General features: G+C 36.0%; 4 protein-coding genes across 4 annotated transcripts in view; all 4 read right to left on the bottom strand.

Annotated features, from left to right (window-relative positions):
* Nucleotides 1-10,204: 10,204 nt before the first annotated feature.
* LOC131856045 (chitinase 2-like) lies at nucleotides 10,205-11,294 on the bottom strand. Its single transcript, XM_059207211.1, has 2 exons — nucleotides 11,217-11,294; nucleotides 10,205-11,109 (listed from the first exon to the last, which is right to left on the bottom strand). The coding sequence occupies exons 1-2, from the start codon at nucleotides 11,287-11,289 to the stop codon at nucleotides 10,286-10,288; spliced, it is 897 nt and encodes a 298-aa protein (XP_059063194.1). The 5' UTR covers nucleotides 11,290-11,294; the 3' UTR covers nucleotides 10,205-10,285.
* A 30,434-nt stretch (nucleotides 11,295-41,728) lies between these two features.
* On the bottom strand, nucleotides 41,729-42,806 carry LOC131034184 (chitinase 2-like). The gene is made up of 2 exons (XM_057965574.2): nucleotides 42,729-42,806; nucleotides 41,729-42,621 (listed from the first exon to the last, which is right to left on the bottom strand). The coding sequence occupies exons 1-2, from the start codon at nucleotides 42,799-42,801 to the stop codon at nucleotides 41,798-41,800; spliced, it is 897 nt and encodes a 298-aa protein (XP_057821557.1). The 5' UTR covers nucleotides 42,802-42,806; the 3' UTR covers nucleotides 41,729-41,797.
* A 6,625-nt stretch (nucleotides 42,807-49,431) lies between these two features.
* LOC131034175 (chitinase 1-like) lies at nucleotides 49,432-50,765 on the bottom strand. Its single transcript, XM_059207210.1, has 2 exons — nucleotides 50,625-50,765; nucleotides 49,432-50,507 (listed from the first exon to the last, which is right to left on the bottom strand). The coding sequence occupies exons 1-2, from the start codon at nucleotides 50,689-50,691 to the stop codon at nucleotides 49,984-49,986; spliced, it is 591 nt and encodes a 196-aa protein (XP_059063193.1). The 5' UTR covers nucleotides 50,692-50,765; the 3' UTR covers nucleotides 49,432-49,983.
* Nucleotides 50,766-65,072: 14,307 nt separating this feature from the next.
* Nucleotides 65,073-72,089, bottom strand: part of LOC131034134 (aldehyde oxidase GLOX-like) — a 7,343-nt gene continuing 326 nt past the window's right edge. Inside the window, exons 1-2 of the mRNA XM_059209446.1 lie at nucleotides 71,720-72,089; nucleotides 65,073-66,173 (exon numbers count right to left, since the gene is read on the bottom strand). The exon at nucleotides 71,720-72,089 is cut by the window's right edge and continues 326 nt beyond it. Of these exons, the coding sequence (XP_059065429.1) occupies nucleotides 65,073-66,173; nucleotides 71,720-72,089 (1,471 nt within the window). The remainder of the gene's footprint in view (nucleotides 66,174-71,719) is intronic.

The following is a 72,089-nucleotide window of genomic DNA, read 5'->3' as shown; positions in this document are numbered from 1 at the left end:
ATCCCTATCAATGTCCAGAAAGAAAAACAGGGGACCATAGCCATTGAAGAGAGCTGTGGAAATCAGAAGGCTGGTAGTTTGATGAATCTGGTCATGGAAGCCACCAGAAGCTAGGAGAGCTGTTGGAGGTGGGTCGAGCATGAAATTGACACCTTCAAAATGGGGGTTAAAGAAATAATTGACATTTTTATTGCTTCCCCTGAACCCAACAAACCAGAGAAGCTTATGATTATGACTCATAAACTCTCCCAAAATTTTGAGGTGATGAATTGCAATCACGAACAAAGGATTGGTAAGGTGGAACAATCCATGGTTGAGATTAATAAAAATCTCAAGAACCTGGTCGACATTACTAAAGAAGCCATGAACAACAACATTAAGGGGCTTGAAAAGATTAATGCCATGGTTGTTGATTATAGATCCTATCATAGTGATCCAGTGAAAGATCTTGGAGGAGATGATATGGTTGCTAGAGACAACAAAACCACTGGACCCAGTTCCAGAACCAGGAGAAGAAGCATCAACAAGGGTACCTCCAGATTCATCATGGAGGAGCTTGAGGAAATCAACAAGATTTCCATCCAAAAGAAAAAGGATCCGATGCTCTCGATTAACTGAGAGATTTTTCTTTTGCTTTGGCTTGTTTCTCTGTGTTTCCTTTTTTTTTTTTTTGTTCAGGGATGCTCCCCTATTTTGCTGTTGTTTCTTGCCAGTTTGGCTATTGGCCGATTGTTGTTAAACTTTAGGTTTCGGGTCCTTGTAAAATCCTTTTATCCTTATCAAAAACATTGTCCCAATTGTGATAATGAATTTACTTCGACAATTGTTCATCCTAAGAAGAAATATACAACTGACAAGTATTCACCTTCTCAAGCCAAATTGCTAGATATTCAACTCCAATGCTTTGGTTTAAAATTAGAATACATATATTAATCAGTTCCAACTCTATTATTACTTGGATAATTGCCCTATTTTGTTGTTTCTATGCCTGGTTTTATTCAAGTATTAGTTTTGATGGTGCCTATTTTCAGTCTATAAGGATTGGAGATGTTCGCCATTTATATTAATAAAAAAAAAAATATAGATGTCTCAATAATTTTATCCCAAAACATATCAGATAGACCATTATATTTATATATGCTTCAATTCATTTCTATATTGATACATCTTTTGCATATGACAACTCCATTTTTTTGAGGAGTATAACTTATTGTCAATTACTTGTGAATTCCATTGTTTTTGGAAAAAATCCCAAAATTCATTAGAGTTGAATTCCCACTCTCTATTTTGTGTAGGATTTTGATATGACAAGCAATTTTTTCTGCATAATATCTTCAATTACTATTTAAAAAAAATAAAAATTAATTTTTCTCAGATGAAATAGACCAGCATTCTTTTATTAAAATCACAAAAAAGAAACAGAATAAATAAATTTATATTAAGAGATACTGTTTACATTAGACCACAAATATCAGTTTTTAGTAATTGAAGTGGTACTTATTCTCTCCACATTATTCCTATTGGGAAGGAATCACAATGTTTCTTACCAACAATGCACCCTTCACAAACTGGATGATCGTGAGAGATAAGTGGTAGTCCTCTTACCATATACTTTTCATAGAATAACTAATTTCCTCTGAAATTTAAATGCCCATATCTATTGTGCCATAACCATGACTAATCATTCTAATTTGTTCTAAGGACTTTAGTCTCACTATATGCAAGCCTTAGAAGTTTATCCTAATTTGTAAAATCCTAACCTTTGTATTTATATAATTATTTATATTCTTGTCATAATTGATACATTGACTATTTTCTAATAATGTAGAGTATTACTTTCCAACAAGTATCCCTATGATGGATAAATTATAGTGGTAACCTAGAGGTATATACAAATTAATTTATTTTTACTAAAATTACACCCTTAGTTGTAACTTGAACTTCCTTATCATCACCAAGTATCGCATGTATTCTAAAAGAATCAACCATAGTTACAAAAATATTTTTATTTCCAATCATGTGGCTACTACAACCACTATCAAAAATCCATAAGCTATCTCACTCTTCACTTGTAGAATTATAAGAAAGAAACTAGTTAGTATGTAATTCTTTTTCTTTTTCTTTAGAAAAATTTAGATGTTTTCTATTCTTTTTCAAATAGTATCATTCCTAATAGCCAAACTTTCTTATAATAGTGATATTATACATTTGATTAATTATGATTTTTACTATTATTTAACCATAACTTGAATTTATTCATCCATAAAAATTTCTAATTGGTCCACTATTAGCTCCTTTATTGAAATTGATGTTTGTTCCTCTTTCTTTGAGCTTTACCATACTCCAATGAGATGTCCATACTAATTGTTTTTTCTTTTTCTTTGAGACATTTATATTTCTCTAAAAGTGTAATTCAACTACTTTTTTACTATACCTATTCATTCTTTCTCATGGATTTGAAGAGACCCCATAAAATCAGTTACCAAAGGAAGACTTAAGTCTTTTGATTCCTCAACAACTTCTACAATAAGATCAAATCGAGAAAGGAGACACATTAGTATTTTTTTTGCACAATTTTTTTATTAGGTAGATTTCTCAATAGGACCTAATTTATTTGACTAAACTCAACACATACAAAAATAAATATTGTGTAGGTTTTGAGTCTTTCATGCCATGTTTTGAAATTCCCTTATGGATTATTTTGACTTTATCTATTTTATAATATACATTTTGCAACAAATCCCAAGCTTCTTTGGATTTTCCCATTGCATCTATTCTTAAAAAAATAACTCATGGATAGCTTGTTGGATGAAAAACAAGACTTTTGAGTCTTTTTTATGTTTTCTTTCAACTAAACTCTATGCGCAAAATTCGCAATAGGAAGAGGTTGAACATCTAGAGGTTTCATAAAACCTTCTTCTACTATGTTATGAATTGCATTTCTATACTCCAAAAATCATAATTTTCACCTTTAAATATAAATGTTTGAGATTGGATTAAACTTAATTATATTAATTTCTCAAAATGTAATTATCTCTAGTAATATTATCTTGCATACTCCACCCAAACTTTGCATTTCTCTACTGAGAATGAGCCCACTTTTTTTATGAATATGAAAATCAAATTTCATTAATTAGAAATCAGAATACATATTCACAAAAATAGGGTGGATGGACACATGGTCACATCCCAAGAGTCAGAGGAGAAAAGCCTCAAATCAAATAACTAGTCACAGGGGAAACCCCAAAACAAAAAGAAAATAACAACATATAAGTCACTAAGTGATTAGAGCAATTCCAATTAGTGGCGAAGGTGGATCTTAATCATTAGATTTACCCCAAGCATCACTGGAGTCAGGAGTGACATTAGGAATAGAGTAGCCATCATCACCTTTGTCATCACTTTCTTGTAAAGGAGACACGGAATGCTGAGGAGAAATAGTAAGGGCAAGCCAAGGGAACCCTTAGAAGGGCACGATGGGTGGCCAACCAGAACCACCTCCCTGTGAGGCTCCAACACCACTAGTAGACCAACCATCACAACCACTAGCAGTGGTTCTATCCCCTCCCCAAGGGGGCAGAGAAGCGAATGCTGATTCACAACTCTACTAGACCCACGACCAAATCATCGAGGTCTAGCCTAAGATCTATGACAGTGAGATAGCCACATGAAAATGATCTGCCCCTATCACTGACCTTGGGAGGGGGAATGACTATGAGGGGAAGAAGGATCCTCAGGAGGAACCCTAGCCACAACAAAAGCTGCATTTCCCCAATGGTCAAGTAAAACCTACAGGTGAGCCACCTCAAAAACAACTTTATTTTCTTGAACTTGAATCTAAAAAAGTACATGAGGGAATATAAGAGCTTTAGAATAAAACGAGATGTTGGTATCCATAGAGTTGTGTGAAAAAATAACTACATTTTTATCCTTGCAAATCATAAAAAGTATCTCCATCCTGAAAGCATGCTAAAGAGGGGTGTATTTCTTAGGAAATCGGGGAGAATCATCCAGAAGGGCCATGTGCTAGGAAAAAGGTTCAGGTCAAAAGGGTTTGGAAAAATTATGAATCTAGACTAATAAATTTTGACCCCTCTTAAAAAACCAAAAGAGGTGTTGAAAAGATTCACGATGCCCATAGAATGGACATCAAGGGTCTCGAACTTCCATATGCACCAATTGGGAGACAACAAGAAAGCCTTGGAAAAGAATACACCAGGATAAGTGTGCAAGCTTAGGCTCAAGCATAGTCAACCACACATTAAGAAATCTACACTACCGAATAGAGATGGGTGATTTTAAATGTCACTTATAATTCAAAGCATCCACCATGGGGAGATGGGGAGAAATCCATTTGTAACCTATATGAGGTTTATAATTCTTGAAAGTAGTGTCTGGAAACCATTTTTAATTCTTACACTATGGAGTGAGGGATTGAATGCCAGTCTTGTGCATCATTTCCATAGAGAGAGCATCTCAAAGAACTAGAGAAGTCTGATGATCAGATCGAGAGAGACAAAATCTTCTTTTAAGATTCTCCCAAGAAATAAAATTCATAGTAGCTCTAGAAAAAAGATCGAAAGGAGTACCAATTATTTTTTTGTGAAAATGCAAAGCCTTAATCCAAAGCAACCGAGCAAGAGAGAGCCCCTATGATTGAATGAGAAGAGACCACCAAAGGTTGTGTTGGTTGAAGGATAAACCATTCCTGAAGCCAGAGCCAACCCATTGAAGCCAAGGTTTGACAACATCCCAGGCTTTCTAGATACTTTTGGCAACAAAAGTGCCTTGTTTGTGAACTAGTTCTTGAATAAAGAGAAGGGTCTGAAAGCCAATCGCATTCTACGCCAAGTGATGAAGATAAAAACTTGAAGAGATACAATTCTAAAGAAGGATTTTCCAAGCCTCATTGCCAGAGATGGACAAAACAATCCATTTAACACATAAAGAAAGGCCTTGGAATTGAATAGAAATCGACCCAAGGCCACCAGAGTCACACAAGAGGCAACACTAATCCCATGTGAATTTGTGGAAGCCTCTGTGTTCCTCAGAAGAGGCCCAAAGAAAATATCTGAGGAGCTTCTCTAGTTTCAAGTATGAAGCTTTAGAGGGAGCCCAACAAGAAGATTAGTAAACATGAGTAGCTATGAGGATCTTGGAACAGATCTAAAATTCCCTACTAGAGAAATGGGTTTGGTAACCCAGAAAGATATCTTCTTCTCAATTTGTTAAAGAACAATATTCCAAAGCTCAACAGGAGAATATTCAAAGGAAAAAGGAATGCCTAAAAAGCAAAAGAACTCGCTTGGGAGAATCCACTTCTAACCATACTCCTAAAGGCAAGAAGGGGTGGGTGATGCTAATTGCCTATAACTTTGAGTTTTATAACATTGAATGGCAGAACTAGAGTCAAGGAAAAAAGTATCCAAATAGTGAAGAGCCTCCTTGATATTAATCACATCCTCAGACAGAGTACAGAAGGAATAATCTTGGAAATGAAACAAGTTGGGCAAAAGAATTCGATAGAGAAATGCCACAAACACAACGAAGAGTGATGGAATTGGCAAGAAGATAACCAAACCCCTCTGCAACTAGAACATATGAAGTGCGAGAAAGAGGGCACCCCTACTATATAAAATGAAAAAGGCCAAACATAGAGGATTTTCTACCATTAATGGTGATGAAAGAAGAAGCATCTGCAAAAAGTATTTGAACCATCTGGAGAAAATGCATCCCAAATCCCAAGGCTCTTAGCATGGCCAAGATGAATGACCATTCAATATGATCATAAGCTTTGGCAAAATCAATTTTAAGAACAAGAGCTTTCTTCTTATATCGTCACGCCCACTCCATACCTTCCTAGACCATAATAATATTGTTAAGAATAAACCTAGACTTAATGAAACCAATTTGTTTAGGTCAAACAATCAAAGGAAGAAGGTGACATTCTTGTAAAGCCATGGATTTAGGAATGACTTTATAAGAAATATTAAGTAGAGTGATTGGGCACCAATTGCAAATACCTAGGGGATCCCCAAATTTAGGTATGAACTTGATATTTCCTTTATTAATAAGTTTGCCTAATGAATTAGAGTAGAAAGCTTCAAGATAAACATTATAGAGATCAGGTCCCACCCAATGCCATGGGGCTTTATAAAATACATAGGGAAAACCATCACAATCAGGTGCTTTATCATATGCCATGGAAAATTTTGCCTCTTTGAGATCAGCTAAAGAGAGAAGTTGATCGCAAAAAGCGATTGGTTCTTCAAACAACCGATGTGGAGCAGAACCAAGACACTCCTGTAGACCACAATCCCACTCAAGAGTGGGAGGGAAAGCTGCAAGAACCTACTCATAATGTGCACAAAGGTTTGTAAAATATTAGGCAGTGGAGAAAGGAATTGAACCCCTTCTCTGATCATTTTAATGCCCTGAAAAAGAGTGTTCGGCATGAAGTATCGAAGAAAAATACTTTGAGGCATAGTCACCCACCTTATATCAATGGAGCCTAGCTTTGATTTGGGCACCCTAGGTAGCATAATTGTCTACAATTCTCTCTTTCTATCACAATTAATAAGCTTTAGATTCAAGACTACCAAAGAAAGGATTATCGACAAGAGCCTCCATGGTACGCTAGAGCTCCAAGGTAGTAGCCTTGTATGAATGTCAACAAAAAATGGAAAACTAGCAGTCATAGATGTGAAGAAAGTGAGTGGTATGTTGAAGGGCACAACACCACCACACAATCCAACTTATACATTGACCAAGACGGGCTTCCAAATTCCAAACACACTGAATAGATCCCTTAGAATGCTTGGCCGAACCCACTTGCCACTCAGTGCAAAATAAATAGGAAAATGATTGGATAGAGTAACCTCTAACAAAGCCATAATTGGCAAGGGAGACGTGGAGGCAAAATGAAAAATAAATTATACTGAGATCATGGCACAATCAAGCCTCTTAAACACTCTGTCACAACTAGCACGAAAGTTACACCTTTTATTCCTAACCATTTGAGGTTGACGTCAAAACATAGTGGGATCAAAGAGGCCCAACTTGTTTCGCATAGAATACCACACTTCCCGCTCACCAGTTATCCATGTGAAAGGAAGGACACCATCCTTATCATCTGCCATCTCCACCATATTAAATTAACCACATAAAAGCCAAGTGTCAGGTGGCATTGAATCAGCTATCCATCGCTACAAGCCAAATCTTTCTGTAGCATCATTGGAAGCATAAATGTTGATAATCCAAAAAGAATAATTACCCACATTCAAGATGAGCCAAATGGCACATTGAGTCGAACCAGACCGATGGTCTACCAAACAAGAATGTCAGCGTGGTGTAAGAATACTGACCTCTCTTGCATAACCCACCTCATGATGAGATGGGTAAGGGAAGCTATTAGGCCAGATCACACGGTAGGGGACAAACAACATGAAAGAGGAAATTTTAACTTCTTGTAGACACTATAGAACAAGAACAAAATATTTTTGAAGAGTATCCCTCATGGAATACTTTCTTGGGAGGTTAGTCAGACCTTTGACATTCCAAGAGAGAAAATTCATGAGAAAAGCTGCATATCTTCCTCATCTTGTTTTAAAGAGGAAAACATATTTTGGAGAAAAGAAGCTACTGATTAAAAACTAACAACACCACACTTGCGTTCATCATAAACTCACTCTTTCTCCTCCACATTCTCTGAAGGACTGCGAGAGAAATGCAAGGTGGATGACTATTTACTAATAACCGAATCAACCAAGGGGGTTTGCACAAAAGGTTGCGATGAAGCCTTCGAACTTGAAGCTGACGCTTCAACTTCCTTCCCCTTTAAGGAAGGGTTTAAAACTGGCGGAGGAGCTGAAGTATCCCCAGACTTGTTGGAAGAGACATTCTTCCCCTTACGACCCACTCGGGTCCATTTTTCTTCAAAAGGGGCTACTTCAGTAGAGTGCAACAGTTCAGAACCTCGCAGTAGTGAGGTTTGGTTTTCGATGAAGCCAATAGGCAATCCTTGATCTTATGGTCTGCGGATTGACAATGGAAGCAAGTATTAGGCAAATTTAAGTAAAGCACCCTCTAGGTATTACGAACATCCCAAATTTGAATCTCAACATGCTATTTGAGATCTTGAGCAAGATCAACTTTCACATAAACTCCTCGCTGAGGCTGGGCTTGATAAAAATGCATAGGCTTGTGACTGACTACCTTATCAATAGCAAAAGCGATATCACCTAGGAAGTTCTAGCATGGCAAAGGTAAGCTAGGGAACTCAACCCAAATATGCACTTTATGCATTTTATCATCAGAAATAGAAAAAACATGAGACTAAGGTTGAAAAACTAACAAGGAAGACCGAACATACCAAGGACCATTCTGGAGAATGGGTTGCACATGGTTAACTTCAATAAAATATAAAGTAAAAACCCCTTGGTGAGATTTTAAACACCCTCCAGTCAAATCCCATGTGGGGTCTAGGAGCGAGCAACCCAATTTGTCAAAATGCTTTAAGGGGGGACCTTCCCAACAAAATAACCTATTAAAGCATGTTTTTCATGCTATTGACGAGCATTATCAATCTCAAGGATGGGCAAAACCACATCCACAGGGGTGTTAGAATGCATACCTCGTGAAAGACTTTGGGGATGAACTTCTTGGGACACTTGTCCGGAGGAGCCATTGATAACTACCACAAACCAATTAGTACTAGTAGAAACTATTGGGCTGTGTCTAGACGAAGCCATATAAAGGGCAAAAAGCACAATATCATGCAATAAATATGAAATGACATAGGCAAAAACTAGAGAAAGTATGCAGACTACCCAAACCCTAGCCTTAATGAACTTTCTTTTCATTTCTCTATTAAAAATAAACCCACTCCTTATTTGTTTGTTGCTCTTAAAAAAAAATGTAATCTTTTTCTAACTTCTTATATGCTCTAATACCAAATCTTGGTTTCGAGGAACACACTGATTACAAAAAATTAGATTTTTAAGACAATGTCATTAATAAGAAAGTTTTGTGATATATAATTGTTAACACATCAAAGTATGGGTGAAACGATGAAGAAAATAATTGATTTATTGAAAAATATAAAACACATTTCAATGATGTTAATGCTCATAATAAGATTTTTTTCCCAAAGAGAAACATATTAGTTCAAATAACGACAAACTGAAAAACAATGCACCACAATAATAGTATAAACAATGCACCAGAACAATATTATATTGAAATATATTCCAGTTTATACATCACATACCATGGTTTTTAGAAGGAAAAAGATGTGCTATCAGCTTACAGACTAATATGGCAGCATACAAAGTCTGTATACAGAGCCTCTCCAAAAAAATACTTGCATCCAAATGAACCTATCACTGTATAGGAAAAAAGAGAATTTTGTTCAATAGCGAATAGCTTTTTCTTACTACACAACTCCGCGGAGCTTTTGAGGCTAAGAATTAAACATTTGGCATAGCACATTACAACTATCAAAAAAATTTAAGCAACGTATTTACAGTTACACCTGTAAGCAATATTAAGAAAATTAAATAAAAGATATAGAAAACACGATAACTATCAACTAGAAATGGTGGTGGAAGATGCTACGTGTCTTTAGAAATGCATTGCAATGCCATTTAAGCATAATTTTTTTCAGAAATAGCAATCTAAAAAGTCTATATTAAACTTATGATAAGATATGTAGATTTGTCAACAACATTTAGATAATATATTCAAAATATTTAGACAAATGAATTAATATTAAACTAATTTTTTGTTTCAATGAAAAAGGCACAATATATAAATATTAAATGATGGTCTAGTTTTAAAGCACACGTACTAATCAACATATTAAGTCTGAAAAATGTTTGTTAATTTTAAATATTTAACACTTCTAAGTCTAAAAGTCAAAACTTAATATATATAATCTAAGCCCTGCATTAAATAATTGTTTACATACTTAAAAGAAACTATTCTTTCCATCTTATAAATACCTATAGGGCTACACTTCATAGATATTAAATGGTTTTCTTAAAAACTTTGATTAAAGCAGATAAAGACGAGCATGCGAAGGCACAACGGAGTCAACCAGACAGGAATGGCATTCATTATCCGGCTCATATTAAATCCTTGTTTTCGCCATAGACAGTTTAATTTGTTATTCTGAAGCTACCACGGCATAAAATTTGGATGGGTGTTTTCCATTTATTATTTAAGAAGTAGTACAACACAAGGTTAGAATGAGAAGTGCAATTGAATGCCCCTCATAAAAAAAGGATCAGTGGAGGAGAGCCTGAGCTTGTTTTTCATACTTGAAGCCATTGGACTTTGAAGTATCTGCACTCCACACAAAGATGCCATGGAGCTTGCCGGACTTCTTGAGTGTCGTGCAGGCATCGAAGAAACCCTTGGCAGGGGACAGCCCTCCGCTGCTGTCGCTAGTAAAGCTAGGCAACACTTTTCCCACGCTGTAGCGTTTCTCCTGAGCGTTGAAATAGTTGATAAACTGCGGGACGGTGGTGCTCGAATCGTAAGCGTAGAATTGGAAATTCACGTAGTCGATCGATTTGCCGTACTTGTTCCACAGGGCACTGTAATGGGACTGCACTTTTGGATCGTCGAACGGAGCGATGGAGGCAAACGAGATAACTTTCTTCTGCTTTAGTTGAGTGATGAGCTGCCCAATACAGGAGGCAAATGTACTGGGATCTGAAACGTCGAAATGCTCATAATCGATGTCGATGCCATCAAGGTGGTATTGCTTGATAATCTTAGTGAGAGAAGAAACTGCATTCTTCACCCACGTCGACACAGAGGATGGATTGAACTGGACGTGAGTTTTACCCACGCTGTCGCCGCCTAAACTGAGAGCAACTCTGACGTTCTTATTTTTGGATTTGATTGCCTGCACAGCGCTCGGGCTCAGATTGCCGGTATCCCAGAAAATATTGAATATTCCGTTTGTGGGAGAACTTCCCGACGGGGTATAGTCGATGGCGAAGGATAGAATGAAGTCAACATGCGTGCCGGGAATGATTGGCACATCCGAGAACTTAACGCCGTTGAATTGTGCGCCTATGTATTCCCTGAATACCCCGGCACCTGCACAGCAATACAAACATTCAATCCATCAAACTTCATTCTAACTGTGCAGTAATTCGAATAATTGAACAATTGATATTTCATAGCAAAACGTTAGATTTCCTTACCCATCGATCCATTCTCTGATAAACCCACAGCCAAAAACAGCATCAGCAGCAGAACAGAGGAAATCTTCGCCATTTGAAGATTTGGATTGGATATCTGGAATCAGTAAGGCCCCCTACACTTTATATACAATCTTTTTGAATTGTTTATTATTCATGCCCGAATTGACCAAATGCTTCAGATCCTTCCAATCCGGCAATGTCATGTGCATTCATAAATGATAATGTTTTTTAAATATTAAGTAGTTATTATTTACAGTCATGTCTACCTATTTCGCGCATTCATAATAATAATAATGGTTGCGTTTGAATACCGAAACGAATAGTAGCCGTCTGAAGCACAAAATATGCCCAATTGTTGCAGAGTACATCAGATTTAAAATACAACCAATTTAATAAGGAGGTTATAAGGTCAAATCTTATCCTCTAGGATTTCATTAACGGACTATATTCACGTGGAGAAGTTTTGGAAAGCAAAACTCATTTCGAGGATTGACCAACTATTTTTAATTTTTGTGTATGGAAATTTCTTTAGTGAAGGTCATATTTGGTAATGTAATTTTACATGCATTTATTGTGAAAGCATGTGATGTAATCATATATAAATCGCCTATAATAGACAGTTTATTTATGGCCTTAATTTTTTTTGGAAAGGTTAAATTTGAAAAAGTAGTTTTATTTAGTATATAAATGGTCTATAATAGACAATTTATTCATGCAGCATAAATTTGCAATAAAAACACGTTTATAAAATGACATAATTAATAATTTTTAAATGTAATTACATAATAAATTGTAACATAGAACTATCTATTAACAAGTATAGATCATTATCCTTTATTGTAAAGTCTTTAAAGAAAATTTACATATATTGTTTTTTGGATATAGCTATTACCTTAGAATAACAAAATATTGTTGTGATAAATACAAAAGGTCATTTGGGAGTAAAGTTGTGAATGCTAATAGATTGAGTTGTATAAAACTTGAGATGTCCCTAATGATTACAAAGTAAAAGAAAAAAATGATTGAGACAAGTGCTATGGTGGCATAGTGAAGGGATAATAAGAATTAAGTATACGTAGATTTAATATGTGGTGTGTAATAGAGGAGTCAATGTGACAAGATTGTTGTGGGATTTTCTCATGGTGATAGTTATGCAACTATCAAAAAGAAATTAGAACCAAAACATAATAATCATGGCCATAATAGTAATAAATCGTATAAAACAAACTTTGGTGCCAACCCATCCAATGTGAATTCTAAAGTTATTTTTGAACTACTAAATTGGATTTGCTTCAATAGTGTTAGCTTTCTAGAAGAGAACAAGTATGTGCAAATATAAATTCTTCATATTTTATGATGTGTGAACAGTAACCAAATACAATCATATTTTAAATGATTAGTGAAATTTAGTGCATGTAAACAATTTTTAAATAACACAAACTACTAATATTTGTACATGCACACATGATTGGATTGCATGCACTAGAAACATATTTGAAAATTTTACATTGATTATGAACAAAAATACAAGTGTATTACTTAGATGGTACTCTCCAATAGTAACTCTCCAATAGTAACCTTTCTTTATAATTTATTTCTAATTGTAATTTTATGCTAGTACTAGATATATATAAGAAATGAAATGAAATTTAAACTACACATACCAGTAATAAATATTAAAACTTACACATAAAAAAAAAAATTAAGTTTTTAAATCTATATTAAAATAAAAAACTAAAAAATTTATAATTTATATTCTATCTTTAAATAAATTCAAAATTAATATATATTATAATTTAAATATCATATTATATTTTCTTATAATAAAATTTTGATTCTTTACTAATAATTAAAATTTCATAACTATGATTGTATAAAAATATAGAAAGTCAACAATGTGGTCAAATGGATTTTATAATTATAAAATATTGTGTAATATTCTATATTATTTCTTTAACCACCAAATTCTTGACCTACATGTCACAATTATACATGTTATCATATTATAAACCAATATGATAAGACTATGAACTTCTAAGCTTTTTTATGCCATCTCATCTATCATTAATATACCCATCCTTAATATACCCAGTACAAGGAATTTGTCATCTTATTTAGAATTGATTCTTAAAATTATTTTTAAATCATGTCTACATAAACCAACTACTATAAAAAAATGTCTTAACTTTATATGTATCCAACATGTTCCTCCAAAATTTCTTAGAACTTAACAAAGAATGTGGACACAAGTGATTGAAAAATGGGAATTAATTACACTTTACAACTTTCAGTTGGAAATAGGAAAAGAGCTTTTTTGCCAACCTTGAGATAAATATCAACCATTTTCTAGAAAGATCTATCAATTGTGTCTTTTGAAGTTTGTTATATTTGGGTTTTGAAAGGTTAGTGTTCTCTAGTTTTAGGTGTGATAAAATTACAGTCATGGATGCCCAACATCTATATGTCAAACCCACCTCATATTTCTCCCTAAAAAATAATATCCAAGTGTGGGACATCTTTGATAAGGGAAGAGTAACCTTGATCTTCAAAATCATGAAAAATATTAACAAAGACCTCTTGTTTAAGTATATGAATAGTTGGAACAATGGGAGAGTGGTAGTGGGTGGTGTAAAAATGGACGTATCAAAAGAGATAATTTCCCAAGTAATTGGTTTTAAGTGCGATGGTATAAAGTTCCCCTGTCTAAGTCAAAATCAGGCTATTAAGAGTATATTTCATTGTTCTTCAAGGATAGAGAGAGGTTAAAAAGACACCAAAATAGATTTAGGAGAGAAGAAGATTTTTAATTGCCGTGGGAAGCCATCAGCTATCACTTGATAAATTACTTCACATTGGAGGGTCAATTTGCAACACTTCATGGGTACCATTTTCCTCTTCCCGATCACTTAAGGCATCATAAACCTATTAGTTATCCATTCTTTTCATTTTCATCCATGGAAAAGTGTTCTTCTAAAGGGGTTTACCTATCATTAAACTAGGGATTGATTTATGTCATTTACAATTACAACCTTAAAAATACTCTTGTTCTCTACCCTATTTTTCCCCATGATTTATTTTGCCCCTTGATTCTCCTCAGGACCATGATGAAAACCGTCCTCCTCCTACCAAGTCTAAAAGCAAAATTCCCTATAAATATTTCTCTACAGAATGTCCTCCTCTATTCTCCTAAGAATTGAAAGGTTACCATTAGATGTGGCACAAAATACCTTCTTGTAGCCCTAGTAGTTTAGGGTCTAGGAATGTGAGTGGAAAAGGAAAAGTAGTGATTAAGTCTTTAAAAAGAGGAATGTCGTTTCCCCATCTAATGATATTTCTGATAGTGAGCTAGCCAAGGGGGACAAAATGACTTCCTCAGGAGAATAGACATTTAGTAGGATGCTAAACTTTTGGCAACTGCTAAGATTATCAAGGCTATAGAAAAAATCCCACCTAAAAATAAAGAAGATCATCACTCAAGAGGCTCTAAATTTTACATTGAGAAAATAGAGAGAAACAAAGAAACCCAAGATGAACTCCTTAACCTGGTTCTCAAAGATTCCGTCTCTCAGTCCCCTTTGACAAAGAATAAATTTAATGAGGCACTTCAGGGCTCAATAGCTTAAAGGATCATGGGGATGATGAGATGGTGGAACAAAATGTTGGTGGCGGTACTATTGAGTCCTAGGATTGCCATGCGTTGGTTGTTAATCAGAAGACTTGAATGTTAGGGTTCATAGTTTGGAGATCTATCAAAAATTTCCTTAGATGCAATATAAATAAGAAGTGGATAAAATGTCTTAAGAGTAGAATTTAGAACCTAATTAAGCTTAATAAAGTTGGATGCAGAAAATAGTTATGGATGTCCTAATAGTGAGAGAAAAAATGAGAGAAAGAGAAAGAGGAAAGCTCCAGCAAGGGCAAAGGGTGGACAAGCAATATAAAATCAGATTAGTGCCTTGTCCGATTAGGAGATGGAGCTTGAGGAGATGATGTATGGGTGGGGCTATATCTCTTAATGCCTCTATGTTGTTTATTTTTTATTTTCTTGATAGTAAATGTTCCTAGGATGTTGCTCTTCACATCTGTAGTTTCAATATTTATATAGACAATTTATAAACTCTTCGATATTTTGGTTGATGAGCTTGACCTCTAAGCCCTTTTTTTATTTTGATCGATGGTTTTTTATTTGGATGCATAATGGATTGGGGCCCTTTGGCACTTAATCTAATAATAACATGTGCCTCCGCAAATACTAATAATTTTTGTATTTCAATAATTATTATTGATAATAAAATGTGCATCCAAAATGCTAGAGTAGTATGTTCACTCATCATACCATGTTGAGATAATATAAGTGTGTTATATTTGTTATAGTCTACACCAATGTTGAACCATAACTAATTTTTTACTTGAGTATTAAGCTAATAACTTATGCTCTTAAATTTTAATAAAATTTTATTTATTCATGTCCAATAATATAAAATTAATATAATATTATAATTTCACTGATTCTTATTGTAGATGATTTCTTCATAGGCTTATCAATGATTGACCAGATAATAATAATTATATTTTTTATTGATGACCACAATTATAATTAATTACAGAAGAAAATAGATTGTCATGCATTATTGTATTGTGAACATATTGCATGCCTTTCATATTAAAATATATAATATTTTTATAATTTGAAAATATTATTTTAGGAGAGGTTGTATTTGATATTGCAAATCTATTTAATATGAGTGGAACATTGGTCGTGGGAAACTTGGGGTGGCATAGTTTAGTGAGAACGTTGCTAGTTGGGCCCATTTGTAGAATTATTGAATATTTTTGGTTGATTCAAAATTATATTAAATATTATAAATGTATATAAAATTTGAGGTATATGTTGCATGGCAACCTAGTTTGAGAGAAAAATGGGGTAAACAAGAAGGTGTTCTAGGCTAAATTATTTAATGAATGGTTCAACTCATTATGTTTTATATAGTGTCAAATAATGTTTACAAATGTGATGGGGAAAATCTTAGTTTCCACATGGCCAATACTATACATATACTATTGAATAATTTTTTTTAAATGATTAGAAAATGTAGCAAAAGAATCATAGATTATACAAGAGGAATATTTTTGAAATTGAAAAATATAATAACTTTGAAAGGTTTGGGTTGTGGGTATACAGGTGGAGGCATGGGTCAAAGAATAGAAGTGGAAATATTTAGACATGTAATCTACTACCACTAATTTGAGTACTTTGCCACCTAACTTGGGAGGTTCATAAATGAAATCCATGAAAATGGTTTGAGAAAGTCTAAAATTGTAACAATGACATTTTCATATATCAATTTAAATAACAAACTACTTGATATCTACCTTTCGACCATGACAAAAGAAATTGTGATGTACCTACTCATGAGTTCTAGAAAACCTTGAATGAATATCTAAGAGAGAGGCATTCACTACATGAAGAATTTGAGTATGTAATTAATAAATACGAAATTTTTATACTATAAGTATTGGGCATCCCAAGAGTTGTTGGTGATGAAGGAGGGTTCACAAATTGTTGGTTGATGAGATGATGTGTGGGCTAACACTTCAGCCACTCTTGTTGGAGAGCTTGCAACCAATTATAAAGGGACATATAAACTACACACTGGATGGCATAGTCCTCAACTTTGTGGGAGAAAGCATCTTAAACCACATTATCCTTTCCCTTCTTATCTATGATCTCATAGTCCTATTTGATGATTATGGTGACCTTTTTTTGATTTTAATTCTTCAAGCCATTGTCCTGAGCTCCGTTGCAAAAATCTGGGCGAGGAAAACTTCCTTACGATAAAACTATGGCGAGAAGAACCATGGACTTCTCTCCATCAGATTCTTGTCATCGCTCCTATTGGACCAATAATTGTTATTGCTATCTCGTTGATTGTAATCACAAAGCGATTTCATATATTCAATTGTTCAAGCCGTTGTCGTCAGCTGGCATACAAAAAACCAGGATGATGGAAACTTTGTTCCAATCAATAATGACAAGCAGAGTCGATGACTCCTCTGCATCTGATTCAATCATATCTCTTGCCATCGTTCGTTCTTGAAAAAATATTATTGATGTTTTGTTGATTGCAATTACTAAGCCACTTCGGGGTGGATATACTGAACCTTTTGCTTCGTACCCACAGTCGCACTAGTTTTCGCTTGGCATGGCCTAATCTGTCTATAATCTGATAAGTACTTTTTACTTCAAATTTTCTTCTGAGCTCAGCTAAGCAGCATCCGCGTCTTTAGAATTCCCATCGTCCTCACATATGCTCTGATAATTAATCGTATTGCAACCATTGCTCTGCTTGAACTAAAGGAGGAGGCTGCTCCAAACTTGAAAATCATGAATGACAAATTGGAGGCAACATTAATGACTCGGATGGTGGTAACCTTTGTTAGGATCTTCAGAATCTTCACGTCTTGGACTTCTTATTTTTGTTTAATGGTAATTATAATTTTTTTTAGGTATAAGATCTATTGAAAAAGCTAGTATAATTTCAAATGAATAATATAAATCTGAAATTGTGGCATTTAAGACAAGCTTTCAATTAGGGGTAGTTCACTGTTTGCTCATCTTCAACAATAGGCTTAAATTCATCAAGAGAATATGGTTAAGAGTTGTATAAGGGCGGGCTATTGGAAGTCAATCTTGGTGGCATAAGAAAAGTTGGATTTAGTTTGGTTCTCCTCCATATTTCATCATGAAAGGATTTTCAGGAGTTGTACAAGGGCGGACAGGCTCTTGGAAGTCAATCGTGGTGCCTTAATAAAAGTGGGATTTCCTTTGGCTCTCTTTCACGTGTCCATTGTTATAGTGCATCACGGAATTTTGTAAAGTTCTAGTTGAGTGCAGAATTGACTGAAAGAAAAATTGACTTATTTTTATTTAGCATATTTTTTTTTTTAAATATTAATTTATAACCAGTGTTTAGAAAAATTTATGTAAAAAATATTTATAGATATTATTATTAAGGTAATTACAAACAAATAAAATCTATTTTTTGCTTTTTATACACAAATTAAATCCAAACCAAATCCAATTTCTGCTTTATATGATGGGTGAACCTTTAATGTTTCCTACAAGAATTGTGCTAATCTCATATACCCTATTGCCATTGTATAGCATCTATAATGTAATAGATCTATAACATTGATTTTCAAAATGTAATAAATAAAGTAAATTGTAAATTAAAAAAAATAAATGATAATCTTTTCTATCTCCATCATCCATTCTCCACTCCCAACTTTTATTTTCTAAATCTAATCACATTTATAATTAATTTACAATAAAAGCCTCAAAAGAATAAAATATATGCAAAAAGTAAAATTCCAAAAGCAAAGAATGCCCTTTAAACTTTTATTTATTTCAAAAGGATGCACCAGACAAGTATTAAAAGATAATTGACAATACGGAGATACTATTCTCCCTTTATGCAGATTAAGAAATTACCCTTGCTTTAAGGGCGCACTACAAATATACATATCAAATGCCTGTTCACACTATGTCTAGATGCCATTATCCCATTCGTTATTACAAAAGTATTACAACAAATAATTACGATTAGAAATGCATTGGGAAGCGATGACCAAATCAGGATCCCTGAAGAAGAGCCTGAGCTTGCGTTTCGTACTGGAAGCTACCATTGGCCTTGGAACTGTCTGCACACCACACAAAAATGCCTTGGAGCTTGCCAGAGTCCTTCAGTGTTTGGCATGCATCAAAGAAACCATTGGCAGGCGAAAGCCCTCCACTGCCCCCAGTGTGTGCCCGAATTTATTGGCATGTCTGAAAATTGGACGCCATTATACAACGCTCCTATGTATTCTCTGAACACCCCCGCACCTGCACATCAGTATGCGCTATTTATAGTAACGCGCTTTTTATAGTAAAAATAGTGCGTACGTGCTTTTTATAGTAAAAATAGCACGTACGTGCTTTTTATAGTTAAGATAGAGTGTATGCACTTCTTACACCATAAGTACCCCATATGCGCTTTTTATACCATAGATACCCCGTACGCACTTTTGACTATTTAGGCTTGGAAATATGCCTGTATGACAAATCTACGGTTTAGAAGTTTTATTTCCCTCCATTTCCCTCCTTTTTGACATGTTTTATTTTATCAACTTGGTTTCTTGACTTCATCAAGTGGGTATTTCTAAAATTGCCACCATATTTTCACCCATCTTCTGAGCTTTCTAACCATAGAATTTTTTTAAAATTTGAACAACAATAACATATTATTATTGAATTTCTTTTACCAGTGTCTCCATAGTTCTCACAGACATACATGCATCATTTTTTTAATAACTTTTGATATACCTATCTAAATTTAAAAAAATTTATATATTATTGTAGTGCACTTAATTCTTTACAATAAAAAAAAATTGTATTTTTGATTTTTCTAGTACAACTTATGCTTCGCGCATGAACATGTACCTAATTTTTAGGATGTGCTTGATTGGAAAAATCATAAAAAAAAATACTCAACAAAAAATTACAAAAAAATACACATCTTCTAGTGCTCACTCTTAACTATCTTTCTGCCAAATGATTTGTGAAAATACTAAACCTAACTCTGATTTTTTTGATGCGCACGTCAGACACTATGTTATGTTTTTGTGAAAAAATCAGGGTCTGTTTTTTATTCGCGAAGGATTTGACCCCCTTTATCTTATCCAATTTTGAAAAAGTTTAGTAGTTTGGAAACTAGATTCAGAGTACTATAATATCTGTTCTTTGATATCTTCATATCTTGAGTGGATGACTTTCAAAGTTTGCCTCCAAGTTCAAGTTCTCTTGATTTCAAAAAAATAAAAGTGTCCACTTATATCCCCCTTTTTGGCCACCATCTTTGTGCACTTACCCTAGATCTATGTGCCCACTCTAAAGACTTGGTTGAGGGCTTTCTGCAATGGGATCCAATCATCTTCTGAGGGAAGAGCTTGGGATTTAAGAATTTGATGATCCTGATCTAAATCAATGGTTTTCTTGAAAGGAAGGCTTCTTAGTTCATTTGGAGTTATCTCAATGAGAATACAAAGTTGACCTAAGGGATGAATCAATTCTTCAATCTTTCCAGCATCAAGAGTGTCACTCAAATATTGGAGATATGACTAGTCCTTTCAGCACTGGTCTATTTAGTCCATAACCTGCTTGACCTTCATTATTGGGTCATTCAGGAGGAAAGGTGAGAGAAATCCACTCTTCACAAACTGCTCAAATTGGTCCCTCATATGTGTGGTTGAGGACCTTAATGTTGCCAAGCTATACATAGCCTGAATAGTTGCCTTGTGGCAATTTATGGGCTCATTTGCCTTCCTTGCTATTGCTCCATGATCTTCAATCCCCACTATTGTCAATTCCTGATCAAAAGGAACACATAGCCAATTAACTAGCCTATAAGAGTCGACAACCTTAGGTGCGATGGATTGCATGATCTGGTCAATGGTATTGCTTGCATCGACACACAATGACTGGGCATATGCCAAGAGTTTGATGGCCGGTTGCAAAAAGGCAAAGAACTTCTTCACTTTCTCCCAATGAGAGACGTAAATTTTTTGTATCATAGGAGTAAAACCTACAGGAGAAAGAGGAGGAAGTGCAGAAGATGCCGAGAGTAGATTGATTTTAGCATCTTTCAATTCCAACTTTTTAGTCAACTATTTAATCTGTTGAGATTCATCAGACACTTGTTGCTAGACTACAATGATCATTGCACTCTTTTCTTGTGCCTCTTTCTACTTTTAACTATGATTATTGCATTCATTTTCCAAAGCTACTCCTACAACATGTTTCTCCTTACCAAATTGGGATTTCTTATCCTATAATTATTGTAATGCCTGCTCCTTTTCCTTTTTCTCTTCCATGAGGAGAAATTGTTGATTACTTAGCTCTTGGTGGTATTGATCCTTTTCTTTAATGATATTCTACAACTGGGTTTAGATTTGAGTTACATCTGGGAAGCTTTCTCGCATTTGTAGAAGCTCTTGTTCTTTTTCTTGGAACCTTTTAATCGAATCATCTTTTGCAGCCTTCTTCGCATGAAACTAAGCTTCTACTTGGTTCAATTTATTTTGGAGCTTCTATCTCTCCAATTTCTCTTACTGTGCGATGGACTGAATTTGAGCAATTTATGCATCTCTATCTTTCTCTCTTTTTTATAAACACTCAACCATGGACTTAACAGTACCCAACTCAGTTGTGACCTTATCCAAGCATCATGAATGCTTCAAGAAATCTGATGTTACCACCCTTGGGTTTCTTTCATGAGTTCTGCTTTATCTTGCAGCCTCACCTATTTCAAGTTCATGCCAACGACATGGACTGTATAATCCTCTGGTTTCATTTGTCCTACTAGTTTGATGATATTTGGCATAATCGCTGAAAATAATAGGTTCTCACGATCTTCATTGTATAGTGCCTACACACTAGGCTCAACAGGCTTCTGAGATCCTTTCCTCTCCATTTTTGTGATCTTTGATTTCGAGCAATCTTGGTGGAACTTTCCTATTGCATAAACTCTAATGGATATGGAACAAATTTCTCTGTGAAGGGGACTCCAAGAAGAAGAGAAAATGGGATTGGGACAACGAAGGCTTGCGACTGAGTCTACATTGGCAAAGTAAGGGTGGTAGGTAAAAATGGAGAGATTCCTTGTTAAGCACTAGTGGGAGGAGAGAAAGAGGGCCAACACTTAATGATACTAGAGGCATGGAACTTCCAAATCCTAAAGCTCACGCTATCAAAGACATAGATGTAAATTGACTTGGGGTCATTGTGAAAGGGGAAGCACTAGCTAGTGTGATGAATGGTGCGAGACTGCGTGGGGAACTGAAAGAAAGGCCTATGGATCTAGAGGTCAACAAAGCTTGCATAGTGATTACAATAGCAGGGGAGCTAGGGGCAATAATGAAAACTTGTCAGATTGAGGCCACTAGTGAAACCATAGATTGAGAAAAAGAGCCAAAGAAATTCCTTGGGTATTAGTTTTGTTCTACCTCTTCCTCAGGGCTATTAAGCCAACACTAAAATGACTCTAATGCTACAATGTCTTGATGGTCCGTTTCCTTAATATTTGTGGTGGCAGGAAAAGTGAGATTGGGTAACTAGGACCTAATCCTAATTTTGCTAACAAATTGGGAATACAAAAGAGTCTAGGGAAATAGATCACTTTGGCTATTTTTTGTGAAAAAGAGAGAGCCAAGGATTATCTCTTAGGGTTTCTATTACTCTTGTTGCAATTGATGAGAAAAACTAGGGTTTTAATGATCAACTAGACTAGGAGATAAAGAATGAAGCACAAATAAACTCAGAATTGAACAAACTTGCAGATCTGAAACTGAGATACTGAAAACATGAAAGGGGGAGGATTATAGATGTGTACTTGATGCTGAAAGCTGAAAAAAACTGACCTAGAATAGGGTGCCACACCACTATCCTATTTCTACAGATAGGAGGCTACAACTGAGAAACTACAAATCTAAGATCCTGAAGTTGTAACTATGTTAAGAATCACTAAAAAGCAAGAGGACCATGGTGCCACTCCATTTTCCTAGGTAGGACCAGGGAACCACACCCCTACCATAGGAAGATTAGGGTAGATCTAATGATTCTGGGTGGTTCCTGTGCTTTTTGTTGAGCTGAGAGTGCCTCCGGGTACCTGTTTCTGCACCTGCAACTAAAAAGGGAAGGTTTGGGTGGCTATATAGGGTTTTGCCTTAGTCAAACCCCTGTGTTGGTGATTTCCACCTCCACAAATAACTGATAATGTACTAAAAATGTGTGTCCTATAACCTTGTGTGTATGCAAGATCCTAAAATGAAAGTAAACAATCTACAACAACCCTAAAAGTAAATCCTAATTGCTTGTAATTGACAAATTAAATGGTCTAAATCAATGATGCAAAGTGATCTAAAGCATGAATGTAAATATTCAAGTTGATGTAAAGAAGGTCATACAAAGACATGAAAATAACATGAAATCATACCAATCCCCAAGGGAGAGATATTGTCACAAGATGTCCTATTACTCCTCAATGTCTTCAAGGCTCCTAATTAATGATGAACGCTTGATGAAATGTTGTTGAATATTGTTGAATGTTGTTGAAAACTCCACATAGGCTTCTCTTTCACTACATAGAAGGATCCTTATGCTTGCTTTGCTGAAAACTCCCTTAGATTAGATAGATCTTGGTTCTTCCTTCTTAGTTCTTAGTTTCCTTCAAATGAAGAAAGAGAGATCTTATGTACGAAACCCTAGATCTTAAATTCAACTTAATTCCACCTTTAGGCTGACCTAGGAATTGAATTTCCTACCGATCATTTTGGGTTAAGCATTATAATATCATAGAATTGTGCTCTTGAAATCTTAGGAAAAAAGTTGAGGACCGTGGCGAGAACGCACATGGTCCGACCAAATTTTTACCAAATTTTCAAGGCTATTAGATATGAATATATTAGAGTGAATATTAAAGTTACAAGTGATTTCCAGGTGTTTTTATATGCGAAATTGGGCCTTAAAGGTCAAAATAGGACATAATTAGGGTTTATGATTAAATGATTTATTGGCAGAATAAAATAAAAAGGGGCACACTTAGGATAAAGGGCCCAATTTTATGATGTATTAAGTGATGAAATCAGACTTTGTATTTAATTAGATTAATTAATTAAATTCTTAAAGGGAAATAAGAAATCCAAGATATAAGACACACTAAGGTGTGTGCTAACCTAAGCGGGAAACTGTACCATCCCAGCAAGGGTGTACAATTTACAACACTACAATATTTATGAATGGGGCATTTGTATAGCTTCATATGAAGTCAAAGATCTAGGAGCCTTATATATCATCCTTTGTTCAACCTTTTTACACTTCTCCCTCCATTGTTGGCCTTCTTGTAGAAGAATTGGCTCTACTATAGCAGTGCCACCTAGAGAGAGTTGTAATCACTATCAAAACTATCATCACCATGATACTTCTACCATTCTTGTTCAAAAACTTCATCTATAGTGATGTTCTAAATTCTTGTCATGAGATATTGAATCTCCTATATGTATGTCTAAAAGCCCAACCATTTTCCTTCTGGCCAATCATCCTCATCATCCTCCTTTGTAGAATAGCAGGTATCTTTTTGGCCAAGTCCACCTTCCCTGTTGTCTTGTAAAACTTGAGCCATGGTGGTCATTCCTCTTTAGGAATGAAAGCCAGATCCACATACAGATTAGGGTCTTCTTGGGTTGTACTTATCTAGGTCTCCCAATACTCACGAGGCATATGTAATATGGGTTTCTTCCACTTTGAAAGGTAGTTGTTGGAATCATATCTCCATTTGTCATCAATAAATATTAGCCCTGGTTGGAATAGTTTTGAGGAGACCACACCTTCTTCCTGAAGCCTCTTCTCAAGTGTAATATGTCCTAAAATATTCTGGTCTTGGGTGATAGAGGTTTTGTTTTTTCCTGCACCTATACGGAGTTCAATTAGTGGAAGGGTTCTTCTATAAAACCATGGACTATAATAAAAGAGAAATATTTACCTAGAAACCAGTCACAATGAGGTTGGCATGATATCATCCAGCCAATTTTCTCTTTGGAAAAGTGGGTGTCAAAATATAGACCTTGTTTTCTCAAATCATGCAGGGCAAGACTTAAGAAGGCATCCAAAAAAACATAAGAATCATAAGTGGTAGATAGGAGTGGGGTCCATGTGATTACATGCTTTCTATTCTTTTCATCATCATGGGTAGACAATTCCATATACTCACTAAAGAATTTTACATTTTGACGCAAAAACATATGGATAAAGAATGAGGTGTATTTGAACTTATATTGCTTTATATAATTCACCAGCTACTCAATGATCTCTTAAGTGAGGTCCTTTGCAAAATCATACCAAAAGGGCTCCCTTTGCTTATGAAGCCTTAAGAGCATTCCCATTTTAAATAGGTACATGTCAAAGTCATTGTCAAAGCCACAAATATATGCCAACATATAGAAGATCTGTTGCAGATCCTTTTGCTTTAAATCTCTAATTAGTATAGGGAGATTTGAAAGCTCTGTCTCAGCTGGGTCTCTACCTATTGCACTATTACATAATCTCACAACATCTTTCCTCCTTCACTACTATCCCTTTAATTCTTTTCTGGAGAATTTTTATATCACTGGTGAGCAAGCGAATGCACAACATATCTCTAATTACTTCTACAACTATTACTACCCTCGACATATCTCCCTAGATAATGGCCAAGTCCGGCTTGAAATTTGCAATGAATGCATCATTTAATTAAAGGCAATGAGGGACCATTGGTACAATGTATTGTGGGAGACCACAAACCTAGAGCTTGCACATGCCAAAGACACTAAATTGCCTTTTCTCTTATGGACCAACATTTTCACATAGGCACCCTCCTATAGGTTCGTTGGGTTTTCCCGCAAGTCTAAGTCATAAACCTCCTCATACATGTTTGTAACTATCAAAGAATTCTTATGGATGCTCTTCTCAATCATCTTTGTTCCATCGTAGACAAGTTTCGGGGACATGACATGGGAGGCATATGATATGTCTCTGAATACATCCACAAAAGAATCTGTTGTGCTGAGACCTACAATGTCGCCTGAAACACTACCTTTTGTGGCCATCTTTCTATTTCTTCCTTCTCCTCGCTCTTTTACTTAGGCGCAAATAATGTCTTTCTCTCACAAGCCACTACTTTTGCATATGCATTTGTACAATCTATTAATATTCCTTAAGACGTTACTACCCTTGATTTTCACATTCAACAATGAGTTGAAGCTACACTTATGTTCTTTTCTTGATGCATATGCCACCTAGGTTGCTCATGTAAAATTAATTTGCGAGATGTTCATATAGCTACCATCTCAATGGGCTGAAAAGCCACTACACTTTACCCTATTGTCATCAAAGAAATCCAAACATCTTCCTTGAGAAATGCACATTCTCTCACTTGTTGTACATTTAAGACAACCTGCAGAACATATAAGAAAAGAGACACTCAAAATTTACCATAATAAGTAATATCTATAGATGGACGTGTGGCTCAAGCTCACACCTGCACACTTCTCGAGCTTCTTTACAACCAGATTATAATCTTGTTCAATACTTTTTGCCTACTATGAATTTGCTTAACACTATGGACCAACTTGCATAGAATAATGAGTTATTAATTTTTCCTTAGGCTTATATCATTTCACCTCTATAAATAAACCCTTGAGCGGATGACCAAACTCATTCTAGCATTCAATTTGATCATTGAGAATAGAGATTATGGATACCCCTATAAGGCTAGTGAGCATTAGGGCACAAACAACTTTCTTAGGAAATATTTTTTATTGTCGTCTCCAAAGGATGATAGGGCACACGAACCAAAACCACTACAATCACATGGGTTCTAGGTGAGGATTTTGTGGGTTCTAAGAACCAATACCATGTAAACATGAATATTTGTTCTTAATTTGTAGCCTTGCTTCTAGACATTAATGTCTCGAAGCACCCCATTATCCATCTTACTAAAGTGCTCTTTCAATTACTGTACCTGGGTGAGCTAGATGAAGTGGTGGACATTGTCATTCCCCACAACGGAATCCCCACAACTTCAGACCTGAGGCTCCTTATAGATCATGGGGAGGTGATTCCATGGCTACCCTTGATTTCTAGCTTCAAAATGATGACTCTGGAACAACACCAAGATAGGGTGGTGCATGCTAGTGATTTTATGTTGCATCTGCATTGCTTGATACCTTCTAACAACATCTCTTGGTACATCGACTTTAGAGACTACATCTTCCCCAAGATTCTGACTCCTGCTGAACCCCCAGTCCTTATAGTGATTATGATTTTCTCTAACTCTGACTCTAATTATGTAGGGGAAGAAGATAATGAGGAAGATGATGATAAAGAAGAAGATTTATGTCTCCCGTTTGCCATTTTATATATTTGCTATCTATGTAGTTCTGACAAAAGGCCTCAGAGCAATTTTTCTCTTGCATATTTAAACGAAAACCATATATAATAAAATATAGTTGCTTCTTTCTATGTTACATGGCTCTTTAATGTGAAATGTATGTTTTTTTGTTTCTACTTTTGGCTCGTAAAATTCAAATCCTTTGAAAGGCTTAAGAATTCAAAATGTTCGGACCTCTAGCTAGGACAAAAAGCATGGCCTGAAGGAAAGTGAAACACTCAATATTTATAGTATTTACATACTTATTTTTTAGAAGTAGCTTACTTGAATGGTTTCAGATGGATTCCATTAACTGGAACCCTGAGTGCTTCACCTTGCATATTTTCCAAATCAAAAGCTTAGCTCCCTCTGCTAGCTCAATTGTATGTTGGACGAAAGAAGGGTTGTATCGTTTAAAATCATCAAATGACCATGTGATGACTCCCTTATACTTATCATATAAATGCATCAGTCTATCTTATCTATAGTTTCTGCCCTTTAGCAACCTTCAGCTTGATATAATCTCTCTTGTCTATTGTGAATTTCATTTTATCATTCTAGGAATCATCACAATCAAATAAATTCTCTAATGTAATCGAACCTTTAGGGAGCTTGTTGGACTTGAGTTAGATTACTCGATCCTTATCAAAAATTATATGTTCCAATATCGATAGCATAATAGTTACCAAAGGGATCAAAATCAATAAATTCATTCAAGAAAACTTCATGCTTACGTGTCTGATCATCAGTTACTTCCTCATCCTCCAACAATTTCACATAATGCATTTCATCTTTAGTAATGGAAGTGTGGGTTGCCTCAAAATTCATGAAGGCTTCATCAGCTACATGTTCAAAATGCAATGGTTCAAACATAATTTTTAACTTGGCTCCATGTTTTTTTTCAAAATAAGGTGGGACAAATATAAGGAGAGGTATCCACCTATCTTGGCTATGAATTCCTTTCATAGGCAAAGGCCAAAGATAGGAGGAATATCAATTATTACAACTTCTTGAGGAACTACAATACTCAGACAAGCATACAAGATCAGTGAAAGCTTCCTAATTATGCCTATGGCTTGGAATTTATTTCCATCAAGATGCATGACACCTCTATTAAAAGGTTCATATTCTAGTTTTAGGACTTTTGCTATTTATTTTGGCATCACCGTAGTACTAGCCCCAAAATCAATCATAGAATTATGAAGCAATTTATCCCCAACAGTGAGAGTTAAAAAGAAATAGGTTGGATTCAGTTTATCTACCTTTTCATTTGTAGATGCCTCCCCTTGGTTAGTGAGAGCTACAATGAGATATGGTGGAATCCCAGATTCGATCCCTTTATCTTTTTCAGACACTGACTCAGTCACAGGTCTAGCCTAAATCTTCTCTATTTCACCCAACGCTTCTCGTAACAAATATTTTTGGTTCAAGATAGCGAGGATATCCCATAAAGATACATTAGACTGAACAATTAGGCTTAGATAATTAAATAAATAAAATATTTATTTAATTAGACTGGACAATTTTAGGTGTCTTCAAATAGCATACATGATATCTAATCTCATTAACATATTTTTGTTATGAAATAGAAATATCGTAATTCCATTTCCTTTTATTCCAAGGAAATAATACATTAATACCAAATATATCATTTCAAATGTAATCTTCATGGCATGTTAAAACTCATCCAAAAACTTTTGACTATTTCTTATAAAATTCAAATTCAAATTTTCTTTAATTAACTATCCATCCTACTATATTATGGTCTATGTGCTTTTTTTAGCCTGTAAAATGGCCTTTTTAAACTATAAATTTTTTCCTCTTGTCCTAAAACTTGATAACCAAGTGGTTGTTCTACATACACTTCTTCATTCAATAAACCATTTGAAATAATTAATTTAACATCAAATTGATAAATTTTCAAACTATGTTGGGATGATAATATTAAATCTCTTCTATGATGTCAAATATAGAAAAATGATAATATGTTTCAATCTAATCAATACCTAGTTGTGAAGAGGATCCATTTGCAACTAATATTTCTCTATATCTTTAAATAGATTCATTATCTTTATATTTAGTTTTAAAGATTGATTTCAAACTTACAACATAATTTAAGGTTTAAGATCAACTAGTTTCCACATTATATTCTTTTCAATTGAATCGATTAACTCATTCATGGCTTTAATCCACACTTCCTATTTTATTGTAGCTTCAAATTCCCATGGTTCAACTTGAATATGAGAAAATAAAGAAAATTGTGCAATTTCATCAAGAGTAGTGGTACCTTAATAAATATTATTAAACACATTATCTTTCTTGGTGGACTAGTATTCAACCTAGATGAAGAAGGTAGTGAGCTTTGTAAAGGTCATGCAATACAATTTTAGCCACTGCTTGAGCCATGGAAAGAAGAAGGAAAATTTAGCTCCAAATTAATATTTGTTTTCTTTTTCTTATTCAAATTAAAATTTCATTTCCAAGCTTTATTCTCAACAAATATAACATCTCTACTAATAGTTATATTTTCACTCACTAGATTACACAAATGATAATATTTTGTCTACTTACTATAGCGAATGATTTTTTTCTCTTTTATCATCAAATTTTTACCTTGCTTGTTCATGTATATGATCTTGTAAGAAATATGTACAAATATTCTAATGTGTACAATTAGAGGATTTCATCTAGACCAAGCATAATAAGATATCATGTTTTTCATAATTATTGTTAGACACCTATTCAAAATATATATAGATGTCAAGTCAACACTAACCACTACGTGAAAGCCAGTGCTTCCCACATTGGGCTACACATGGCTAAAAGAGAGGGGTTTACTAAAGTTTGGCTGGAGTCCGATTCACTAAACACTGTCAACTGCCTGAGTGGTTGCACATATCCTAGCTGGATGATTGCCAACCTGATAAAGGACTGCCAAAATATAATTAATTAACTAACAGATTTCAAAATCACGCACATATATCGGGGAGGCAATAAGGTGGCGGATCTACTGGCCAATCTAGCGGTGGGATACGTGGCAACCAACTAGTGGAGTACCAAGGACGCTTTCCCTGAAAATGTGTGCGATCTAGCATGCAATGATTACTGTGTTAATTAATGATCCCTCATCATGACATGACTGATTTGATAGGGAAACAAATATTTTTGGTTTTCCCTAATCAAAAATATAGAAACCTCCTTGGCGACTGGATTTCCTATCTCATTGTGTGGTTTCCCTGCTACTGTTTGGATATCCTTTGGGTGTGGCCCATTTTCTGCAATTGGTTGGCGATAGTGAGCCCTCCTCCTTTTTTTGGTGACCAAGAGCATAATGGGAGGGGATAAGAATAGCCAAGAGCCCTCTACTTGCGAGAAATGGAAAAAGAATAAATATGTCTAGTAGGAAGTCATCGATGGTGGTCTCATCCCCTACCTAGACTGGCTTCATAGCCCCTGTCCTCTGATTACAAAGGCCTTTGTTAATGGATGGAAAAAGGGAGTCTGAAGGCTTATGTTGCCGATTATCAGATTGATGAAACTTTGGTGGCGATGGTCACTGGTCTGCCTATGATTGGAAGAATGTTCTATAGGGATAGAAAAACTGGGGAGGAGGACTTGTCGAGTTTCTCTGACAAAGGCAAGGAGTGCTCCAGAGTCACAAAGATGGCCAATGGCAGCTATAATAGAAAAGACCTCATGGCCCCTTGGGCTGACATGGCTAAGTTTATAATGAGGTATATCACCCTCGATGGCAAGTATGCAAGCATCTTCTCCTACCATTTCACTATCTTAAATCATTTTCGTCATGGTAAAGTTATCTATGTTCCCTACTATCTAGCCTCCTCCCTTGAGAATAGCCTAGAAAAGTACCTGGAGAACCCTAACAACCCTGTTCTCTATGAGGGACCTATTGTCCTTATCATGGAACACGCTAAATCCCTTGAAATTATGCCCTCGCTTGCTGAGATTGGCTTGCAGATGGAGGTCCAAGATGTCTCTAACTCGAAGATGGACATGGATGATAGTGGGGTTCCTGTTGATAATCCTGAGTACGAACTGGTGGATGAAAAGGAAATGATGGTCACTCCTGGGATGCTTGGCAACAAGAATCCCCCCAGATGGGCAGCTAGCAAATACAAAACCAATAGCAAGTTGATCTCCAAGGATGAACCCCTCACCAAAAAGGAAAAGATGACGACTAAGGATCACAACCCGAAGATTACGGACCAAGGTATTAAACTGGACATCCCTATCAATGTCCAGAAAGAAAAACAGGGGACCATAGCCATTGAAGAGAGCTGTGGAAATCAGAAGGCTGGTAGTTTGATGAATCTGGTCATGGAAGCCACCAGAAGCTAGGAGAGCTGTTGGAGGTGGGTCGAGCACGAAATTGACACCTTCAAAATGGGGGTTAAAGAAATAATTGACATTTTTACTGCTTCCCTTGAACCCAACAAACCAGAGAAGCTTATGATTATGACTCAAAAACTCTCCCAGAATTTTGAGGTGATGAATTGCAATCACGAACAAAGGATTGGTAAGGTGGAACAATCCATGGCTGAGATTAATAAAAATCTCAAGAACCTGGTCGACATTACTAAAGAAGCCATGAACAACAGCATTGAGGGGCTTGAAAAGATTAATGCCATGGTTGTTGATTATAGATCCTATCATACTGATCCACTGAAAGATCTTGGAGGAGATGATATGGTTGCTAGAGACAACAAAACCACTGGACCCAGTTCCAGAACCAGGAGAAGAAGCATCAACAAGGGTACCTCCAGATTCATCATGGAGGAGCCTGAGGAAATCAACAAGATTTCCATCCAAAAGAACAAGGATCCGGTGCTCTCAGTTAACTGAGAGATTTTTCTTTTTCTTTGGCTTGTTTCTCTGTGTTTCCTTTGTTTTTGTTTTTGTTTAGGGATGCTCCCCTGTTTTGCTATTGTTTCTTGCTAGTTTGGCTATTGGCCGATTGTTGTTAAACTTTAGGTTTTGGGTCCTTGAAAAATCCTTTTATCCTTATCAAAAACATTGTCCCAATTGTGATTATGAATTTACTTCGACAATTGTTCATCCTAAGAAGAAATATATAACTGACAAGTATTCACCTTCTCAGGCCAAATTGCTAGATATTCAACTCCAATGCTTTGGTTTAAAATTAGAATACATATATTAATCAGTTCCAACTCTATTATTACTTGGATAATTGCCCTATTTTGTTGTTTCTATGCCTGGTTTTATTCAAGTATTAGTTTTGATGGTGCATATTTTCAGTCTATAAGGATTGGGGATGTTCGCCATTTATATTAATAAAAAAGAAAATATAGATGTCTCAATAATTTTATCCCAAAACATATCAGATAGACCATTATATTTATATATGCTTCAATTCATTTCTATATTGATACATCTTTTGCATATGACAACTCCATTTTTTTGAGGAGTATAACTTATTGTCAATTACTTGTGAATTCCATTGTTTTTGGAAAAAATCGCAAAATTCATTAGAGTTGAATTCCCACTCTCTATTTTGTGTAGGATTTTGATATGACAAGCAATTTTTTCTCCACAATATCTTCAATTACTATTTTAAAAAAATAAAAATTAATTTTTCTCAGATGAAATAGACCAGCGTTCTTTTATTAAAATCACAAAAAAGAAACAGAATAAATAAATTTATATTAAGAGATAGTGTTTACATTAGACCACAAATATCAGTTTTTAGTAATTGAAGTGGTACTTATTCTCTCCACATTATTCCTATTGGGAAGGAATCACAATGTTTCTTACCAACAATGCACCCTTCACAAACTGGATGATCGTGAGAGATAAGTGGTAGTCCTCTTACCATATACTTTTCATAGAATAACTAATTTCCTCTGAAATTTAAATGCCCATATCTATTGTGCCATAACCATGACTAATCATTCTAATTTGTTCTAAGGACTTTAGTCTCACTATATGCAAGCCTTAGAAGTTTATCCTAATTTGTAAAATCCTAACCTTTGTATTTATATAATTATTTATATTCTTGTCATAATTGATACATTGACTATTTTCTAATAATGTAGAGTATTACTTTCCAACAAGTATCCCTATGATGGATAAATTATAGTGGTAACCTAGAGGTATATACAAATTAATTTATTTTTACTAAAATTACACCCTTAGTTGTAAATTGAACTTCCTTATCATCACAAAGTATCGCATGTATTCTAAAAGAATCAACCATAGTTACCAAAATATTTTTATTTCCAATCATGTGGCTACTACAACCACTATCGAAAATCCATAAGCTATCTCACTCTTCATTTGTAGAATTATAAGAAAGAAACTAGTTAGTATGTAATTCTTTTTCTTTTTCTTTAGAAAAATTTAGATGTTTTCTATTCTTTTTCAAATAGTATCATTCCTAATAGCCAAACTTTCTTGTAATAGTGATATTATACATTTGATTAATTATGATTTTTACTATTATTTAACCATAACTTGAATTTATTCATCCATAAAAATTTCTAATTGGTCCACTATTAGCTCCTTTATTGAAATTGATGTTTGTTCCTCTTTCTTTGAGCTTTACCATACTCCAATGAGATGTCCATACTAATTGTTTTTTCTTTTTCTTTGAGACATTTATGTTTCTCTAAAAGTGTAATTCAACTACTTTTTTACTATACCTATTCATTCTTTCTCATGGATTTGAAGAGACCCCATAAAATCAGTTACCAAAGGAAGACTTAAGTCTTTTGATTCATCAACAACTTCTACAATAAGATCAAATCGAGAAAGGAGACACATTAGTATTTTTTTCGCACAATTTTTTTATTAGGTAGATTTCTCAATAGGACCTAATTTGTTTGACTAAACTCAACACATACAAAAATAAATATTGTGTAGGTTTTGAGTCTTTCATGCCATGTTTTGAAATTCCCTTATGGATTATTTTGACTTTATCTATTTTATAATATACATTTTGCAACAAATCCCAAGCTTCTTTGGATTTTCCCATTGCATCTATTCTTAAAAAAATAACTCATGGATAGCTTGTTGGATGAAAAACAAGACTTTTGAGTCTTTTTTATGTTTTCTTTCAACTAAACTCTATGCGCAAAATTCGTAATAGGAAGAGGTTGAACATCTAGAGGTTTCATAAAACCTTGTTCTACTATGTTATGAATTGCATTTCTATACTCCAAAAATCATAATTTTCACCTTTAAATATAAATGTTTGAGATTGGATTAAACTTAATTATATTAATTTCTCAAAATGTAATTATCTCTAGTAATATTATCTTGCATACTCCACCCAAACTTTGCATTTCTCTACTGAGAATGAGCCCACTTTTTTTATGAATATGAAAATCAAATTTCATTAATTATAAATCAGAATACATATTCACAAAAATAAGGTGGATGGACACATGGTCACATCCCAAGAGTCAGAGGAGAAAAGCCTCGAATCAAACAACTAGTCACAGGGGAAACCCCAAAACAAAAAGAAAATAACAACATATAAGTCACTAAGTGATCAGAGCAATTCCAATTAGTGGCAAAGGTGGATCTTAATCATTAGGTTTACCCCAAGCATCACCGGAGTCAGGAGTGACATTAGGAATAGAGTAGCCATCATCACCTTTGTCATCACTTTCTTCTAAAGGATCCACGGAATGCTGAGGAGAAATAGTAAGGGCAAGCCAAGGGAACCCTTAGGAGGGCACGATGGGTGGCCAACCAGAACCACCTCCCTGCGAGGCTCCAACACCACTAGTAGACCAACCATCACAACCACTAGTAGTGGTTCTATCCCCTCCCCAAGGGGGCAGAGAAGTGAATACTGATTCACAACTCTACTAGACCCACGACCAAATCATCGAGGTCTAGCCTAAGATCTATGACAGTGAGATAGCCACATGAAAACGATCCGCCCCTATCACTGACCTTGGGAGGGGGAATGACTATGAGGGGAAGAAGGATCCTCAGGAGGAACCCTAGCCACAACAAAAGCTGCATTTCCCCAATGGTCAAGTAAAACCTACAGGTGAGCCACCTCAAAAACAAAATTATTTTCTTGAACTTGAATCTAAAAAAGTACATGAGGGCATATAAGAGCTTTAGAATAAAACAAGATGTTGGTATCCATAGAGTTGTGTGAAAAAATAACTGCATTTTTATCCTTCCAAATCATAAAAAGTATCTCCATCCTGAAAGCATGCTAAAGAGGGGTGTATTTCTTAGGAAATCGGGGAGAATCATCCAGAAGGGCCATGTGCCAGGAAAAAGGTTTAGGTCAAAAGGGTTTGGAAAAATTATGAATCTAGACTAATAAATTTTGACCCCTCTTAAAAAACCAAAAGAGGTGTTGAAAAGATTCATGATGCCCATAGAATGGACATCAAGGGTCTCGAACTTCCATATGCACCAATTGGGAGACAAAAAGAAAGCCTTGGAAAAAAATACACCAGGATAAGTGTGCAAGCTTAGGCTCAAGCACAGTCAACCACACATTAAGAAATCTACACTGCCAAATAGAGATGGCTGATTTTAAATGTCACTTATAATTCAAAGCATCCACCATGGGGAGATGGGGAGAAATCCATTTGTAACCTATATGAGGTTTATAATTCTTGAAAGTAGTGTTTGGAAACCATTTTTAATTCTTACACTACGGAGTGAGGGATTGAATGCCAATCTTGTGCATCATTTCCATAGAGAGAGCATCTCAAAGAACTAGAGAAGTCTGATGATCAGATCGAGAGAGACAAAATCTTCTTTTAAGATTCTCCCAAGAAATAAAATTCATAGTAGCTCTAGAAAAAAGATCGAAAGGAGTACCAATTATTTTTTTGTGAAAATGCAAAGCCTTAATCCAAAGAAGCCGAGCAAGAAAGAGCCCCTATGATTGAATGAGAAGAGACCACCAAAGGTTCTGTTGGTTGAAGGATAAACCATTCCTGAAGCCAGAGCCAACCCATTGAAGCCAAGGTTTGACAATATCCCAGGCTTTCTAGATACTTTTGGCAACAAAAGTGCCTTGTTTGTGAAATAGTTCAAGAATAAAGAGAAGGGTGTGAAAGCTAATCGCATTCTACGCTAGGTGATGAAGATGAAAACTTGAAGAGATACAATTATGAAGAAGGATTTTCCAATCCTCATTGCCAGAGATGGACAAATAAATCCATTTAACACATAAAGAAAGGCCTTGGCATTGAATAGAAATCAACCCAAGGCCACTAGAGTCACACAAGAGGCAACAATAATCCCATGCGACTTTGTGGAAGCCTCTATGTTCCTCAGAAGAGGCCCAAAGAAAATATCTGAGGAGCTTCTCTAGTTTCAAGTATGAAGCTTTAGAGGGAGCCCAACAAGAAGATTAGTAAACATGAGTAGCTATGAGGATCTTGGAACAGATCTAAAATTCCCTACTAGAGAAATGGGTTTGGTAACCTAGAAAGATATCTTCTTCTCAATTTGTTAAAGAACAATATTTCGAAGCTCAACAGGAGAAGCTTCAAAGGAAAAAGGAATGCCTAAAAAGCAAAAGACCTTGCTTGGGAGAATCCACTTCTAACCATACTTCTGAAGGCAAGAAGGGGTGGGCGATGCTAATTGCCTATAACATTGAGTTTTATACCATTGAATGGTAGAACTAGAGTCAAGGAAAAAAGTATCCAAATAGTGAAGAGCCTCCTTGATATTATTCACATCCTCAGACAGAGTACGGAAGGAATAATCTTGGAAATGAAACAAGTTGGGCAAAAGAATCTGACAGAGAAATGCCACAAACACAACCAAGAGCGATGGACTTGGCAAGAAGATAACCAAACCCCTCCACAACTAGAACATATGAAGTGCGAGAAAGAGGGCATGCCTACTATATAAAATGAAAAAGGCCAAACATAGAGGATTTTCTACCAGTAATGGTGATCCAAGAAGAAGCTTCTGCAAAAAGTATTTGAACCATCTAGAGAAAATGTATCCCAAATCCCAAGGCTCTTAGCATGGCCAAGATGAACGACCATTGAATATGATCATAAGCTTTGGCAAAATCAATTTTAAGAAAAAGAGCTTTCTTCTTATATCGTCACGCCAACTCCATACCTTCCTAGACCATAATAATATTGTTAAGAATAAACCTGGACTTAATGAGACCAATTTGTTTAGGTCAAACAATCATAGGAAGAAGGTGACATTCTTTCAAAGCCATGGATTTAGGAATGACTTTATAGGAAATATTAAGTAGAGTGATTGGGCACCAATTGCAAATACCTAGAGGATCCCCAAATTTAGGTATGAACTTGATATTTCCTTTATTAATAAGTTTGCCTAATGAATTAGAGTAGAAAGCTTCAAGATAAACATTATAGAGATCAGGTCCCACCCAATGCCATAGGGCTTTATAAAATACATAGGGAAAACCATCACAATCAGGTGCTTTATCATATGCCATGGAAAATTTTGCCTCTTTGAGATCAGCCAAAGAGAGAAGTTGATCGCAAAAAGTGATTTGTTCTTCAAACAACCGATGTGGAGCAGAACCAAGACACTCCTGGAGAGCACAATCCCACTCAAGAGTGGGAGGGAAAGTTGCAAGAACCTACTCATAATGTGCACAAAGGTTTGTAAAATATCAGGCAGCACAGAAAGGAATTGAACCCCTTCTTTGATTGTTTTAATGCCCTGAAAAAGAGTGTCCAGCATGAAGTATCGAAGAAAAATACTTTGAGGCATAGTCACCCACCTTATATCAGTGGAGCCTAGCTTTGATTTGGGCACCCTGGGCAGCATAATTGTCTACAATTTTCTCTTTCTATCACAATTAATAAGCTTTAGATACAAGATTGCCAAAGAAAGGATTATCGACAAGAGCCTCCATGGTACGCTAGAGCTCCAAGGTAGTAGCGTTGTATGAATGTCAACAAAAAATGGAAAACTGGCGGTCATAGATGTGAAGAAAGTGAGTGGTATGTTGAAGGGCACAACACCACCACACAATCCAACTTATACATTGACCAAGACGGGCTTCCAAATTCCAAACATGCTGAATAGCCAACATTGGGTGATGAGTCATCATCGATGTATTCAAAAATAATTGAATAGATCCCTTAGAAGGCTTGGCTGGACCCACTTGCCACTCAGTGCAAAATAAATAGGAAAATGATTGGATAGAGTAACCTCTAACAAAGCCATAATTGGCAAGGGAGACATGGAGGCAAAATGAAAAATAAATTATGCTGAGATCATGGCACAATCAAGCCTCTTAAACACTCTGTCACAACTAGCACAAAAGTTACACCTTGTATTCCTAACCATTTGAGGTTGACGTCAAAACACAGTGGGATCAAAGAGGCCCAACTTGTTTCGCATAGAATACCACACTTCCCGCTCACCAGTTATCCATGTGAAAGGAAGGAAACCATCCTTATCATCTACCATCTCCACCATATTAAATTAACCACATAAAAACCAAGTGGCAGGTGGCATTGAATCAACTATCCATCGCCACAAGCCAAATCTTTCTGCAACATCATTGGAAGCATAAATGTTGATAATCCAAAAAGGAATAATTACTCACATTCAAGATGAGCCAAATGGCTCGTTGAGTCGAACCAGACTGATGGTCTACCAAACAAGAATGTCGGCATGGTGTAAGAATAGTGACCTCTCTTGCATAACCCGCCTCATGATGAGATGGGTAAGGGAAGCTATTATGCTAGATCACATGGTAGGGGACAAACAACATGAAAATGGAAATTTTAACTTCTTGTAGACACTATACAACAAGACCAAAATATTTTTGAAGACTATCCCTCATGGAATACTTTCTTGGGAGGTTAGTCAGACCTTTGACATTCCAAGAGAGAAAATTCATGAGAAAAGCTGCATATCTTCCTCATCTTGTTTTAAAGAGGAAAACATATTTTGGAGAAAAGAAGCTACTGATTAAAAACTAACAACACCACACTTGCATTCATCAGAAACTCACTCTTTCTCCTCCACATTCTCTGAAGGACTGCGAGAGCAATGCAAGGTGGATGACTATTTACTAATAACCGAATCAACCAAGGGGGTTTGCACAAAAGGCTGCGATGAAGCCTTCGAAGTTGAAGCTGATGCTTCAACTTCCTTCCCCTTTAAGGAAGGGTTTAAAATTGGCGGAGGAGCTGAAGTATCCCCAGACTTGTTGGAAGAGACATTCTTCCCCTTGCGACCCACTCGGGTCCATTTTTCTTCAAAAGGGGCTACTTCAGCAGAGTGCAACAGTTCAGAACCTCGTGGTAGTGAGGGTTTTGGCTTCGATGAAGCCAATAGGCAATCCTTGATCTTATGGTCTGCGGATTGACAATGGAAGCAAGTATTAGGCAAATTTAAGTAAAGCACCCTCTAGGTATTACGAACATCCCAAATTTGAATCTCAACATGCTATTTGAGATCTTGAGCAAGATCAACTTTCACATAAACTCCTCGCTGAGGTTGGGCTTGATAAAAATGCATAGGCTTGTGACTAACCACCTTATTAATAGCAAAAGCAATATCACCTAGGAAGTTCTAGCATGGCAAAGGTAAGCTAGGGAGCTCAACCCAAATATGCACTTTATGCATTTTATCATCAGAAATAGAAAAAACATGAGACTAATTTTGAAAAACTAACAAGGAAGACTGGACATACCAAGGAAAATTCTGGAGAATGGGTTGCACATGGTTAACTTCAATAAAATATAAAGTAAAAACCCCTTGGTGAGATTTTAAACACCCTCCAGTCAAATCCCATGTGGGGTCCAGGAGCGAGCAACCCAATTTGTCAAAATTCTTTAAGGGGGGACCTTCCCAACAAAATAACCTATTAAAGCATGTTTTTCAAGCTATTGACGAGCATTATCAATCTCAAGGATGGGCAAAACCACATCCACAGGGGTGTTAGAATGCATACCTCGTGAAAGACTTTGGGGATGGACTTCTTGGGACACTTGTTCAAAGGAGCCATTGATAACTACAACAGACCAATTAGTACTAGTAAAAACTATTGGGCTGTGTCTAGACGAAGCCATATAAAGGGCAAAAAACACAATATCATGCAATAAATATGAAATGACATAGGCAAAAACTAGAGAAAGTATGCAGACTACCCAAACCCTAGCCTTAATGAACTTTCTTTTCATTTCTCTATTAAAAATAAACCCAATCCTTATTTGTTTGTTGCTCTTAAAAAAATGTAATCTTTTTTTAACTTCTTATATGCTCTAATACCAAATGTTGGTTTCGAGGAACACACTGTACAAAAAATTAGATTTTTAAGACAATGTCATTAATAAGAAATTTTTGTGATATACAATTGTTAACACATCAAAGTATGGGTGAAATGATGAAGAAAATAATTGATTTATTGAAAAATATAAAACACATTTCAATGATGTTAATGCTCATAATAAGATTTTTTTCCCAAAGAGAAACATATTAGTTCAAATAACGACAAACTGAAAAACAATGCACCACAATAATAGTATAAACAATGCACCAGAACAATATTATATTGAAATATATTCCAGTTTATACATCACATACCATGGTTTTTAGAAGGAAAAAGATGTGCTGCCAGCTTACAGACTAATATGGCAACATACAAAGTCTGTATACAGAGCCTCTCCAAAAAAATACTTGCATCCAAAAGAACCTATCATCATATAGGAAAAAAGAGAATTTTGTTCAATAGCGAATAGCTTTTTCTTACTACACAACTGCATGGAACTTTTGAGGCTAAGAATTAAACATTTGGCATAGCACATTACAACTATCAAAAAAATTTAAGCAACATATTTACAGTTACACCTATAAGCAATATTAAGAAAATTAAATAAAAGATATAGAAAACACGATAACTATCAACTAGAAATGCTGCTGGAAGATGCTACGTGTCTTTAGAAACGCATTGCAATGCCATTTAAGCATAATTTTTTTCAGAAATATCAATCTAAAAAGTCTATATTAAACTTATGATAAGATATGTAGATTTGTCAACAACATTTAGATAATATATTCAAAATATTTAGACAAATGAATTAATATTAAACTAATTTTTTGTTTCAATGAAAAAGACACAATATATAAATATTAAATGATGGTCTAGTTTTAAACCACACATACTAATCAACATATTAAGTCTGAAAAATGTTTGTTAATTTTAAATATTTAACACTTCTAAGTCTAAAAGTCAAAACTTAATATATATAATCTAAGCCCGGCATTAAATAATTGTTTACATACTTAAAAGAAACTATTCTTTCCATCTTGTAAATACCTATAGGGCTACACTTCATAGATATTAAATGGTTTTCTTAAAAACTTTGATTAAAGCAGATAAAGACGAGCATGCGAAGGCACAACGGAGTCAACCAGACAGGAATGGCATTCATTATCCGGCTCATATTAAATCCTTGTTTTCGCCATAGACAGTTTAATTTGTTATTCTGAAGGTACCACGGCATAAAATTTGGATGGGTGTTTTCCATTTATTATTTAAGAAGTAGTACCACACAAGGTTAGAATGAGAAGTGCAATTGAATGCCCCTCATAAAAAAAGGATCAGTGGAGGAGAGCCTGAGCTTGTTTTTCATACTTGAAGCCATTGGACTTTGAAGTATCTGCACTCCACACAAAGATGCCATGGAGCTTGCCGGACTTCTTGAGTGTCGTGCAGGCATCGAAGAAACCCTTGGCAGGGGACAGCCCTCCGCTGCCGTCGCTAGTAAAGCTAGGCAACACTTTTCCCACGCTGTAGCGTTTCTCCTGAGCGTTGAAATAGTTGATAAACTGCGGGACGGTGGTGCTCGAATCGTAAGCGTAGAATTGGAAATTCACGTAGTCGATCGATTTGCCGTACTTGTTCCACAGGGCACTGTAATGGGACTGCACTTTAGGATCGTCGAACGGAGCGATGGAGGCAAACGAGATAACTTTCTTCTGCTTTAGTTGAGTGATGAGCTGCCCAATACAGGAGGCAAATGTACTGGGATCTGAAACGTCGAAATGCTCATAATCGATGTCGATGCCATCAAGGTGGTATTGCTTGATAATCTTAGTGAGAGAAGAAACTGCATTCTTCACCCACGTCGACACAGAGGATGGATTGAACTGGACGTGAGTTTTACCCACGCTGTCGCCGCCTAAACTGAGAGCAACTCTGACGTTCTTATTTTTGGATTTGATTGCCTGCACAGCGCTCGGGCTCAGATTGCCGGTATCCCAGAAAATATTGAATATTCCGTTTGTGGGAGAACTTCCCGACGGGGTATAGTCGATGGCGAAAGATAGAATGAAGTCAACATGCGTGCCGGAAATGATTGGCACATCCGAGAACTTAACGCCGTTGAATTGTGCGCCTATGTATTCCCTGAATACCCCGGCACCTGCACAGCAATACAAACATTCAATCCATCAAACTTCATTCTAACTGTGCAGTAATTCGAATAATTGAACAATTGATATTTCATAGCAAAACGTTAGATTTCCTTACCCATCGATCCATTCTCTGATAAACCCACAGCCAAAAACAACATCAGCAGCAGAACAGAGGAAATCTTCGCCATTTGAAGATTTGGATTGGATATATGGAAGCAGTAAGGCCCCCTACACTTTATATACAATCTTTAAATGTAATTACATAATAAATTGTAACATAAAACTATCTATTAACAAGTATAGATCATTATCCTTTATTGTAAAGTCTTTAAAGAAAATTTACATATATTTTTTTTTGGATATAGTTATTACCTTACAACAAAAATATATTATTGTGATAAACACAAAAGGTCATCTGGGAGTAAAGTTGTGAATGCTAATAGATCGAGTTGTCTAAAACTTGAGATGTCCCTAATGATTACAAAGTAAAAGAAAAAAATGATTGAGACAAGTGCTATGGTGACATAGTGAAGGGATAATAAGAATTATGTATACATAGATTTAATATGTGGTGTGTAATAGAGGAGTCAATGTGACAAGATTGTTGTGGGATTTTCTCATGGTGATGGTTATGCAACTATCAAAAGGAAATTAGAACCAACACATAATAATCATGGCCATAATAGTAATAAATTGTATAAAACAAACTTTGGTGCCAACCCATCCAATGTGAATTCTAAAGTTATTTTTCAACTACTAAATTGGATTTGCTTCAATAGTGTTAGCTTCCTAGAAGTGAACAAGTATGTGCAAATATAAATTCTTCATATTTTATGATGTGTGAACAGTAACCAAATACAATCATATTTTAAATGATTAGTGAAATTTAGTGTGTGTAAACAATTTTTAAATAACACAAACTGTTAATATTTGTACATGCACACATGATTGGATTGCATGCACTAGAAACATATTTGAAAATTTTACATTGATTATGAACAAAAATACAAGTGTGTTACTTAGATGGTACTCTCCAATAGTAACCATTCTTTATAATATATTTCTAATTGTAATTTTATGCTAGTAGTAGATATATATAAGAAATGAAATGAACTTTAAACTACACATAACAGTAATAAATATTAAAACTTACACATAAAATAAAAAATTAAGTTTTAAAATCTATATCAAAATGAAAAACAAAAAAATTGTAACTTATATTCTATCTTTAAATAAATTAAAAATTAATATATATTATAATTTAAATATCATATTATATTTTCTTATAATAAACTTTTGATTCTTTACTAATAATTAAAATATCATAATTATGATTATATAAAAATATAGAAAGTCAACAATGTGGTCAAATGGATTTTATAATTATAAAATATTGTGTAATATTCTATATTACTTCATTAACCACCAAATTCTTGACCTACATGTCACAATTATACATGTTATCATATTATAAACCAATATGATAAGATTGTTAAGTTATAAGCTTTTCTATACCATCCCATCTATCCTTAATATACCTAGTACAAGGAATTTGTTGTCTTATTTAGAATTGATTCTTAAATTATTTTGAACTTATATCTACATAAACCAACTAATATAAAAAAATGTCTTAATTTTATATCTCTCCAACATGTGCCTCCAAAATTTCTTAGAACTTAACAAAGAATGTGGACACAAGTGATTGAAAAATGGGAATTAATTACACTTTACAACTTTCATGTGGAAATAGGAAAAAAGCTTTTTTGCCAACCTTGAGATAAATATCAACGATTTTCTAGAAAGATCTATCAATTGTGTCTTTTTAAGTTTGTTATATTTGGGTTCTGAAAGTTTTGCATTCTCTAGTTTTAGGTGTGATAAAATTATAGTCATGGAGGCCCAATATCTATATGTCAAACCCACCTCATATGTCTCCCTAAAAAATAATATCCAAGCGTGGGAAATCTTTGATAAGGGAAGAATAACCTCAATCTTCAAAATCATGAAAAATATTGACAAAGACCTCTTGTCTAAGTTTATGAATAGTTGGAAGAATGGGAGAGTGGTAGTGGGTGGTGTAAATATGGACTTATCAAAAGAGCTAATTTCCCAAGTAATTGGTTTTAAGTGTGATGGTAAAAATTTCCCATGTCTAAGTCAAAATCAAGCTATAAAGAGTATATTTCATTGTTCTTCAAGCATAGAGAGAGGTTAAAAAGACACGAAAATAGATTTAGTATAGAAGAAGATTTTTAATTGCCATGGGAAGCCATCAGCTATCACTTGATAAATTACTTCACATTGGAGGGTCAATTTGCAACACTTCATGGGTACCATTTTTCTCTTCTCGATCACTTAAGGCATCATCAACCTATTAGTTATCCATTATTTTCATTTTCATCCATGGAAAAGTGTTCTTTTAAAGGGGTTTACATATCGTTAAACTGGGGATTGATTTATGCCATTTACAGTTACAACCTTAAAAATACTCTTGTTCTCTACCCTATTTTGCTCCATGATTCTCCTAAGGACCATGATGAAAATCGTCCCCCTCCTAGCAAGTCAAAAAAGAAAATTCCCTATAAAGATTTCTCTACACAATGTCCTCCTCTATTCTCCTAAGAAATAAAAGGTTACCATTAGATGTGGCACAAAATACCTTCTTGTAGCCCTAGTAGTTTAGGGCCTAGGAATGTGAGTGGAAAAGGAAAAGTATTGATTAAGTCTTTAAAAAGAAGAATGTTGTTTCCCAATCTAATGATATTTCTAATAGTGAGCTAGCCAAGGAGGACAAAATGACTTCCTCATGAGAACAAACATTTGGTAGGATGCTAAACTTTTGGCAAGTGCTAAGATTATTGAGGCTATAGAAAAAATCCCACCTAAAGATAAAGAAGATCATCACTCAGGAGGCTCTAAATTTTACATTGAGAAAATAGAGAAAAACAAAGAAACCGAAGATGAACTCCTTAACCTGGTTCTCAAAGATTCCATCTCTTAGTCCCCTCTGACAAAGAATAAATTTAATGAGGCACTTAAGGGCTCAATAGCTTAAAGGATCATGGGGATGATGATATGGCAGAATAGAATGTTGGTGGTGGTACTATTAAGTCCTAGGATTGCCATGCGTTGGCTATTAATCAAAAGACTTGAATGCCAGGGTTCATAGTTTGGAGATCCATCAAAAGTTTCCTTGGATGCAATATAAATAAGAAGTGGATAAAATGTCTTGAGAGTGAAATTTAGAACCTAATTAAGCTTAATTAAAATTGGATGCAGAAAATAGTTATGGATGTCCTAACAGTGAGAGAAAAAATGAGAGAAAGAGAAAGAGGAAAGCTCCAACAAGGGAAAAGGATGGACAAGCAATATAAAATCATATTAGTGCATTGTCTAACTAGGAGATGGAGCTTTAGGAGATGGAGCTTGAGGAGATGATGTATGGGCAGGGCTATATCTCTTAATGCCTCTATGTTGTTTATTTTTTATGTTCTGGATAGTAAATGTTCCTAGGATGTTTCTCTTCACATCTTTAGTTTCAATTTTTATATAGACAATTTATAAACTCTTCGATATTTTGGTTGATGGGATTGACCTCTAAGCCCTTGTTTTATTTTGATCGATTGTTTTTTATTTAGATGCATAATGGATTGGGGGCCTTCCACACTTAATCTAATAATAACATGTGTCTCCACAAATACTAATATTTTTTGTATTTAAATAATTATTATTGATAATAAAATGTAAATCCAAAATGCTAGAGTAGTATGTTCACTCATCATACCATGTTGAGATAGCATAAGTGTGTTATATTTGTCATAGTCTAAACCAATGTTCAAATATAACTAACTTTTTACTCGAGTGTTATGCTAATAACTTATGCTCTTAAATTTTAACAAAATTTTATTTATTCATGTCCAATAATATAAAATTAATATAATATTATAATTTCAATGATTCTTATTGTAGATGATTTCTTCATAGGGTTATCAATGATTGACCAAATAATAATAATTGTATTTTTTATTGATGAGCACAATTATAGTTAATTAGAGAAGAAAATAAATTGTCATGCATTATTGTATTGTGAACATTGTATGCCTTTAATATTAAAATATATAATATTTTTATAATTTGAAAATATTGTTTTAGGAGAGGTTGTATTTGATATTGCAAATCTATTTAATATGATTGAAACATTGGTCATGGGGAACTTGGGGTGGTATAGTTTAGTGAGAACGTTGCTAGTTGGGCCCATTTGTAGAATTATTGAATATTTTTGGTTGATTCAAAATTATATTAAATATTAGAAATGTATTTAAAATTTGAGGTATATGTTGCATGGCAACCTAGTTTAAGAGAAAAAGGAGGCAAACAAGAAGGCATTCTAGGCTTAATTATTTATAGAATGGTTCAACTCATTATGTTTTATATACTATCAAATAATGTTTACAAATGTGATGGGGAAAACCTAAGTTTCCACATGGCCAATACTATACATATACTATTGAATAATTTTTTTTAAATGATTAGAAAATGTAGCAAAAGAATCATAGATTATACAAGAAGAATATTTTTGAAATTGAAAAATATAATAACTTTGAAAGGTTTGGGCTGTAGGTATACAGGTGGAGGCATGGGTCAAAGAATAGAAGTGCACATATTTGGACATGTAATCTACTACCACTAATATGAGTACTTTGCCACCTAACTTGGGAGGTCCATAAATGAGATCCAAGAAAATGGTTTGAGAAAGCCTAAAATTGTAACCATTTCACCGTTGTGACATTTTCATATATCAATTTAAATACAAACTACTTGATATCTACCTTAGGACCATGACAAAAGAAATTGTGATGTACCTACTCATGAGTTCTAGAAAAACTTGAATGAATATCTAAGAGAGAGGCATCCCAAGAGTTGTTGGTGATGAGGCAGGGTTAACAAAGTGTTGGTTGATGAGATGATGAGTGGGCTAACACTTCAGCCGCTCTTGTTGGAGAGCCTGCAACCAATTATAAAGGGACATATAAACTACACACTGGATGGCATAGTCCTCAACTTTGTGGGAGAAAGCATCTTAAACCACATTATCCTTTCCCTTCTTATCTATGATCTCATAGTCCTATTTGATGATTAAGGTGACCTATTTTTGCTTTTAATTCTTCAAGCCGTTGTCGTGGGCTCCGTTGCAAAAATCTGGGCGAGGAAAACTTCCTTACAATAAAACTATGGCGAGAAGAACCACGGACTTCTCTCCATCAGATTCTTGTCATCGCTCCTACTGGAACAATAATTATTATTGCTATCTCGTCGATTGCAATCACAAAGCGATTTCATATCTTCAATTGTTCAAGCCGCTGTCTTCAACTCCCATACAAAAAAATAGGACAATGAAAACTTTGTTCAAATCAATAATGAGAAGCAGATTCAATGACTCCTCTGCATCTGATTCAATTATATCTCTCGCCATCGTTCGTTCTTAAAAAAATATTATTGATGTTTTGTTGATTGCAATTACAAAGCCACTTCGGGGTGGATATACTGAACCTTTTGCTTCGTACCCACAGTCGCACTAGTTTTCGCTAGGCATGGCCTATTCTGTCTGTACATTAACTTTTTAGTTTCATCAAATTGCTTCTTGGCATGGCTTTGTAATCTGGTAAGTACTTTTTACTTCCATTTTTCTTCTGAGCTCAGCTAAGCAGCATCTGCGGCTTTAGAATTCCCATCGTCCTCACATATGCTCTGATAATTAATCGTATTGCAACCATTGCTCTGCTTGAACTAAAGGAGGAGGCTGCTGCAAACTTGAAAATCGTGAATGACAAATTGGAGGCAACAATGACTCGGATGGTGGTAACCTTCGTTAGGCTCTTCAGAATCTTCACGTCTTGGACTTCTAAATTTTTTTTAATGGTAATTATAATTCCTTTTAGGTATAAGATCTATTGAAAAAGCTAGTATAATTTCAAATGAATCATATAAATCTGAAATTGTGTCATTTAAGACAAACCTTCAATTAGGGGTAGTTCACTGTTTGGTCATCTTTAACAATAGACTTAAATTCATCAAGAGAAGATGTTTAAGAGTTGTATAAGGGTGGGCTATTGGAAGTCAATCTTGGTGGCATAAGAAAAGTTGGATTTAGTTTGTCTCTCCTCCAAATTTCATCATGAAAGGATTTTCAGGAGTTGTACAAGGGTGGACAGGCTCTTGGAAGTTAATCTTGGTGCCTTAATAAAAGTGGTATTCTCTTTGGCTCTCTTTCAAGTGTCCATTGTTATAGTGCATCACGGAATTTCACAAAGTGCTAATTGAGCGTAGAATTGACTGAAAGAAAAAGGACTTATTTTTATTTAACATATTTTGTTTTTTAAATATTAATTTATAACTAGTATTTAGAAAAATTTATGTAAAAAATATTTATAGATTTTATTATTAAGGTAATTAGAAACAAATAAAATCTATTTTTTTCTTTTTATAAATAAATTAAATCCAAACCAAATCCAATTTCTGCTTTATATGATGGGTGAACCTTTAATGTTTCCTACAAGAATTGTGCTAATCTCATATACTCTATTGCCATTATATAGCATCTATGATATAATAGATCTATAACATTGATTTTCAAAATCTAATAAATAAAATAAATTATAAATTTAAAATATTAAATGAAAATCTTTTCTATCTCCATCATCCATTCTCCACTCCCAACTTTTATTTTCTAAATCTAATCACATTTATAATTAATTTACAATAAAAGCCTCAAAGGAATAAAATATATTCAAAAAGTAAAATTCGAAAAGCAATGAATGTCCTTTAAACTTTTCTTTATTTCAAAAGGACGCACCAGACAAGTATTAAATGCTAATTGACAATACGGAGATACTATTCTCCCTTTATGCAGATTAAGAAATTACCCTTGCTTTAAGGGCGCACTACAAATATACATATCAAATGCCTGTTCACACTATGTCTAGATGCCATTATCCCATTCCTTATTACAAAAGTATTACAACAAATAATTACGATTAGAAATGCATTGGGAAGCGATGACCAAATCAGGATCCCTGAAGAAGAGCCTGAGCTTGCGTTTCGTACTGGAAGCTGCCATTGGCCTTGGAACTGTCTGCACACCACACAAAAATGCCTTGGAGCTTGCCAGAGTCCTTCAGTGTTTGGCACGCATCAAAGAAACCATTGGCAGGCGAAAGCCCTCCACTGCCCCCGGTAGTGAAACTAGTCAACACTTTCCCACCACTGTAATGGGATTCCTGAGCGTTGAAATGGTCGATAAACTGTGACACGGTTGTGCTCGAATTGTAAGCATAGAATTGGAAATTCACATAATCGATCACACTGCTATACTAGTTCCAGAGAGCAGTGTAATGGGTCTGCACTTCTTCATTGTCGAAGGGAGCGATGGAGGCAAAAGAGATGACGTTGTTCTGCTTCAATTGTGTGATGAGCTGCCCAATACAGGAAGCAAATGTATCGGCATATAAATAGTCGAAATGCTCGTAGTCGATGTCAATCCCGTCGAGATGGTATTCCTGGATTATGTCGGTGAGAGAAGAAACGGCGTTGCTCACCCACGACGACACAGAGGTTGGCTTGAACTGGGCGTAGGCGCTTCCAACGGTGTCCCCGCCTAAGCTGAGAGCAACCCTAACATTCTGGTTTTGGGATTTTATGGCCTGCACGGCACTCGGGGTCAGATTTTCGCTATCCCAGAAAATGTTGAACTTCCCGTCTATGGGATCGCTTGATGCGGTGTAGTCGATGGCGAAGGCTAGAATGAAGTCGACCTGTGTGCCCGAATTTATTGGCATGTCTGAAAATTGGACACCATTATACAACGCTCCTATGTATTCTCTGAACACGCCCACACCTGCACATCAGTACTTAAATTCAAGACATATAAAAACTTCCTTCTATATAACTAACAACCATTCATAACTCTAGCTTAAAACATTATTGTTTCATTGCAAAATGTTGGCTTCCTCACCCATTGATCCAGATAATCCCAGTGCTGAAAAAAGCATTAGCAGAAGGGCTGAGGAAAGCTTGGCCATCAAAACAACTTATTGTTTCAGAAAAAGTGAGGGTGAAATGGGTCAGTGCAATCACCAATGATCATGTAATTTACAATCTCAATGAGTTACTCTGTTCGTACCATTCTTAAATATTGTTTACTTTTAGTTGAATGGTTCAAAATAAATTTGAGTCAATTAATGATCTCAATACAGATAAGATATCAAATTGTTATTGAAATTGAATGGCTTCATGTGCTCCACATACTATTCTCACCCGCTGAAGCAAAGAAAAGTAACCAATCGGAGATCAAATAAAAGACTATAAACAAAGACCTCTGTTATTTTTCTGTGTTTGTGTGCCCCACCTCTTAAACTCAACTTGCCTTTTTTCTTTACGTTTGTTGGCGAATCTTCTTAATTTATGGCCCATTTACATGTAGGTGGCGTGCGCCGACAGTTTACTCGTACCCATTGAACTGTTCGCTATCAGTTTATGTGACTTTTTGTTGACGTTTCAGGGAATTGGTATTTCGAATGATTTGATGTTTCTTATTACCCTCTTTTCAATGGTTCTGCCTATGGAGGAATTATTTACATCCGTAACAATATGGAGCGGGTGCAAATAATCTTCTCATAGAAGGCGTTCTTTTCAATTAATTTTTATATAAAATTTAAATTATTATTTAAATGATTATTGTAAGCTTCATGTAAGTATACTTCATTAGAATTATCAGATTTCCACAATCCATAATGATAAATCTATTGTTGCTTCTGGATTTGATTGTGTGACTTTATTTGCATCAAAGTTTCAGATCACATTCATTCTTATCCTGGCATTCTCTAAACATCCTAATGATGGATCACATTCATTCTTATCTTGGCATTCTCTAAACATCCTGATGATGGATCACATAGTGTGATCCGAAATGTTGATGCAAATAAAGTCAGACAATCAAATCCAGAAGCAACAATAGATTTAGTATACCTCATATCACGTTGTTTGGTATTTTAAGGTTTTTTTAATATTAAATTTAATTCTTTTTTCTATTATTCTATTATTAGTTCTGCTGATATGCACGATATTTATGTATTTGTTGGATGCAATTCTAGTTTTCAATCAACTACTCATTATAGACAATTTTTTAATTATTTTTATATTCTTCTAATTTTATTTTTTCTAAACATTTTAATAATTTAAACAAAATTATTTATTCATCTTTCTATTGATGTTGTAAACAATAGTTGCAGGGCTCAATTGTCCAAGTAAAAGAAAAGTATTTTAGATCTCTCTAATTTGTTCTCTTTTATTGATAGTGTGCCCAACATTTATATCATGGTAGTTAGGTATTGTAGGTTAAAGAGACAATCTGAGACAATCTTAGAGACTATCGAAATCTTATCTTTTTTGATAGAACAAAGTACAACAAAATTGAAAGAAAATTGAAAATTCTTGAGAACTCTATAAAAGTCTTAATTCTTTTGAGCAACAAAGTACAAAGATCTGGAAAAATCTTACCTAAAATTCAAAGAAATTTTACATTTTTGGATTTAGGCAAATACATTAAGAATTTATTCCCTAATGATTAATATTGCTTCCATAAACTACTCTAATCAAATGCAACTATTTGTCAAACCAAAATCTACAAAAACCTTATCCTATTTAATGGAAGTTGGATGTACATAGGTAGGCACAAACATTGGATGCATATGGGAGTTGATGCATGTGCATGAAACTTCATAGACAAGTATGCATTGTTTATTCATTTTCTTGTTATGTAGCTTATTTTTGTATCCATATCCAGAAATCAACTTTAAGACCATCTACGACCAAATTTTAAGACCATCTCCTACCATCTTTTGGGAAAATATCATCTTTCGAAGACATGAAGACCAAGAGATCAATGAGACAGTCATCTAAAACGACGAATTCCTAAAGAGCTTTGTAACTTGACAACCCTTTCACAAATCTAGTGTGGACATATTGAGGTGAAATAGTTGTTCTATTGCAACTTAGTAGTTTTTTGTACATTTATGATCAAATGTGTTTATTATTGTTTGAATGAGCTTCTCTTTGAAGATTGTATTTTATGGTTTAAAGATGTTTTTGATTTTCTCCAATTCTGAAAGGCATGGTAGTAGTTGCAATAACACTTCTATTCAGAGCTTATGCCTATTTTGGGTACTGATAGTCTTTCCCCCTTATGATGTTGTAACCTTGTTTGTACCATAACCCATTAAACCAACTTACACTTTTGTGAATTATTCTTCAAATTTAGAGGGCTCGGTCTCAACTTTACGTTGTTTAGATTCTTCATTTACCAACCTTTAGATAATATAGTGTGTTTTCAGTTTCAATCTTTCTTTGTGTTTATGATCCTACATTAATAATGAAAGAGATTTAAAGAGATGCATCCTTTCTGTGTAATTATCATGGGTTGCCTGGATTGTCCATAGTCTTGTTTTTATTTCTATATACCACATGCAATGTGAAAAAAGAAGTCAATCTACAAAAATGATTAGAAATGATTGATTATGACATTAAACCATGCTTGTCTAGAATGAGAACTAGTTTATTAAAAGAACATATTATTGTTTATTAAATTGGTGTTTCATTTTATTTAATGTTTCTTATGATCTCTCTTTCTAATTAATTTCTATAAAAAAATTAAATTACTACTCAAATGCCTTTTGTAAGCCTCATACTTCCATACAATATAAATATTTAAAAAATTATGAAAAATTTAGTAAAATAATTATTAAACATTTATTTTAGAAAGCAAATAAGAAAGAAAAAAATTCAAAGTAAAGAAAATGCTTATTTATCCTCCGCAAGCATGATGGTCAAACCCTCTCACAACTATGGCGAACAACGCCCATGGTTTTAGAATTGCCTTGAAGTACCGCAAACACTATGGTTCTTACAGCCGATAATAATTCTTTGTGTCCATCAATTAAGGCTTTGAAAATTAAAAGAGGTTGCTAATATTTCCACGCGTCCAACACTCCATCAATGGCTAATATCATCCGACTGTCTGTGTGCCTTCTCAATGTTTACTTCAATCACTTGTAAAGATTTATTTTGGCCTTTTTGAAAGCTTTCATAAGGGCTTGGTGTGCTAGGTTTCCTGGTGGTGCGCCATATGCAAGGGTGTTCTCTCTGCTTGGCTTAAGCGTGGCGTCTAGAGGATGGTGGTGGAGTTTCCTGGCTTTGTCTGTGGCGTCCAGAGGATGGTGAGTCTTGTTGTTTTATGGAGCTCTTGGTGGGGTTCGTTCCCCTCTTTCTGTGTTCGGGCTTTGGGTGTGTTGAGGTCCCCATTCTGGGTGTCTCATCATTTTGGGGTTTCTCCTCTGTTCGGTGGCTCTACTTGGAGCTCTTCTAAAGTTTGGTGCCCTCCTTGCATTCTGGCCCTGGGGGTTTTTCTTTCCTCCTTTCTCGGGCCCCAATGCTATTATGGTTTGTTCCTTATGTAGTGGGGTTGTACCGTTGCTCTGGCCCTCTGGTTATCCTCTCTTGTTTTGTTTTGAGAGGGTCATCCCATGGTTTCCCTTTTGCGTCTTCTCCATTTTTGTATGTCCTTTAGAGGTGGATGGCTTTCCTTTAGAGGTTGAGAGAGGTTTTGGGGGCTATTAGAAGTTGTTCAGGTCTCTTTTTGGCCCTTGTTTCTGTTTCTCTTTCATTCTGCCCCTGTGGAGGTGGGTCTTTGGTGGAGTTTCCTTTCTTCGTGTCTGAAGGGTTTTTGGCTTGTCTTCTCTCAAGTTTTTGTGAGCCTTTTTAAAACCCAAATATCCTTCTCTTCTGTTTTTGACTCAACATCTTTGGTCTTCCTTGGTTAAGCCTATTGAGGTGGTTTTTTCTTCTATCATGGTGGAGATGGTTTGTTCTAGGGATGACCTTTCTTTTTTAGAGGTGGATTTGGGTGTTGTGTTTGTTTTTAGGAGATGTTGGTGTTTTTCGGATGGTCAGTTGTGGTTTGACAGTATGGCTATTGACAAGATGAAGGTTTGGGGAGCCTTCCAAAACCCTTTGGTCCTAGATTACATTAGTTTTCAAATTAGCAAGAATCTGGTTGGTGATGTGCACTTTGTCTTGTGCATGTTGCTTTCTACAGGGATCATTATCAAGGTTATGGTTATGGGAGCTTGGATAAAACCCACGATTTTGGTTGAGAGAGACTTGTTCTCTATGTTCGATTTTGTTTGTGGGAGCCATTCAAAACCCATCAAGATTGGGGGAGCATAGAAAAACCCCATGTCTTTTATTTTTTCTAAGGACAGAGAGGATGCTGAAAGTTTTCAAGGGCCCAGTTTGGCCAGTTCTTGTTTTTGGTTAGGGCCACGCTTTGGTTGTGGCCTGGAGAAGCTATTACAAGTTATGGGAGCATGGGAAAACCTTTTTTGTTCAGGTTGTGGGAGCCTTGTAAAACCCGCTAATCAGGTTATGGGTTCCTAGAAAAACCCTTGATTTCTGTTGAAGGTTAAGGGGCCCTTGATAAAATCCTGGTGTTAGTGAAAGGCTTTGGCCTCCTCCTCTTTCAACTAGGTTTTATTGGTATATCTTTGCTGATAGGCTAGTTTTAGGCTAGTGGTTGTCTTTGATGTATTCTAAGAAGCTATTTGTTTTGGGTTTCGGATCCTAGTAAAATCCGAGGGTTTCAGGTCCCTTCAAAACTTGTTGTAAGGGATTTTAGGTCCCCTCAAAACCTATTTATCATAATCAAAAACATTTATTTTGAAGCATTAATTTTGATGTTATTTTATTGTTTTCCATATCGCCACACACATGATAAAATCTCTACTTACCTTCCTAATTGTTTAACATTTTTTCATTAATTTTTAACCATGTCACAAGCTCCAATTACTCAACGTCTCATCTTATACGTATGCATGCCTCTATGCACTATTGATGCCTATAATTTCTTTCAAACACACAACCTTATGGGAAACTCAGTGTTGGGGGACCTGTGCACTTCACTGAGTAATCTCCAAGATTTTAGAAGCCAACTCTTCATCTACTTGAGGGGGAAAGGGGAATAGAAAACATATAATAAAAATAATCTAAGGCAATGTGCCTAATCTGAATTTCTATTGAACAACTGACACAAAGAACCTCATACATATGTAACTCTAAGGTCCATTCAATAATCTACATGCCTTATGAACAATATTGAATACATTCAAAGACCTTTGAAATGGCATAAAGCAAAGAATACATGAACATCTACTAGAATGAAAGAGTGCATAACATGATTCAACAAGCAGAGTTAAGCATGCATCACTAAAGTCGAGATCAGATACAAAATTCCACAGAAAATCATTAATGAATACCAAACAAAATAGCCCAAAAGGCTTGAGGCATAGGTTGATCACTTTGATTCAGAAAAAAAATAATAGCATTGAGGCTTTAAGTTTCATTTCTAGAGATCTTCTCTATATTCAAAATGAAAAGTCCAAAAGAACTTCATATTTCAAGCATTGAGAATTAAATAGATGAGGCCTAACCATCCACTATTGAGAAAATAGAAACCATCATGATACTGCACTAGCTAGACCATTCAACAATGTACAAATTCATCAAATATTGTGAAAGTGATGACTTCTTTTGGCCTATAGCTCAACCAAGCATATACCTTTCCATTACTAGGATCAAAATCACCATTGTGACCTTTCCACTGCAACAACTTTGCAAACATATCTAGCACAGTGCCCCAAAAATGGTTTGCAACAACTCATTACACTATATGGACCTTGTGAGTGGCATCCCACTTTCTATTACATGGGCACGTGGAGCTTCCTACATTCACTTTGAAGTGACACATAGTAGAATGATGAGGATGAGGGCGAGATACAACCTCAAAACATCCTATGGATCAAACATGTGTCTCTCGAACTTCATCCCTTCAAATTATAGACAAAACTCATGGGAGAAAAAAGGGTGATGCCATATGGCATTTGAGCGAGGCTCCACAACAAAAAGAAGAGAAGACTATGAAAAAGACATTTCACACCAACATGTGGCGAGTGCATGCAAACTATGACCTTAATACTTATTCGATCAAAATCAAGGTGGCAAGCCTAAACAAAATAAAAAGGGGCCCTTTTATTAGGTGATGGAGATTATAAATCCATAATTTTCTAGCGACTCTTGGGGAAATATCACATTCGGGATGAGAATACTCAAAAGTCTGGTTCAAAAATCTAGAGGGTAAGTGCACAAAGATGGTGGTCAGAAAAGTGGACACACTCAAAAAAAAACATGAAAAACAACAAAACGTGCATGGGGTGTTTCAAATTTAAAGAACCCCGTATGCGTTTAGGCTCGTTTTGCTAGGCCTAACCAAAGCTAAACCGCGTACGGGGTTTAAAGTATACTGACTGCATACGCGGTTTAAAAAATAAAACCACATACGCAGTTTAGAAACTAATAACCCCATACGCGGTTTAAAAACTAAAACCACGTACGCAGTTTAGAAACTAAAAACCCCGTACGCGGTTTTAGTTTTTAAACTGCATACGCATTTGTCTATCAATAAAGAGTTATATTTTATGTATATATTGTCAAGATATTTGAGAGTGGTTCCAGATCTCTAAGAGATATAATGCAGATTCTAGTTTTTTGAGTATTCTTATAAATTTCAGACTTAGTCAAATTTCAGTAATCAGCATGCTTATATCAGCATTATCTCTCTCGTCTCTTCCCTACATTCCCCCTCTCTCTTCCTTAACCCCTACCTTTTTGTCTTTTATGCATCTCGCTCTCTACTTTCTTCCCTCTCTCGGGTATCTCTCCCTCTCTACTTTCTTCCCTCTCTCGGGTATCTCTCCCTCTCTTTCTCATCTCTCTCACCCTCTTTCTCTCTTTCATCTATCCCTCTCTTTCTCTCCCTCTCTCAGATATCTCTATCTCTCACTCTCTCCCCCTCTCTTCAGTGTCTCTCTCTCATTCTATCCCTCTCCCTCCCCCTGCCTTTCTCTTCCTTTGTCAAGTATTTCTTTCCCTCTAACTCTCTTTCTCTCTCCCCCTCTCACTCCATTTCTCTTTCTCTCAAGTCTCTCTCCTTCTCTCTATCAAGTCTCTGGCTAACAACCTATCTCTATCTCTCTCTCTCTCCTCTTCTATCAAGTCTCTCTCTCTCTCTCTCTCTCTCTCTCTCTCTCTCTCTCTCTCTCTCAAGTCTCTTTCCCTCTCTTTCTCTATCTCTGTATCTCACTCTCCTCCATTGTAAAGTGTATCTCTTTCCCACTCTCTCCCTACCTCCCCCACTCCATTTCTATTTTTCACTTAAGTCTCTCTCTCTCTCTCTCTCTCTCTCTCTCTCTCTCTCACATCCTCTTTCTCTATATCTCACTCTCTCCTTCTCTTAGGTGTATCTCTCTCTCATTCTCTCCCTCTCTCCCTTTCTCATTACCTCTCTTTCACACTCTCTCCCTCTTTGCAGCTCTCTCTCTAGTCTCTTGTACTCTCCTTCCATCCCTTCCTCCCTCTCACTCAGACTCTCTCTATCTCTCACCCTCTCTTTCTCTCTCTCTCACCTTCCCTTCCTCCACCTCTTAGGTCTCTCTTTCTCTCCCAACCCCTCTATCCACCTCTTAGATATCTCTATTTCTCCCCCCCCCTCTCTCTCTCTATCTCTATCTTTGAGTCCCCTTATTTGTGTCGTTCTCTATCTCCATCTCTCCCTCTTTTTCCCTCTCTCTCTCCCCCTCCCTTTCCCTTTTTCTATCTTTGTCTCCCCTACTCTCTCTCTCATTTATCTCTTGTCTCTCCCTCTCAATCTCTATCTCTCTATCTCACTCTCCTCCTCGCTTAGGTGTATCTCTCTCCCATTCCCTCCCTCTCCTCCCCCTCTCTCCCTCTCTTGGGTCATATGGTATTCTTAGGGGTCATATGGTATCCTAGGGATCCATGCATGTGTCCTAAGGGGTCATAGGACACCATATGACCCATAATGACACATAAGAGGTCATATGAAATCCTAAGGGGTCATAGGATACCATATGACCCCTTAGCACACCATACAACCCATAATGACACCAAATGGTGTCCTAAGGGGTTATAGAACACTATATGACCTCTTCGGACACCATACAATCCATAACAACACCATATGGACTCCTAAGGGGTCGTAGGAGAACCTGAACTTGGAGGACACCATTTTGTGTTTTTCATGTCATATGGTATTCTTAGGGGTCATATGGTATCCTAGGGATCCATGCATGTGTCCTAAGGGGTTATGGGACACCATATGACCCATAACGACACATAAGAGGTCTTATGGAGTCCTAAGGGGTCATAGGACACCATATGACCCCTTAGTACTCCATATGACCCATAATGACATCAAATGGTGTCCTAAGGGGTCATAGAACACTATTAGGACACCATACAACCCATAACGACACCATATGGAGTCCTAAGGGGGAGGAAGAGAGAGAGAGAGAGAGAGAGAGAGAGAGAGAGAGAGACAGGCACCTTGTACGTGCTTGAGAGGGGGAGAGAGGGAGACAATACACATATGTGTGTGTATATACACTTAATATATTATATATTATTATATACATATATATATATTATATGTATATACAAATATTATATATACAATATTATACTATACACACTTCCAAAATTTAAACATAAAAGCATGTATGCGCTATTTATAGTAACACGCTATTTATAGTAACGCGCTATTTATAGTAAAAATAGCGCGTACGTGCTTTTTATAGTAAAAATAGCACGTACACGCTTTTTATAGTTAAGATAGAGCGTACGCGCTTCTTACACCATAAGTACCCCATACGCACTTTTTATACCATAGATAACCCGTACACACCTTTGATTATTTAGGCTTGGAAATAGGCCTGTATGACAAATCTACGGTTTAGAAGTTTTATTTCCCTCCATTTCCCTCCTTTTTGACATGTTTTATTTTATCAACTTGGTTTCTCGACTTCATCAAGTGGGTATTTCTAAAATTGCCACCATATTTTAATCATGCAATCAAAATTTACATGACAGAGTCTCTTATGCCATAGCCAACTTTCATCAATATGTGCAATCAAGTATGTCTTTTCACTATTATTCAAATGAAAGATATTACCTCTAGTTTGATTACTGGTTGCGATTTCCAAACCAGTTCTATTCATAATTTTGCATTTTCCATTCTTGAATTGTAACTGAAATCATTTCTCAACTAATTGACCAACACTCAAAAGATTATGCTTTAAACCTTCCACATAGTAAACATTGTCAGTATTATGCTTACCATCAAGAAATAATGTACCTTTACCTTCGATCAAACAAGCTTTATCATCTCCAAATCTTACTAAGCCTCCATTATATTCCTGAAAGTTCAAGAATTTTCTTTTATCACCAGTCATATGATGTGAGCACCCTGAATCAATGATTCATTCGTCCTTAACTTCAATTTTAGCTACCAGCTACCAAGGCCTATTCTACTGGTTGAATAGTAGGTGCCGGTTGATCTTCTGTTATAGCAACAAAAACCCATCCATTGTCTGTCAGATCTTCATCAGAATCATCAGTGATTCCTTCATCAACAAGATAACAAGATTTATCTTTATTCTTCTTAAATGTGTATCTCTAATATTCAAGATTAGGCTTGTAGGTTCTCCTAGCTTCTTCTCTTAGTCTATCATGTCTATCAGGGCATCTAGAAGTCATATGACCAATCTTATTACAGTTGAAACATTTAAAGGGTGCTTTACCTTCATACTTACTTCCAACTGGACCTTTAGCCATTTTCCTTGCAAATAGTGCTTCAAGTTTTTCAAGTTCTTCATTTTCTTTCCTGCTTTCCTCAGGTTCTCTTGCATAGAAGGGTTTCCAATTAGACTTGTCAAATGATGGTGTAGATGATGTTGATGCTTTAAAAGCTAAATCTGTCTTTATAGTAGCAATAGGACCAAATTCCTCAATTTCAAAAGTTGACAGTTTTCCAATCAATGTATCCCTAGTTGCTGATGTATTAGGCATTGTTATTAACTCATTTATAGCAGTATCCTTCATTTTATATGCCAGTGGCAATCCTCTTAAAACTTTTGAAACAATTTCATTTTCACTTAAGGTTCCTCCACAATATTTAATACCCAAAACAATTTCATTAACTCTTTTCATAAAAGAAGAAATCCTTTCATCTTCTTCCATTTTCAGATTTTCATACCTGACCCGGAAGCTTTCAAGTTTTGCAATTTTGATCGTGGAATCTCCTTCATTTAGTGTTTCCAAATGATCCCAAATAGCTTTAGTAGTTGATCTATCTGATAATCCCATGATTTGCTGATCTAATAATGTGCTCAAAAGTGCTTCTCTTTCTTTGCAATCATTTTACTCATCTTTAGCCAAGTTAGGTGGATTAGGCTGATTCTAAGTAGGAGTAGTATAGTCATTCTTTGTAACATCCCACATGTCCTTTCCAATGCAATTCAGATGTGTCTCCATTCTGATCTTCCATATGCCATAATTGGTTCCATCAAGTTTAGGACTGTCCTTGTTGAAATAGTTAGTAGACATTGGATCTCCTCAAGTTGTTAAACTTCTGCAAAAATAGGACTAGGCTTTGATACCAATTGTTAGGTTCCGGAGACAACTGAGAGGGGGGGGGTTAATTAGTTGTCCAACAAATTCAAACCAAAAAATAATTAAACAACTTTAATGCTTAATACTAGTAAATCAATCTTTTATGTTGGTTGACAATTTTATCAGTTAATTACAGTACGGGTAAAGATTAATGCATGAAATAGAAAGACAATAACATCCACAACACATAATACCAATATTTATACGTGGAAACCCTGTAAGGGGAAAAACCATGATGGGAAACCTTACCCATAATCAAATGATACTATTGCAAATAGTATGTGTATACAAATGGGGTCTGCACATGCAGAAAGGCCAAGTGCCTAGAGCGCACTGCTCAAATACTAATAGGAGTCACACTGACTACAATTGGATGGTTAAATCCAATAAGGATGTACTACTCAAATTAGCATCTTACTATGCTAGATTTAGTACCGGTGTAGTTCTGATTCTCTTCACAAAAAACCTCCTTCAACCTTCAAATGATGTCTGTGTGTATAGCTTTGCTTATTCTCGCATATACCTTCACACAATTCTTTTTCACATTCCTCATCCGATCTTACAAATAAGATCTTACATTTATATCATAACCTAAGACCAATTTTACCAGGTCGGTTCTAAAAAATATTACAATAAAATCAATTTACAAATAAAACAATGTCCGATGCAATAACTGATTCAACATGTTGGTTTATGCATTTACAAAAATAATAAGACATCTTCATAGCGTGTCGTGCTCATCTAGAAAAGATAAACCTGTCAGTGTGTAACCTGGACCTATTTGCTAGTAACAACAAATATACAAATATGAATATGCCAATGAACAAATCTCCAAGACAAAGTGTCCAAACGATGTCTTTGACATAACCAAGTGTTTTACACACCATTCCAAGTGCCAGTGAATATTATATCCTACCGGTGTACCAGATACTGGTGTCTGTGCATAAGTCACTTGCTTGCCAGTGAATGTTGCTGATTCTCCAAAGTGCCAGAGTTGATAAGTGTTAGTAGGTGTTGACATCAATGACAAAACCATACCAAAATACCAACATAAGTGCCCATTTGCATTTAGCAAATGGCCTAACAACATCAATGTTTGGCCTCAGGCCCAAAAACTTTCCAACCAATGTCATTGCCATAAGGTTAATATTATGCTCAATAACTGGGTCTGGAATTTCAATAGAAAATCTACCTTTTTCTAGGTCTGATATATTATGAATTGGAGGGAGTGAGGACTTTCCACTCAGTTTGACACCGAATAGAGAAGTCAAAGACCGAGCGTTGTCCCTTCGAACAGGTCCCTACCTTGGTCTGTCTCCAACATGTGATTCTCCATTTTCACCATCAGGATCGATAGGCTTGTCACTTGTGTGTGGGTGCCCATCCATTGGGTCCTTTCCATTCAGCTCGGAGGAATCCGGGCAGTCCCGGGAATCGTCCTTTCCCCACTCCCCATGGTTCGCTTTCCAATATAGGGTTTCTCGCCCTACCTTGAATTCAAATTCAAAGTCGTTCTGTTCTCCTGGTCCCACATGTTGTCTCCCTTGAGTTGTGTCATACAAAACCAACAATTGTTATGTGTTATACAAAATTTATTTGTAGGTTGTCTTATTAAATATATACCAAACCAAATATTTGTTCTACAACCAAACTAGCTTCTACATTTATGTAGGAGCGAAAAGAAACACATTCATTGGGTGTAAAATAATTTTCTGGGTACATCCATAGAAATATTCCCTATAGCCTACACTCCAGTTATAAGTCATCAATTTGTTTTGTGTGCTTTAGAGATTAAAATTAAGATGGTGATATTAATGGCAATAAATCTTTAGGTTGTTATTTTTTTATTCTTTTTCTAGTCTCCATATATGGGATATTAGAAAACAAACACCTATTTCGTTATCTTGTTATGAGGTTGAGTACACAACATTAAAGAAAGAAAATAAGTAGTTTGGATTCAAAATATATCATGGGAGCTTACCCTTGCTCATTGTTGTGCTACTACCACATTTTAATAACATGTTTCATACATATTGGAAACAATTTTATTTTTCATGTTATATTAAAGTATTTAAAAAATTCATATCAATTGTGTAGACACCTAAAATTGTCCTATCTAATTAAATAAATACTTTTATTTATTTAATTATTTTATCCCAAGTCTTCTATTAGTTAAAAATATCTTTATTTATTTAATTAATTTATTTAGCCTCTTCTAACACTTTTCTAATTTAAATAAATATTTTTATTTATTTAAATTATCCTTTTCCTAAATTAAATAATATTTTATTTATTTAATTTCTCCCACTTCTTCTATTAATTAAATAGATCTTTATTTATTTAATTAATTCACTATCCTTTTCTACCCATGACACATGTCATTCATCTATTAATTCCTACACCACCTACCTTCTCATTATTTTCTTATTTCTTCTATCTACCCTTTAATCCTACCCGACCATTAATCCTCTTCGCCTTTTAATCTTATCCCTCCATTTCCTAAAGTGTCTTCTATTATGCGATCAAGCCCTCTTGTGATCAACCTATCAATCACAATCCTTTCTTTGTTGAGCTTTTGTACACACATACAATTTGAGAAAAAATATATTAAACAAGATCAATGGAGATAGGAGACAATGGAGATTGAAAACCTACTTGACATGTGAATGGTAATATTGTTTTATTTTGATAATTTATATGATCTTAGGTATTTTCATTGGTGTATGGTGGATGTTTCACTGTAGGACTTAGATTGTTTGTGGTTGGATCTCTATGGTTTTACAATAACTTTATCATCATCACTTTTCACAGTATAAAAATTGCATTTGAGATCTCGATCAATTTGGGATTATTTTGATTTTGGTTCTTAAGATATTCTATCTTTGGGCAATACAAAGACAATACATAATAGCAGATTTTCTGTACAGGCATAATGTAGAATGTAACCTAGCTTCAAGACAAACGAATCCAGTAGGCCACGCTTGGAATTCCATTATTAACCATGTAGTACCCCGCTGGCGCCGTCACAGAATTGGGATATAGTGGAAATCAATAATGTCAAAGAAATTCTCTATAATTATGTAGAAAATAGGTCTTTCAAGTTCTTAGAGAAACTACAAACTATTACAGATTTCTAATCTAGCCATTAAAAGACAGGCGGATGAATTGTTAGCTGTAACAGTTGGATTGTAATATAAATTTTCAAAGTTTTATCTCAATTTTTTATATAATTTTTTTATAATGAACTTCAATTTATGTTTGGATTACCTAGTTTTAGTGTCCTTCAACTGTGATACTGGCTATATTAACTAATATCAGTTTATCGTAATATTACTGCAAGTGTAAACATCACTTTCAAATTGCTTTCTACCTTCCAGCTGTCAGACATGCTTCTTATTTTCGACAGTGAGCATTACAGCATTGTAACCAGATATTCTAAGAAAAACATCCCCATTTGAATTCGACTTTTGTCTCCCCCTTTCTATTTTGTGGTCCCTAGTTTCCTATGGTTAGATTATAAATTGAACGGTTATCAACGGAAAAAATATTTGATAACAATTAAGAAGATTATATTATTATATATCTGGAAAATATAATCTTTATAAGAAATGTTTAGAAAATACGAGCAGAACTAGTTATAGTTACTGTTGATTACAGTCGGCCTGAGGTGATAAACAACGCAGTGTTCTTCTGATTTTGGTGTTTACAATATAAGAATGGCCACACATTCTCTATCTGCAGTGCTGTTTTACGCCACTACAAATACAATACATAATAATAATACTAGATTTTCTGTTCAGGCATAATGTAGAATGTGGCTTACCTTCTAAGACAAATGAATCCACTTCGCCACACTTGGAATTCCGTTATTAACCACAAAAAGCATGTAGTACCCTGCTGGGGCCGTCACGGAATTTGGAGGTGCTGTCACCTCTATAAAGTATTTCCCTCCCATTGATTTCAAAGAATTTGCAGCTAGAATCAGCAGCCTCTGGTTCATTGAAAATGAATGAGTTGTGAAAGAAGGCGCGTACAAATGGAACGCAATATTGTAGGCAGTGTAACTGAAAACAGTGAACTGCAGAGTGAACTTTTGGCCATACATTAGTGAAGAAGAAGATAAGGCGACTATAGTAGGCCTGTAGACCACATAAGAACTATCCAAATAATAAGGACTGTATGCTTCCAAACGGAGCTCTGTCGGATAAGGAATTCCAGACAAAACGTACCCAACGTGGGGATTGGATCCGCCGACCAAAATCCGTCCATCAGGCAAAACACTTGCACTTGAATGATACATTCTTGGAATGGTGGAGGGCGCCAAAGTGGAGAATCGATAACCGGGAACAGAATTGGGTTTATAGAGGAACGGAGCTAGAGCTGGATCCCTTCCCAGTTCCCACCCGGCAGTTCCTTGTTTTGCCCCATTTATAATGAGAATCTCTCCATTGGGAAGAATGAGCATGTCGCTCAAAACCCTTGGACTGGGCATGTTCTCCATTGCCCACCCAGGGTTTGCATCTGTAATGACAATTCGTCCACAGCTCTGAAGCGCAGGGAGAAAATTTCCCTGGTTTGCAGACGTGAAGCTGTTGTCAGGACCACCACCACAGATGAGGATTTCAACCTTTTTGAACCCATCAGAGGCAGTCAATGGCAGCATAACAGACGAACCGCAGGAGGGGTAATTCCTAGCCCCTCCTAACATCGTGGGAAACTTCTTTACCACACGATTTGTTTTGTAGTCGAGCAATATGGAGTCCTTGTTGGCAAAGATGAACAGATTCCCGTCGGAGGAGAGATGAAGAAAAGGATACAGATTATTCTCCACGTTGACAACAAAGGTCTGCATTAAAAACGGTAGATTATAATAACTTTCTCCAGCTTTCTTCGACACGAACTCGTAGGAGAAAGCCCTGTAGAAATTCTATTGCAGTCACTGATTATTAATCTTCTATCTCATAAAAATTATTTAACTGCTGAAAATAAATTTACAGCTGAATATTGAAAAATAACACAACTGCAACTTTACTAAAAATACGGAAAGAAATAAGCAACACAAGGACACAATATTTTTGGACAATCGTCCCTGGAAAAACCCCTAAGGGAAAACCAGTTCTACAGATGGAAAATATATTAATCTTCAGCAATATAAGAATTACAAAAGAATTCCTTGCCTCTTACTGGCAGAACTCCGACAAACTCCTAATATCTTCTGCTGATATCCTCCACTGCTATATCAATGCTATCACTACGCCTCTTACTAACACTGCAAGACTATTTGCTATCACTGCAAATTCTTCTCAAAACTTCTTATATTCCAAATGACCCATGACCCCTTTTTATACTACTCTATTGGAAAACCAACGGCCGAGATTAATTCAAACCAACGACTGAGATTAAGACAACTCAATTGACCAATAACTAATTTTGGCTATAAGGTGTCACCTAAAAAGAGCCACTATTAAATAACAATTTTTATTATCCTAACAACACTTTTTGACAAAAACAACCATTTTCTAATTCTAGGTCAGGACGAACAGCTGTCCAAAACTACCCATAACTAATGCTGTTATTTCTTGGTAAGGACGAACAGCTGTCCAAGCTACCCATAATTAACACTCCCTCTTAGCGAGGAAGCTGTTCTGCATGACACCCATCTTATCTCTAAAGAAGATGAATTTTGCCTTCCCCAATGCCTTTGTTAGAATGTGTGCTACCTGCTCCTCTGTAGGTATGTACTGTAGCTAAACAATCCCCCTCTGTACACAATCCCTGATGAAGTGATACCTGATGTCTATATGTTTCGATCTATCGTGAAACACTGGATTCTCAGTCAACTTGATGCAACTCTGATTGTCGCAGTGTATCACCGTAGTCTCAACCTTCTGACCAAACAAGGCTACTAGAAACTTCCGAAGCCATATAGCTTCACACGTTGCCATGCTGGCTGCTATGTATTCTGCTTCTGATGAACTCAAGGCCACAGATTTTTGCTTCCTACTGAACCAAGAAACAACTCCTGATCCCAAGCTGAAACAACATCCTGAAGTACTCCTTTTGTCCGTTGTACTGCCTGCCCAATCTGCGTCAGTATAGCCTATCAATTTGATACCTTCACCTCGAACATATCTGATCCCGTACTCAACTGTACCATGAAGATAATGCAACACATGCTTAGCCGCCATCCAATGCACTCTCTTTGGCTCTACCATGAACTGACTAAGAGAGTTTACTGTAAAGGCTATATCTGGCCTAGTGTTGACCAAATACATGAGCGAACCATTCAGCTGCCTGTATAGGTGGGATCAACATCCTTTTCCTTGGATGCATCTACCTTCCTCCAATTAGTGATCATGGGTGTAGACATGGCTTTGCAATCTTCCATCTCGAATCTCTTCAAGATTTCAATGCAATATTTCCCTTGACCAAGGAAAATCTCTCCATCAGTCTACCACACCTCCATGCCTAGAAAGTAGTGCATAAGTCCCAAATTCTTCATCTCAAACTCTTCTGCAAGGTCCCTCTTGCAATCCTCTATGAGCCCTAGCGCACCAGTAAGAAACAAGTCATCCACATATAGAACAAGAATGAGAACCTCACCCCCAACCACCAAGTAGTAGAGGTTCGCATCAGCCTCACTCTTCACAAAGCCCATTTCCTGCAAGTATGTATCAATGCGCTCATACCACGCTCTGGGAGCCTGCTTGAGTCCGTATAAGGCTTTCTTTAATCTGCACACGTGGGTCTCTTTGCTGTGTGATACAAAGCCTTCTGGTTCTTCTATGTATACCTCCTCCTTTAATTCTCCATTAAGGAATGCTGTCTTGACATCCATTTGATGGATCTGCCATCCCATCTATGCTGCAAATGAGATTACAGCTCGTATAGAAGTATACCTGGCCACAGGAGCAAATGTCTCCTCATAGTCTATTCCCTCCTTCTGAGAGAACCCCTTGGCCACAAACCTCGCCTTATATTTCTCGATGCTACCATCTGCACCATGCTTTATCTTGAAGATCCAACGCGATCCAACTACTGCTCTATCAGTTGGTCTAGGCACTACCTCCCATACATCATTCTGCATTATTGAGTTATATTCCTCAACCATAGCATCTCGCCATACCTGATGCTTTGCAGCTTCCTGATAGCTGGAAGGTTCACTATCTACCAACTGGCTGACTAATGCCACATAGTCATTGAACTTGGCTGGTTGTCTCCTCTGTCTTGTACTCTTCCTAGGAGCTCCCACAGACTCCTGAGTATCCCTTTGTATGTCTTGAACCTCATGGTTCCTACTGCCAAATGTAGAGGATGAAATATCAACCTCTATATCATCTAGATGCATATCCTGCTGCACCAGTTGCTCCATACTCTGTGAATCTTCACTACCTGAGTCTATGCTTATACTAGTAACTGTACTTGAGCTTTGCTGTCCTTGACTTGGACTTGGAGCTTTCATTGGCTGCTCACTCCGATCATCTGCTAGCAAATCTCTGGATCTTCTAAACGCCTTGTCCTCCATGAACTTGACATCACGTCTGACAATAATTCTTTTGGTCCCTGGAATGAACATCCTATATGCCTTTGAAGTTTCACTATACCCAACAAAGTACCCCTTCTCTGTAGTCTGATCTAACTTGGTACGTGTGTCTCCAGGAATAAGGCAATATGCCAAACTCCCAAATATCCTGAAGTGACCAACATCTGGCTTCTTCCCCGTGAAAGCCTCCTCTGGTGTCATTTTCCCTAGTACCTTGTGTGGAACCCTATTCTGAATGTAGACTGCTGTACTACATGCTTCTGCCCATAAGTAGCAGGGCATGTCTTGGTCATGTAACATAGCCCTTGCTGCCTCTGAAATAGAATGGTTCTTCCTCTCAGCAACTCCATTCTGCTGTGGATTGTAAGGAACAGTCCACTCTCTCTTGATTCCTTCTCTGGTACAGAAATCCTGGAAGTCATTTCCTTTGTACTCGCCTCCATTGTCTGACCGAAGAACCTTTATCTTCCTTCCTATTGAGTTCTCCACAAGAGCCTTGAACTCTTGGAAGCGACTGAAAACCTCATCCTTGGTCTTCAAGAAGTATATCCAGGTCTTCCTGGAGAAATCATCAATAAAGGTAACATAATACTCATATCCTCTGAGAGACTTTGTCGACATTGGTCCACATACATCTGAATGTACTAGATCAAGAACACCCATAGATCTGGTGTCACTCCTTGGAAAAGATGCTTTCACAAACTTTCCCAACACACATCCCTTACATACATCATCATACTCTGTGCTAACCTCTGGAACACCTGTCACCATCTCACGAAGCAATCTAAGTGCTCCATGATGAATATGGCCCATCCTCCTATGCCATAGCTCTCCAAGATCTCTAGCGTTACTGCTGCTCATGAGTGCCTTAGGAGTATCAAACTGCAACCTATAAAGGCGACCACTCCTAACTCCAATAGATACGGGTGATTTCCAATCTTTATGCTTAATCAAAACATGCATCCCTCTAAAGAGAACATTATAACCTTTATCCTGAAGGACAGATATAGAAACCAAATTCATACCTAAGCCTGGCACATGCAACACATCATGAAGAGGAATTACCTTTCCATTCTCCCTCTGAAGCTGAACAGTCCCTTTCCCAACTGAGTTGAGCTTGGACAAGTTCCCCATAGAGATCTGGATTCTGGTGTTCTCCTCCTTGTAGCTGGAGAAGTACTCTCAAACTCCTGTCATATGAAATGACGCCCCACTATCTATATACTAGACACTCTGTGAGGTTGAGCTAATCATACAGGCTATGAGTGCAAACTCATCCTCCAATCTACTAGAGAGCTCCTCTGCACTTGCTGAAGCTGCCACTTGGTTCTTTCCCTTCTTATCTTTCTTCCTTTGTGGGCTATCGCTAACATAGTGGCCAAACTCATGACAACCAAAGCACTTGACCTTAGATAGGTCCTTCTTCTTCTTTTCAATTTGTGAATTTGCTCCTTTGCTAGATCCCTTCTTTGTTTTCCCTTTTCCCGCTAGGGCAACATTTTCTTGTTCTACCTCACTTTTCTGACTCTTATTGTTGGCTCCATTAACAAGGCTTAGTCTAAGCTCCTCCTGAGTGAAATCACTCCAAAGTCGATCCCAACTTGGTAAGGTGTCTCGTCCATTAATAACCTGAACAAAGACATCCCATTGCTTAGAAAACCCATTTAGGGCTATTCTTACTAGCTCGTCTTCATTTGGCTTATCTCCAACAGCTTCTAACTCGTCCTTGACAAGTTTAAGCTTGGTGAGGTAACTTGTAACATCTTCTCCTTTGTTCATCCGGGTATTCCTCAATTTTTCTCTAAGAATCAGCTTCCGGTTAGTGGTAGCATTCTGGTACAGATTCAGAATGGCGTCCCACATCTTCTTCACTGTATCTAACTCTGCGATATGTGGAACAACATGGTCCTTGACACCATCAAGGATTATCCTCCTCGCCTTGGCATCATCCTTCTTGTATGCTGCAAGTTGTACTAGATCTGTAGGTACAGCTACAGTACTGGTAACATATTCCTTGATACCATTCTCTTCCAGCAGTAAAGAAATTCTGGCTTTCTAGACACCAAAATTTGAGGCACCATCCAATCTGTCCTGATCTCTCAAACCTGCTGAGGCCATCTCAAAGAAATAAAGGAAAACAATAACTCGAAAGAGGTCAAACTCAAATTTCTTTCCTTTGCTTAGGGTAAACCTTTTCTACCCTCAACAAAGCTCTGATACCATGTAGAAATTCTATTGCAGTCACTGATTATTAATCTCCTATCTCATAAAAATTATTTAACTGCTGAAAATAAATTTACAGCTGAATATCGAAAAATAACACAACTGCAACTTTACTAAAAATACGGAAAGAAATAAGCAACACAAGGACACAATATTTTTGGACAAATATCCCTGGAAAAACCCCTAAGGGAAAACCAGTTCTACAGATGGAAAATATATTAATCTTCAGCAATATAAGAATTCGTTAAGAATTCCTTGCCTCTTACTGGCAGAACTCCGACAAACTCCTAATATCTCCTGCTGATATCCTCCACTACTATATCAACGCTATCACTGCGCCTCTTGCTAACACTGCAAGATTATTTGCTATCACTGCAAATTCTTCTCAAAACTTCTTATATTCCAAATGACCCATGACCCCTTTTTATACTACTCTATTGGAAAACTAACGGCTGAGATTAATTCAAACCAACGGCTGAGATTAAGACAACTCAATTGACCAATAACTAATTTTGGCTATGAGGTGTCACCTAAAAAGAGCCACTATTAAATAACAATTGTTATTATCCTAACAACACTTGTTTGACAAAAACAACCATTTTCTAATTCTAGGTCAGGACGAACAGCTGTCCAAAACTACCCATAACTAATGCTGTTATTTCTGGGTAAGGACGAACAGCTGTCCAAACTACCCATAATTAACAAGCCCGTCTGCCTCCCACAACAATCACTCTGTTATCAGGAAGGATCTGCGTCGAAGAATACCATCGATTCTCTGCAAGCTTGGTGGGCTGTGAATCATTCCAGTCGCATGCAGAATTGTTGCATGGCTGGAAATAACGAACAGCCTTTCCGCCGTCGTTGTATCCACCCGTACTAACCAACGTGCCGTCAGCAGCGAAAGAAGCACAGGAGCACCATGTGTCAGTCATGACCATGAGGGGCCTGAGGCTGTTGGAAGCAATGTTATATTCTATGGAATGCGCCCAGCAGTCGTGCTTCAGAGCCAAGTCATTCGCATCGTTTCTGCACCGCCCCTTGTCCAGCAGAAGCTTAGAAGCACCGTAGTCTGTTCGA

Source organism: Cryptomeria japonica, chromosome 1, assembly GCF_030272615.1.
Source record: "Cryptomeria japonica chromosome 1, Sugi_1.0, whole genome shotgun sequence".
NCBI lineage: Eukaryota > Viridiplantae > Streptophyta > Pinopsida > Cupressales > Cupressaceae > Cryptomeria > Cryptomeria japonica.
Note: the sequence above shows the minus strand (reverse complement) of the source record. Positions and strands in the feature narration are given on the sequence as shown.

Bases quoted from the DNA above. Each gene is read 5' to 3' on its own strand.
- LOC131034184 (XM_057965574.2), bottom strand. From the start codon at position 42,801: ATGGCGAAGATTTCCTCTGTTCTGCTGCTGATGTTGTTTTTGGCTGTG. The intron at 42,622-42,728 runs GTAAGGAAATCT...ATTGCTGTGCAG, and splicing joins ATCAGAGAATGGATCGATGG to GTGCCGGGGTATTCAGGGAA.
- LOC131034175 (XM_059207210.1), bottom strand. From the start codon at position 50,691: ATGGCCAAGCTTTCCTCAGCCCTTCTGCTAATGCTTTTTTCAGCACTG. The intron at 50,508-50,624 runs GTGAGGAAGCCA...ACTGATGTGCAG, and splicing joins GGGATTATCTGGATCAATGG to GTGTGGGCGTGTTCAGAGAA.
- LOC131856045 (XM_059207211.1), bottom strand. From the start codon at position 11,289: ATGGCGAAGATTTCCTCTGTTCTGCTGCTGATGCTGTTTTTGGCTGTG. The intron at 11,110-11,216 runs GTAAGGAAATCT...ATTGCTGTGCAG, and splicing joins ATCAGAGAATGGATCGATGG to GTGCCGGGGTATTCAGGGAA.